This window comes from Gracilinanus agilis, chromosome 4 (assembly GCF_016433145.1).
Source record: "Gracilinanus agilis isolate LMUSP501 chromosome 4, AgileGrace, whole genome shotgun sequence".
Taxonomy (NCBI): Eukaryota; Metazoa; Chordata; class Mammalia; order Didelphimorphia; family Didelphidae; genus Gracilinanus; species Gracilinanus agilis.
Genome location: NC_058133.1, coordinates 163159946 through 163232034, shown reverse-complemented (window position 1 = coordinate 163232034; position 72089 = coordinate 163159946). Strand labels below are relative to the sequence as shown.

At 36.2% G+C, this 72089-nt stretch overlaps 1 protein-coding gene across 2 annotated transcripts; it reads left to right on the top strand.

Moving 5' to 3' along the window:
- Positions 1-22563: 22563 nt before the first annotated feature.
- LOC123244760 (interferon-inducible protein AIM2-like) lies at positions 22564-67228 on the top strand. Of its 2 annotated transcripts, XM_044673355.1 has the most exons (7): positions 45694-45755; positions 46768-47039; positions 51220-51383; positions 51854-51922; positions 57092-57505; positions 61572-61766; positions 66923-67228. In XM_044673355.1, the coding sequence occupies exons 1-7, from the start codon at positions 45694-45696 to the stop codon at positions 66953-66955; spliced, it is 1209 nt and encodes a 402-aa protein (XP_044529290.1). In that variant the 3' UTR covers positions 66956-67228. The 2 variants fall into 2 exon arrangements, with proteins under 2 accessions (XP_044529289.1, XP_044529290.1); XM_044673354.1 differs by lacking the exons at positions 45694-45755; positions 66923-67228 and adding an exon at positions 22564-22609 and having other exon boundaries at positions 61572-61850.
- Positions 67229-72089: the final 4861 nt, after the last annotated feature.

Sequence of the window (72089 nt, the reverse complement as noted above, 5' to 3'; positions counted from 1 at the left end):
GAACAACTTCAGCAAAGTTGCAGGATATAAAATAAACCCATGTAAAGCAGCATTTCTATATATTACCATATCTTTAATTATATTAAAATGTAACAGCAAGAAACAGGAGAAATTCCATTTAAAATAATTATAGACAATAAAATATACTTGGCAGTCTGCCTGGCAAATAAACAAATGAACAATATATAACAATTGTGAGATACTTTTCACACAAATAAAGTCATATCTGAACAAAAAATATATTAATTGTTCATGGGTAGGCTGAAGCAAAATAATAAAAATGACAATCCTACCTAAATTAGTTTTCTAATTCAAAGTCATACCAATCAAACTACCAAATTATATTTTATAAAGCTAGAAAAAATAGCAAAATTAGTCTAGAACAAGTCAAGAATATAAAGGTGATCATTGAAAAATATGAAAGAAGATGGCCTAAACATACCAGATCTCAAATATTATATCAAACATACAAAGCTATAATCATAAAAGCAATCTCAATTTGGCATACAATATGCAGTTGATAATGACCACAATCATCTAGTGTTTGATCAACACAAATATCCTAGCTTTGTATACAGTAAATTACTATCTGACAAAAAAATGTTGTGAAAACTTGAAAGAACTTTGGCAGAAACTAGGCATAGACCAACACCTCACACCATATACCAAGAAAAAACAAATTAGGGGAACATGGAATATTTTACCTGTCAGATCTATGTATAAGAGAAGAAATTTATGATCAAACAAAACATAGAGAACATTATGAGATGTAAAATAGAAAACTTTGACCACATTAAATTTAAAAGATTTTGCACAAACAAAAACAATGCACAAATAAAACCAAATATTAAAAGAAATGAATGTGAGGAAAATGGTACATTAATGCACTGTTGTTGGAATTTTTAGTAACTGATCCACCTCCACAGAAAGAATTGATTGGAACCTGAATATAAGATGAAGCATAGTATTTTTTTTACTTTATTTGATGACTGCATTTTTCAGAAATTAAATCATACGGAAATATATTTTGCATGTCCACACATGTATAACATATATCAAATTGCTTACATTCTCAACAAGTAGAAAGGGTAGACAGGGAAGGAGAAACCTTGGAACTCAAAACTTTAAAAAAATAAATGTTAAAAATTATTTTTATATGTACTTGGGAAAAAATAAATTCTTAAGAAAAGAAAGTGAATTCTCTTCATTTGATAACCCTTTTTTAATTTTTTTATTTCTTAGAAAAATTTTCCATGGTTCCATGACTCATATTCTTTCTCTTCCCCCCACATCCCTCCTCCCCATAGTTGACACACAATTCCACTGGGTTTTATATTTGTCATTGATCAAGATCAGTGGTTCCCAAACTTTTTTGGCCTACCGCCCCCTTTCCAGAAAAAATATTACTTAGTGCCCACTGGAAATTGTGAAACTATTTATTGAACTCAAAATAAAATGTGTGGTCATCACTGCTTCCCTGGATCGCTGCAGCACCCACCAGGGGGTGGTAGCGCCTACTTTGGGAATCACTAATCAAGATCTATTTCCATATCATTGAGAGTTGCCCTGGGGTGGTTATTTAGAGTCTACATCCCAAATCATATCTCCATCAGCTCACGTGATCAAGCAGTTGTCTTTCTTCTGTGTTTCTACTCCTGTAATTCTTCCTCTGAATGTGGATAGCGTTCTTTCTCATAAGTCCCTCAGAATTATTCTGGATCATTGCATTGCTACTAGTAGAGAAGTCCATTATATTAGATTTTACCACAGTGTATCAGTCTCTGTGTTCAATGTTCTCCTGGTTCTGCTCCTTTCACTCTGCATCAATTCCTGGAGGTCATTCCAATCTGCATAGAATTCCTCCAGTTCATTATTCCTTTGAGCACAATAGTATTCCATCACCAGCAGATACCACAATTCCTTAAGCCAATCCCCAATTGATAAATGGGCAAGGGACATGAATAGGCAATTTTTTCAGATAAAGAAATCAAAACTATCACTAAGCACATGAAAAAGTGTTCTAAATCTCTTATAATTAAAGAAATGCATATCAAAACAACTCTGAAGTACCACCTCACACCTAGCAGATTAGCTAATAAGACAGCAAAGGAAAGTAATAAATGTTGGAGGGGATGTGGCAAAATTGGGACACTAATGCACTGCTGGTGGAATTTTGAATTGATCCAACCATTCTGGGCAGCAATTTGGAACTATGTCCAAAAGGTGCTAAACGACTGTCTACCCTTTGACCAGCCATACCACTGCTGGGTTTGTACCCTAAGGAGATCACAGGGAAAAGACATGTACAAAAATATTTATAGGCTCACTCTTTGTGGTGGCAAAAAAAAATGGAAAGCAAGGGTATGTACTTCAATTGGGGAATGACTGAAAAAAATTGTGGTATCTGCTGGTGATGGAATACTATTGTGCTCAGAGGAATAATGAACTGGAGGAATTCCATGTGAACTAGAACGACCTTCAGGAATTTATGCAGAGTGAAAGGAGCAGAACCAGGAGAACATTGTATACAGAGATTGATGGACTTCTCTACTAGCAGCAATGCAATGATCCAGGACAATCCTGAGGGACTTATGAAAAAGAATGCTATCTACATTCAGAGGAAGAACTGTGGGAGTAGAAACACAGAAGAAAAACAACTGCTTGATCACATGGGTTGATGGGGATATGATTTGGGATGTAGACTCTAAATGACCACCCCAGTGCAACTCTCAATGATATGGAAATAGGTCTTGATCAATGACACATGTAAAACCCAGTGGAATTGCACATCAGCTACATGGAGGGGGGGGGAGTTTGGGGGGAGAGAAAAAACATGAATCATGTAACCATGGAAAATTTTTCTAAAACATAAAAAAATAAAAATAAAATAAAATCATGACCAAAAAAAAAAAGCATTCCAAAAGGAATGCCTTGGTAGAAGTTAGATATTCTATAGTTCAAAAATAAACAATTCAACCCATAAAGTTGTTTGAACTTTCAATAAAAAACAACATAGTGGGGGGCAGCTGGGTAGCTCAGTGGATTGAGAGCCAGGCCTAGACAAGCGGTCCTAGGTTCAAATCCGGCCGCAGACACTTCCCAGCTGTGTGACCCTGGGCAAGTCACTTGACCCCCATTGCCCACCCTTACCACTCTTCCACTTAGGAGCCAATACACAGAAGTTAAGGATTTAAAAAAACAAAACAAAACAAAACATAGTATCAGTTTAGAAAGACAATTGACAAGAGAATCAAGTGGTGTGGATTTTAACCCTGGCTCTGCCACTGACCCATAACAGGATCTCAAACAATCCCCTTAACATTTTTCAGTCTGTTTACTTTTCTGTAAAATCAGGTTTTGGATGATGAATATGGAAATGTGTTTTGTATGATAGCATATGTATAACTAATTTCAAATTGCTTGTTATCTTAGAGTGGGGAGGGGAGGAAAGAAAGGAGAGAATTTGAAACTTAAAATGTTGGAAAATTAATGCCAGAAATTGTTTTTACACATAATTGGGAAAGAATAAAACATTACCAAAGGTGGGGGCGGAAACCCTTACCTCTGGTAAGTTAGAAGAGTAGAAGAAAGGACCATCAATGGAGAGAGAAGTCTGAAAAGAGTTACCTTACCCATAGTAAAGATATGTTTTCATTTAAAATTTTGTATTGTCAAAGAAATTGACAAAATGTTTTTTGAAAAGTTTTGAGATTGTGGTTTGCCAATAGAATTGGAGTGGCAAAGAATAGAGTAGAATGTGCTATGGAGGAGGAGGATAAACAAGACTAAATCTTTTTTAAAGAAGCCCCACCACCTTAGGGATTTCCAATCAAAACAGGAAATTCTGATATGACTAACCACAGAGAAAAATGTTTTCCAGACAAAGTTCATTTTTAAATTTTCTCTTAATATTTTATTCCCTCCTCCATTATATGTAAAAAAATTTAACAACTAGGTTTTTTTTTGAGTTCCAAATTCTCTCCCTCCCTTCCCTGAGAGGGTATGCAATATGATGAAGATTTTACATGAGCAGTCATATAAAATATTTTTATGTATTTTGTGGAAAAACTTAAATAAGTAAAAACCACAAACTAAATAAAATGAAATATAGTATGCTTTGGTCTGCATTCAGACTCCATCAATTCTTTCTCAGATGGTAGATGGCATTTTTTTTATCATGAGTCCTTTGGGATTTTCTTAATTTATTCTATTGCTGAGAATAGCTAAGCCTTTCACAGTTCTGTTCATCATAAAATATTGTTGTTACTATGTACAATGTTTTGTTTCTGCTCGCTTCACTCTGAATCAGTTTGTGCAAGTCTTTCTAGGTTTTTTCTGAAATCATTCTGCTCATCATTTCTTATAGCACAATAGTATTCCATTACAATAATATATTATAACTAGTTAATTCATTCCCCAACTGATGATGGGCATGCCTTCAAACAAACTTGTCTTCATGTTTGTTTTAGAACTCCTATAATCCCAAGACTTGCAAAAAAAAGAAAAAAACAATACCTCATACATAGCCTTTTCTCTATAAAGTGTCATTCACTAGCTATGTACTTTATGTGAACCCAAAAAATTATAAAAACCCAATCTGTACCCTGCAAAGCTTAAGCTACTGCTATGCGAAATAATTTGACTCCTAACCTATTTTAGTAGACCCCTGCCCATCTTAAATCAAAAATTTTATCCCTGATTAGTTCTAATAAATATTATCTAGTGTAATGTGATTCCATAGGAATTGTGATCAGTTACTTGTTAACAAACAGTAATTAGAAGCTGCTCTGGTTATAGTTAGTTCATAGTTTAATGATTATTAAAAAAAAGAATCTTTTTCCCAGGAGTTTTATATCAGACTTCAACTTAGTCAACATGATTTGAAGGGAATCAACTTGAGTTGAAAAGGGGCCTCCCCCAAAATATCCCAAGCCCCTTTGAAGAGTTTTATGATACAGTAAATTTAAATATGGGTAAAAAACCCTTCTGCCCAAAATTGCTTCCCTTGTGACCGTTGATAGTCAAGCTGAACCACCTAACAAAAAACTAAAGTGGGAAAGTGGGTCCATTGATAAAGCAGAAGTGATAATAAAGTAGGTGGAAAAAGTGGGGTGGATTAGTTGATTGTTACATTTCCACCTACTATTTGGTAACAATGTGACCAAAAGGTGTATGTAGAGTTTGGAGCTCACCACTGAAATCAGTCACTGATGCCTGGACTGACCAAAGGATGGGACTGAGCACTGAAGGGAATAAAAGCTGTATTATGGAGAAAGTAGGATTATTGGATCATGAGGAAGGTCTGGGGTCCTATTTGTTGGAGGAGCCCAAGTCTCTCTAACAAATAGTTATTGGTTCAGATCTCTGCCTCAGTTGTGGACTGGACAAATTTCTAGTGTTACCCTACCAAGAAGCAATCTTCCTTAGCAAACTAATATGTTTATTTTCCTTTCACTTTGATCACTCACTTTATATGAACTTTACACATGTGACCCTAATGGTAGGTGAGATTCTACTCTGTGCTCCCAGGGAATCCAGGCTAAGAAATTTCCCAACAGGGATAAGAATTGAGTAAACTGCACTGGAATTGGACTGAAGAGGAATGCAAGTGAGTAGAATAGGGGCAAAATTCAGAGTATTGAGGGCATGCTTCTTATGCCCAAGACCATGAAACTATATTATTGGAATTGAAAGACTAGTATCACAGGAGGTAGATTGTCATAGGACATTCTTCCAATAGAAGACTCACAGAATTAGCACAATGATGTTTTGGGCTATACCTCCATAAGTTTTCTTACCCATGTGGCATTTGGTCCTAGTTTGAAGTTATTAATATACTTCCATGTTAGGAGAATTAGGAAGGGTTGAATGGGTTACCTTATCACATACCTACCTTCTGGGTTGGTTCATTACCTCTCATTCCATATAAATTTCATCTCCTGTTTTCAGGACCTGACTTTAGCACCTACCAGCAGAGCTATACACAAAGTCTCATGGCTCAGATTTGACAATTCTCTTGATGCAGCTTCCCTAAATCCTTGGTGCTGCTTTCTCCCTCTATGCAACCTGACTTCACATATTCAAACAACTCTCATACTTGGTGGGTACTTGAGACCTCATGATAGTGCCACATTTCATACCAACAACAAATTTGAATTAGGACTTTGCTAGGGTTAGAGCAACACCAAGTTATGAGGGGCTAGTCCTTCTACGCAACAGAAAAGTGGCAAAAATATACAATAAATAAAAAAAGCTCTGATTGTAGAGAAAGGAAGAAGAGTAAGTGTTGAGGGAAAAGATCCAATAGTTTTATCTTTTTTTCTGAATGTAGTATCCTGATAGTACAGATGAAAAATAAAGTATTAAAGAAAACAATCTGCATCAAAGCCATTTTTAGACACTGGAAAACTGAAGAGAAAAAATGTAACCATTTGCTTTGGCTGCATAAAAGTCTTACTAATTACAGCCATTTCCATGAACTGCTTCTCATTTATGCCTAATTGCCATGTAGAACAATAGCAATTAGCCATATCATCAAATATATGCCAGATTAACTTTGTTGGGAGTTTAATTTGACTATAGCATTAAATGTTCATCTATGTTCAGGATTCCTTGTTTGCTACTTATGCACCATGGTAGTCTAGCATTCATAGTCCATTGCAGAGGAATAATTTTCAATATTTATCTTATTAAAAAAGCATTCTAATAATCCCATATCAGAAAAAGAAATTGAACAAGCCATCAAAGAACTCCCTAAGAAAAAATCCCCAGGACCAGATGGATTCACAAGTGAATTCTATCAAATCTTCAAAGAACAACTAATCCCAATACTATACAAAACTATTTGACATAATAAGCAAAGAAGAAGTTCTACCAAACTCCTTTTATGACACAAATATGGTACTGATTCCAAAGCCAGGTAGATCAAAAACAGAGAAAGAAAACTACAGACCAATCTCCTTAAGGAATATAGATGCAAAAATCTTAAACAGAATACTAGCAAAAAGATTCCAGCAGGTGATCATGAGGGTTATTCATTATGATCAGGTCGGATCAGGAATGCAAGGATGCTTCGATATTAGGAAAACCATCCACATAACTGACCATATCAACAAGCAAAACAACAAAAACTACATGATCATCTCAATAGATGCTGAAAAAGCCTTTGACAAAATACAACACCCATTCCTATTGAAAATACGAGAAAGTATAGGAATAAAAGGGCCTTTCCTAAAAAGAATAAGTGTTATTTATCTAAAACCATCAACAAACATCATCTGCAATGGGGATAAATCAGAAGCATTCCCAATAAGATCAGGAGTGAAACAAGGATGACCATTATCACCTCTATTATTTAATATTGTACTAGAAACACTAGCAGTAGCAATTAGAGAAGAAAAAGAAATTGAAAGTATTAAAATAGGCAGTGAGGAGACCAAGCTATCACTTTTCAGATGATATGATGGTCTACTTAAAAAATCCTAGAGAATCAACTAAAAAGTTAGTGGAAATAATCAACAACTTCAGCAAAGTTGCAGGATACAAAATAAATGCACATAAATCATCAGCATTTCTATATATTTCTAACACATCACAGCAGGAAGAGTTATAAAGAGAAATTCCATTTAAAATCAGCCTAGACAATATAAAATACTTAGGAATCTATCTGATAAGACAAACACAGGAATTACATGAACACAAGTATGAAACCCTTTCCACACAATTAAAACTAGATCTAAACAATTGGAAAAACATTGAGTGCTCATGGGTAGGATGAGGTAACATAATAAAAAATGACCATCCTACCCAAATTAATTTACTTATTTAGTGCTATACCTATCAAACTAACAAAAAATATTTTTATTGAATTAGAAAAACTATAACAAAGTTTATTTGGAAGAACAAAAGACCAAGAATATCAAGGGAAATAATGGAAAAAAATATGAAGGAAGGTGGCCTACCAGCACCAGATCATCAACTGTACTATAAAGCAGTAGTCATCAAAACAATAGGGTACTTGGCTAAGAGTCAGAAGGGAGGATCAATGGAATAGACTTGGGGTGAGCAACCTCAGCAAGACAGTCTACAATAAACCCAAAGAACACAGCTTTTGGGACAAAAACCCACTATTTGCCAAAAACTACTGGGAAAATTAGAAAATAATATAGGAAAGATTGGATCTAGACCAACATCTCACACCCTATACCAAGATAAACTCAGAATGGGTTAATGACTTGAATATAAAGAAGGAAACTATAAGTAAATTAGGTGAACACAGAATAGTATATTTGTCATATTTCTGGGAAAGTAAAGATTTTAAAACCAAGCAAGAGTTAGAAAAAATTACAAAATGTAATGTAAATAATTTTGATTATATTAAATTAAAAAGGTTTTATACAGACAAAACCAATGCTACCAAAATTAGAAGGGAAGCAACAAATTGGGAAAAAATCTTTATAACAAAAAACTCAGACAAAGGTCTAATTACTCAAGTATATGAGGAGCTAAATCAATTGTATAAAAAATCAAGCCATTCCCCAATTGATAAATGGGCAAGAGACATGAATAGGCAATTTTCAGATAAAGAAATCAAAAGTATCAATAAGCACATGAGAAAGTGTTCTAAATCTCTAATAATTAGAGAAATGCAAATCAAAACAACTCTGAGGTATCACCTTACACCTATCAGATTGGCTAAAATGAAAGCAGGGGAGAATAATGAATGTTGGAGGGGATGTGGCAAAATTAGGACATTAATGCATTGCTAGTGGAGTTGTGAATTGATCCAATCATTCTCTATGGCAATTTGAAACTATGCCCAAAGGGCTTTAAAAGACTATCTGCCTTTTGATCCAAGCATAGCACTGCTTGGTTTATACCCCAATGAAATAATAAGGAAAACGACTTGTACAAAAATATTTATAGCCATGCTCTTTGTGGTGGGAAAAAATGAAAAAGGGGTCCATGGATTGGAGAATGGCTGAACAAATTGTTTTATCTGTTGGTGATGGAATACTATTGTGATCAAAGGAATAATAAACTGGAGGAATTCAATGTGAACTGAAATGACCTCTAGGAATTGATGCAGAGTGAAAGGAACAGATCCAGGACAACATTGTACACAGAGACTGATACACTGTGGTACAATCAACATAACAGACTTCTCTACTTGCAGCAATACAAGAATCCAGAGCAAGGCTGAATGACTTATGAGAAAGAAAACTAGGCACATTCAGAGGAAGAACTGTGGGAGGAGAAACAGAAGAATAACAACTGCTTGAACACATGGACTGATGGGGATATTATTGGGGAGGTAGACACTAAAAGATAACTCTAGTCCAACTATCAATAATATGGAATTAGGTCTTAATCAATGATACATTTAAAACCCAGTGGAATTGTGCTTCAGCTAAGGGGGGTTAGGAGGGTTTAGGAGAGAGGGGAAGAACATAAACATGTAACTATGGAAAAATATTCAAAATAAAAATTTTGTAAATAAAAATTTTAAAAAGTTTAAAAAAGCATTCTAGGGCAAAGAGATAATAGAATAGAACTCTAACAAGCTTTGAAGTTAGTTATGTGTGGTAAACATTTAACAACCAGCTTTCCCCAAAAAAATGGATCAAAAAATGGGCTGGTACATATACCCTCTCATTCTTCTACTAGTGGGTCCCTTTCAGCTCTGGACCCACACAGTAAATTTTGGAGGAACCTGGCACTGAAAAAGTAAGTAGAAGCACTTTTTCCTCAAATCTCTGATTCTTTACACCTTTACCCTCAAGTCCTGGTCCAGGACCTATATCAATCTCTGTCTCTCTATAAATACATAGACATATATAATAAGGGGTAGGGACTAGAGTTATGATTTCTTTTTTTTTAACTTTCATTGTCATTTTGTTTTTACATTACAAATATTTCCAGGTTCCTCCCATACTGAGAAGAGTTCTCTCATAATAAAGTAAATTAAGCAAAATAAATAAGATAGTGATCTTCCAAAAGTATCTGCAACATTCCATTCCATTGTAATAGCCACCTCCCAGCCTCCTATTTTTAGGTTTTTTTTTTTATTAAGAGAAATACTTTTTCTCACCCATCCAATCCATCCTCCAATGGGGAAAAGCATGCATAGTCAGGAAATTGGGGTGGGGGGAAATAATTGCATTGAGTTTCTCATGAGTCTCATTTCTTAGCTACAAAGAGAACTAAGTCAAATATGTAAGAATATGAACTATTCCCCAGTTAATAAATGGGCAAAGGAGATGAACAGGCAGTTTTCTAGGGAAGAAATCCAAGATATCAATAGTCATATAAAATATATTCTAAATCACTAGTAATTAATGAATTATAAGATAAAACAATTCTAAAATACTACTTTATACATCATGTTGGAAAAGTTGACCCCAATAAAGGAAAAATGGCAAAAGCTGGTGAGATTGTGGAAAAAAATAACATATACAAAAATATTTATCACAACTCTTTTTGTGATGGCTGAATAAGATACAGATATGAATGTAATGAAATATTATTGTGCTATAAGACATAAGAAAAGGAATAGTTTCAGAGAAATATGGGAAGATTATACAAAGTGAAGTGAGCAAAACCAGAACAATTTTTATAACAAAAGTATTATAATGGCAAAAAAAGACTTTTGAATTTGGATCAAGACAATAATCACAATCTGAGAAGACTTGTGATGATATATACTATCCATCTCCTGATAGACTGAATTCACATTGATGGAAGCAGGGATGATTCTAAGACTTTTTTGCCATCATTAATGTGGGAATTTGTTTTTTGTTTATTTGTTTGTTTTATTTAGAGTATTTTTCCATGGTTATGTAATTCATATTTCTTTCCTTCCCTCCTTCCTCCTCCACTCCATAGCCAATAAGCAATTCAACTGGGTTTTATATGCATCATCGATCAAGACCTATTTCCATATTATTAATATTTGCTGTGGAGTGATCATTTAGAATTTAGAGTAAAATTCCTATGGATTTTAAAAATTAATATTCAATAACTAAATATATTTTTATAAAGTTTTATTAATAATAAACTAACATAAAAAGCTAACTAAAAAGGTACTAACCAGCCTGCTCCCAAGAGCAAAAGAGGAAGAGGGAGGAGCTACAGAACTTATAAAACAATAATGTGACCATGCAAACATGGAGGCACAGGAGAAATTAAAGAGAATTTGGGGAAATATTAAGGGACTTAAGGGGGGTTCAAAATCTCCAAAACACTCCCCTGGGTCCCCCCAAGATTCAGCTCAAATTTCATCTTCTGTAGGAGGCATTTCTCTATTCTCATCCTTATCATCTCACTTTCCTCTGAGATCTACTCTGTATAAGTCTTGGATATCTCTATGTATTTTCATATTGTCTCTCTCATTAGAATGTGAATTCCCTGAAGGCAGGAATGGTGTTTATGCCTTTATTTGTATTCCCAACATAGACATGTACCACATATCTTAACTCTGAAAGTCAACTTTAAGTTTGTTTTCCTAAAACAGTAGGTTTAATTTGTTTATTTTACATAATCTGTTCATATTGTTTATAATATCTAATTCCAATGTTCAAAATAAATGTATTTTCAAATGTCTTTAAAGCCATCTTGAATATCATCTAAAACTTTGTTTTTAAAAATGTTGGGAAGATGCTTCCAAGAAGAAAATTATGTTACCTGATTACATTGCCCAGGGTGGTTAAACTTAAGTTAACACATGGCCCTTCTCTCAATCTATCTCCTTCAGATCCAGAGGATTTTTGCCTTTCACTACCTGCTAAATCCACCAAATTAATAATAGATTGCTTGGTGAGGTCTCCATCGAGAAAAAACTATTTAAAAAATGAAGCATCACATTACTTAAAAATTGTAGAAGGTCATACATTAAGTCGATCAAACTTTCCACAAAAACAGACCATGAAAAATATTGCTTCCAAGTGAATCTAGGATCTGAAAGAAGAAAAGGAAATTGTCAGTGTGTATGAAAATACTTGATTAATCTTAAAAATGAAAACTGAAAAACAAAACAAGGTGACACATGTTTTCCACCCTGGAACTGACATTCCACAACTTCCACAATATTTAATGGAAAAAAACATTAATCCAATCATATCCCCATCAATCCACGTGATTAAGGAAATGTTTTTCTTCTGTGTTTCTACTCCCACAGTTCTTTTTCTGGAGGTGGATAATGTTCTTTCTCATAAGTCCCTCAGAATTGTCCTGTACCATTGCACTGCTGCCGGTAGAGAACTCCATTACATTCAATTGTGCCATGGTGTATCAGTCTCTGTGTACAGTGTACTCCTGATTCTGCTCCCTTTGCTCTGCATCAATTCGTGGAGGTCATTCCAGTTCACATGGAATTTTTCCAGTTCATTATTCCTTTGAGCACAATAGTATTCCATCACCAACAGATACCACAATTTGTTTAGCCATTCTCCAATCCATGGACACCCCCTCATTTTTCATTTTTTCCCACCACAAAGAGCATGGCTATAAATATTTTTGTACAAGTTTTTTCCTTATTATCTCTTTGGAGTACAAACCCAGAAGTGGTATGCCTGGATCAAAGGGCAGGCCATCATTTAAAGCCCTTTGAGCATAATTCCAAATTGACTTTCAGAATGGTTGGATCAGGAATTTATTTTTTTTTACTAGATATATTTGTAATGAGTTTTGTTTGTCTTGCTTTCTCAATGGTGGGAGGAGAGAGGTATGGGACAGAAAGAACTTGAAATTGAAAATAAAATTATTTTTTCCTTTTTTCATTAGTATTGAGCACTCTCAAGGCAAAGAAACCTTCTCTACTAATGCAACTTGGAAGCTACTCTCTAATTTCGTCAAAGAGAATTCTTTGAGACACTAACAGGTCATCTTTTTCCCAGGGTCACATAGTCAATATGTCCAGTTAGTATTTCAGCTCCCCTTTTTCCTAAATCCAGGTCAAGCTCTCTATCACTATAGCATTCGGTCAATGTTATTGCATGTATCTAGTTCTGTTTGGGGGGGGGGGAGAAGCTAGGTAGCATGTCTTTTGAAATTTTTGAAATAAATAAGTCTTGGTATTAAATTATTAATTGACCAGTCAAGACAAATCAATTTGGTTAAATGATTCTCTTGGTAACCAGAAGACCCCAATTCCCCCAACACAGATTCATAAATACAATTTGGGAGCTCAACTCTCAGCTCTCCCCTAAACATCTAAAACATCTCTAATTGGTGTATAGCCAATAGAGAGGTAGGTGGTCCTTCAAAGCTCTCAGCCCCTCCCAACCCCTTAAGTGATGGTTGACTGTCACATGCTTAGAACTATGCCCCCAATGCCTTAAAGGAGAAATCAACTTTTGCCCTGTTAAGAGTCTCCTTCTCTAATATTCCTTAATGGAAGGGAGATTCAAGAACTCTATTTTGTGACTTGTAGGTGTACCTGGCCTAAAATAGTTCTTATTTACTTGGCAAGATAGAACCCAATAATCGCTCTTTTCTATCAGTCCCTGGATAGAAGATTCTCCAAAGTGGAGGTATTCCTTCAATTCCTTAGGAACACCAGAATGAATATAGAGGTTGAGAGGCATATCTGAGCCTTAATAAAATAAAAAGAATTCAATATAACATAAATATATTCTCTCACTGGTGCTATGGATAGAGCATTACAAAAAGTACCATATTGGTATATGTTTATATGTATCTGTGTATATATGTACATTTGTACACATATGTGCACACATATAAAACTTTTATATGTGTATGTATTTATAACTTTTTCCTCTCCCTTTGGATACAGGCCTAGCAGTATGATAGCTGAATCAAAAGTTATTGTTTAGTAACCTTTTGTACATAATTCAAAGTGCTTTCAAAGATGTTTAGGTCCATTCATAGTTGCATGAACTGTGCATCAATATACCTATTTTCCTACAACCCCTCCAATATTTATCATTTTTCCTTTTTTTCATTTTTGTCATTCTGAAGGGCATGTGGAAGATACTTTTAATTAATATAAATGACATTCCTCTAACTTTTAATGATTTTGGAGCACTTTTTTATGATTATTGATAGCCAGATTTTAAATCATGTCAAATTAAATCAACCAACACTTATTAAGCACTTGCTGTGTACCAGGCACTATGCTAAGTTCTGGGATTGCAAAAATAAGCAAAAAGACAGTTTCTCATCTCAAGGAGATTACATTATAATGGAAGAAAAGAGAAAATAAAAACAGAGCTGAAAAGGGTGAGGAAAGAGAAGAAGTACCAAAAAGGATTCAAGGTGGAGAAAGTCAAATGAGTTAGATGTAGAACTGGGAGAGTAATGAAGATATGGTTGATTTGGACAGTTCTTTAAGTGGAAGTTGTGGGAAGAACTTATCAATCAGAAGAGGATGGATGGCAAGAATGAATATTCAGGGTGAAAAGGCTACTGTGATATAATCTAGCAAGAGAAAATCTAGCAAGTCAAAGGTGGAACCCAGAAAGGAATAAAGGCATAGCTCTTCTGCGTATTTTCTTCTGTTGAGAACTACTTCTTTATAGAGTTAAACTACTTATGAATTGGGGAATGATTCTTATCTTTATAAATATGCATCTGTTCCTTTTATAGCTTGGAAACAAGATCTTTAAGAGAGAAAACTTAAAAAGATAGTTCCCAATTCCCTCAGTTAACTGTAATCTTAGCTATATTGGATTTCTTTGTGCAAAAACCTTTTAATTTTATATAAAATCAAAATTATTCATTTTATTTTCCATGATCTTCTCTATTCCTAGTTTGCTCACAAATTTTTCACTTACGCACAAATCTAATATCTTCCTTGTTTCTCTAATTTCATATCTAAATCACATATTCTATCAGAGTTTATATTGGTATAAAAGGTGAGATATTGGTCATATTTCTTCTATATTTCTTTCCAATTTCCCTTAGTTTTTAATCAAACAGTGAGTTTTTATCCCAGTAGACTGAGTCTTTCTATTGTATATTGGATTTACTAAATTCCTTTGTTTCTGTATCATTGTGTACCTAATCTTTTCCTCTGAGTAAACTATGTTTTCTGTCAAGATCTTTTTTTTCCATTTTTAAATATTTTTTCCAGATTACATGTAGATACAATTTTAGTAATCATGTTCTGAAATTTTATGATCCATGCTTCCTCCTTCTCTCCTATCATCCATCTTTCCTGAGAAAACAGGTCATATGATATAGGTTGTATATGTACTATCTTGTAATACATAATTCCATGTCATATTGCTTGCACTAGAGAAAAATTCATGGAAGAAATAAAGTGAAGAATGGAATTCTTCAATCTGAATTGAGATTCATGAGTTCTTTGTATGGTGGTAGGTGGTCTTTATTATCATTTGTCCCTTTGGAGTTGTCCTGGATCCATTTATTTCTGATAATAGTTGTCATTCAGAGTTGATCATCATATATTATTGCTATTACTGTGTATAACATTCTCCTGGTCCCTCCTCACTTTGCTTTGCAGCATTTCACCTAAGTCTTTCCATGTTTTGGGGGGAATCGTTTTGTTTGTCATTTCTTATGGCACAATAGTATTCCATTACAATCAATATGACTCGTTCAGCCATTGCTCAATTGATGGATGTCTCTTTAGTTTCTAGTTCTTTGCCACTACAGAAAGAGCTGCTATAAATATTTTTGTATAAGCAGGTCATCTTTCCCTGTCTTTGACTCTCAGGGATACAGACCTAATATTGGCATTACTGGGTCTAAGGGTATGCAGTCTTATGGCCTTTTTGGCATAGCTCCAAATTACTCTCCAGAATACTCATTATCTGTTCGCAGTGCCACCCATAGTGTATTAGGGTTCCAATTTTCTCACATCACCTCCAATATATATCATTTTCCTTTTTTGTCATTTTAGCCAGTATAACAGTTGTACAGTGGTACCTTAGATTTTTTCATTTGCACTTCCCTAATTAATAGTGATTTGGAGCATTTTTAAAATTTTTTTAAATTTTTATTTAGAATATTTTTCCATGGTTACATGATTCATGATGCCCCACCCCACCCCCGCTTTCCCCTCAGCTCTCCCAAAGCCAACAAGCACTTCCACTGGGTTATATGTGTATCATTGTTCAAAACCTATTTCCATGCTATTCATATTGGCAGTAGAGTGATTCCTTTAATATCAAAACCCTAATCACATCCCTATCATACTACGTGGTTGATCGTATAATTTTTAATGCATTTCTGGTTCCACAGTTCTTTCTCTGGATGTAGATAGCATTCTTTTTCCTAAATTCCTCTGGATTGTCCTGGGTCATTGAATTGCTACTGGTAGAAAAGTCCATTACATTCAACTGTGCCATAATGTATCAGTCTCTGTGTACAATGTACTCCTGGTTCAACTCCTTTCATTCTGTATCAATTCCTGGAGGTCTTTCCAGTTCACATGGAATTCCTCCACTTCTTTATTCCTGTCAGCACAATAATATTCCATCACCAACATATACCACAATTTATTCAGCCATTCCCCAATTAATGGACACCCCCTCAGGTTCCAATTTTTTGCCACCACAAAGAGTGTGGCTATGAATATTTTTGTACAAGTCTTTTTCCTTATTATTTCTTTGGGGTACAAACCCAGCAGTGGTATGGCTAGATCAAAGGGCAAGCATTCATTTAAAGCCCTTTGTGCATAGTTCCAAATTGCCATCCAGAATGTCTGGACCAATTCACAATTCTACCAGCAGTATATTAATGTCCTAATTTTGCCACATCCCCTCCAACATGTATAAGTTTCCTTTGTTGTCATATTGGTCAATCTGCTAGGTGTGAGGTGGTACCTCTGAGTTGTTTTAATTTGCATTTCTCTAATCATGAGGGATTTAGAACACTTTTCATGTGCTTATTGATAATTTTTATTTCATCATGTGAAAACTGCCTATTGTATATGCAGAAATGAGTAGCCATCTTCCTGGGGGTGCAAGTTGGCAGTTGCCACTTTGGAACTGTTGTGAGGAGGATTACTTAATTATTATTTAGGAGACCTAGCAGGAAGGGCTAGAGAATTCTAAATAGAATGGGGAAGCAGGAAGTGTGCCTCTCTCTCTCTCTGAGATGGACTCCATGGTGGTTGGGACAAGTTGTAACTGACCCTGGGAGACCTCAGAGGAAGTGGAATTTGTACCCTGGTTCCCTAGGATCCTGAAGGAAGATTGTCATCTACTTGTGGGAGATTTTGGTAGAGACTATTAATCCCAACCTGAGTTGCAGGTTAACTTGGGCTGGGTTAGCTCCCAGAATCTACCCATCTGAAAGAGTTATCTCCCCTGGTTTTACCCATAAGAGAACACAGAACCTTGCAGAGGACACAGGGGTGTGTGCCAGGGTGACAGTTAAGGAGAGAGTATGAAAGGGGATCCTCAAACCCCTGGGAACTTCACTTCTCTGACTCACCTGGAGGGTTAGGGAGGAAGGGATTGGGCCCCAGGGTAGTTTGAGAGTGAGTTTCTTCTAGGCAGGTAGAGACTAATTCCATTATTAGCCAAGTATTCAATACCTCCTTGGCATAGACAACATCCTTACATTACCAGCTAGTGGAAACAGCTACTACCAAGAACAGCAGCATCTGACCCAGAGGCTTGCCAAGGGTTTCCTTCACTCAACCTTCCTACCCTTTTACCTTCCCTCTGTTTGATAATAAATAAACCCTGGTTAATCCTAAACCTAAACAATCTTGGAGCTTTGCTTACCTTACCATCAACCATCTAATCATTAGCAGTCAGATCCAGTTTACAACTTTAGTTGAGCAAGCCTTTCCAAGCCAGTTTATCATCTTCAATTCAAGGTTTCAGGAAGTCTCAATCTGCTTCCTGGAAACATTTCTAACTGTCTGGCTGGGGCCTAGGCAGATGCTGATGATAGAATATGAAAGGGAAGGACTCCCAACCCATGGCTATATGTGAGTTAGATAACCTCCCATGCCAGCATGGTCAGGTCTCCTTTAAGTCTAAGATTCTCTGCCACAGCCCCAGGGGCTTGGAACCAATCCAGCCAGACAGTTAGAAATGTTTCCAGGACACAGATTGAGACTTCTTGAAATCAGCCCCCATCAACCCAGATTACCTTGGGCTGGGACTCCAGACTTCTCCACAGGTTTCTAATTTCAAGGGGTGTTAGTTGGCTTAGACAACTAATTGCCCCGCAGGATCTCAGGGTCTGACTTAGTTTGAATTAAGTTTGGAACCTGTGAGAGCAGATGTGTGGGGCAGTGAGAGGTGTGGCTTGCTCCTGACTTGCTCTTCACTAGCTGCTTTGCCTCCTGCTAGCTCTGCTCCCCTCTCACCTCAGTTCCCCAGATGATCTCTGTTTACCTTTTGGGGTTTGGGGTTTTTAATTTTTGAAGGTTGTTACCCTCTGTCTCCTTTGGTTCTTTCACTCCTATATTCATTTTGTGGTGATATTTTACTCCTGGTCAAAGATGATTTTCTTGGTGAAATGGCAAGCTGCTGCCCTAGTTACTCTTCCATCTTGGCTCCTGGAGCATTTTTTAATATGACTAAAGATAGTTTTAATTTCTTCATCTGAGAATGACCTGTTCATATTCTTTGACCATTTATCAATTGTGGAATGCTTTGTATTCATAGAAATTTGACTCAGTTCTCTATACAGTTGAGAAATGAGGCCTTTGACAGAGATGCTTGGTATAAAGAATTGTCCCCAATTTGTTATTTCCTTTCTAATATTGGTGATATTGGTTTTATTTGTATAAAATGTTTTTAACTGAATATAGTCAAAGTTTTCTATTTTACATCTCATAATGTTCTCTATGTCTTGTTTGGTGACAAATTCTTTCCTTATCCATAGTTCAGAGGGGTATACTATTTTGTACTCCCCCAATTCTTTTATGATATTTTTCTTTATTTCTAAACCATGTTTCCATTTTTACTTTACCTTAGTATATGGCATGAGATGTTAGTCTATGCCAAGTTTCTGCCATACTGTTTTTCAATTTTCCCAGCAATTTTTGTCAAATAGTGAGTTCTTACAGAAACCTGGAACTTTGGGTTTGTCAGACACCAGGCTACTATGGTCATTTAATATGGTCAATATTACATGTTGAGTACCTACTGTATTTATTGGTCAATACTAGATAGTTTTGATGTTCATCCCTTTGTAATATAGTTTGAGATTCAGTACAGCGAGGCCACCTTGCTTCACTTTTTTTTCATTAATTCCCTTGATATTTTCGGTCTTTTGTTTTTCCACACAAATCTTGTTATTATTTATTCTAGTTCTATGAAATAATTTTTGAATAGTTTGATTGGCATAACCCTGAATAGGTAAATTAATTTAGAGAGAACTGTCATTTTTATTATATTGATTTGGCCTACCCATGAGCAATTAATATTTTTCTTCTTTTTTAAAAAATAAACCCTTACTTTCTATCTTAGAAGACATACAAGTATCAGTTCCAAGACAGAAGGGTGATAAAAGCTAGGCAATTAGGTTTAAGTGACTTGCCCAGGGTCATACAGTGACTTAACAAGTGCTAATCAAGGGTGCCAAACACAACAAGGACAACACCCACAACCCCACAAGTAATAGGACTAACAAGATACACTGGAAACTCACACAAGGGATGTGGAGAATGGGTAGTCACAGAGTAAACACACAAGTTGGATAACTGTCAGTTGACAATTTAATGGTCTACCACACTAGCCAGGGAAACTAGGTCTGGACAGGTAACTCAATGTGGGCTCTTGTTGGAGTAAACACAGGAAGTATATGGAAAACAGTTTAATGGTAAGTTTAAGGGGTGGTGATAAGGGAAAAGGTCTCACTAGATCTAATCAACTATGGATGAACTCAGTGGGCTGGTAGGTGGGACACTTTAACACTAACTCAGGCTGTTGGGACAAACCTGGCTGGTCAGAAGGGGTAAAGAATTTCTCACTGATGAGTCCTTTTCAGCTCCTCTGATGATCTCAGCTTCTCAGGACCTCAGGCATCACAGCAATTAAATCCAAAGGGTAATGAAGTCAGGGAGATGAACTAGTTTGCATGTCCACCATACAGAACTAAATTCAATGCTCAACCTGAGCTTCCTCACTGGACAGATGGTTTCTTGCTAAAGACAATCCACTTTTCCTAGCTCTTCACTCAGACAGTTAAGTCAAGCAGCCTAACTGCCATTAGTCACCAGAGTCACTCAGGAAAAAGCCACCTTCTCTTCCCACTACTCAGCTCTGGCTGCTACCTTACATTAAAATCCTAATTTCCTCATAATAACAGCCAGGAAGTATCTTAAGCCAAACTTGAAATCCAATCCTCCTGATTCCAAGCCTACCTCTTTATTCACTGAGCCACCTAGCTGCCCCTCCAGTTTTTCTGATTGTTTAGCTCTGACTTTGTGTGAAAAGTGTTTTATAGTTGTGATCATAGGTTTGTCTTGGCAGGTAAACTCTCAGATATTTTTTTATTTCTACAGTTATTTTAAATGAGATTTCTTTTTCTATCTCTTGCTATTGAACCTTATAGGCAATATAAAGAAATGTTGATGTATGTGAATTTACTTCATATCCTGCAACTTTGCTAAAATTGTCAATTGTTTCAATTAGTTTTTTGGTTTCTCTAGGATTCTCTAAGTGTATATCATGGACAAAGCATAATATGATCTTTTTTTAAACAAACATTATACCTTTGGCAAAACTGCTTTCTTGTGTTCCTCAGTCAGTGCACAGTGGGCTTTTGTCTGCTCTGCAGAGAAACTAGCTCATCATTTGAGCTGTTTGGGGACTGATCATTCCTTATTGCTTTTTCATCATTTGGGGAGTGTTAGACCTGAGCTCAAGGGCAATACCTTACCAGAGAAATAAACTTCTGCTATAATCTATCATTCCTATTTCCCCCTAAACAAACCCATCTTCTACAGCACTCTGGGTCAATTTTGTTCCAGTCTCTTCATTTCCTTTAGTATATTCTTGCTGTGAAGTTTGGCTTGATCCCTTCTCCTTCCTCTTCTGCTTGACCCACCAGAATCCAAATGCATATTGCCCCTAGCGTGTTCCTGTGTGATTACTCAAGGAATAGAAAAGAGGTGCTATAAACTGTATTGGAAGTGAAGTCAGAAAGACTGGGGTTCAAATTTGGCCTGAGACACTCAATAACTATGATTTGGGGCAAATCACTTAGCTTCTTTCTGCTTGTTTACTCATCTATAAAATAGAGATTATAATAGCACCTACCTCTTGTGTTTGGTGAAAGATTTAAATGATAAAATGCTAAATAAATGAGATTTGTTTTTACTATTATTATTTCCTTTTTATATTTTTCCAAGTGTGGTGTTAGAATGGAGATTTCAGTACAGAATATATACCCTTCTGTAAATCTGTAATTTTTTGCAAACATTGAGTGCTTGTTAAAGTTGTTTTGATCTTTAATAAGGGGAAAACATTTAAAGTTCTTTTATATATAATCATCACATGTAAAACTGTTGGGTACATAATTTCAATGAAGGAAAAAAAAATAAAACACTACCCAAGGAGTTGGGAAAACTGATTTCATTCTGGCTCAGCCACAAATTTACTTTTCACAATTAATTATTAATTAAATGATGATTTCTAAGTCTTCTAACATTCTTTGATTCCATAATGACTCCCTAGTCAGTTTGGTGCGGGGCTCTCACCTTTTGCCTTTCTTTTAAATGAAAAGAAGTCCTTATTCCACAGCACTCCCCATTGGGAACCAATCAACTCAGGCATTCTGTTCACACACTGAGCAAGTAGCCAAAATCTCTCTGTGTCTCTGTCTGTCTGTGTCTCTGTCTGTGTCTCTCTCCTGTCTCTTTGTCTCACTGTCTTCCTCCTTCCCTCTCTCTGTCTGGCTGTCTCTTTCTGTGCATTCCCTCCAAAAGGTTAGACAACTCACTTAGCTCTGAGTCTTAAACTTAGTACTTCGTTATCACTTCAAATCTTAGCCAAAGTCGCGGAGTGCTCAGATGCTTCAGTAGATACTTGCAGGAAAGAACGGTTGCAAGTGAATGAAACGAAAGTGAAAGTTTCGTATTTATAAGAAAGTAATTTTTTTTCCGGGGCTTTCCCACCCGGATCACATAATTTAAAAGCAGAGCTCTAACCAAAAGATTGTTGTTGATGGAAACTGCAAGGAGGAGCTGAGGTGACGCCTTTTTATTATTCTCTGTACTTAATCTTGTCTTCCATTCTCAACCTCTGTCTTGCTTGTTTCCTTTCGTCTTCTAGTTTAGTTATATCTTCTCTTGGCCCGTTATTTGTTTAATATTGGAACTTTCTACTTAGGTCATGGTTTGTTCTGTCATTTCCCTTTCCCTCCTCGCCACACGCACAAATGTTCTTCACTTCTACTTGGCTCTCTTCCTCTCACTCACGTGATGTTTTCCCCTCCCCTAGTTCCAGACTTTCTCAACCTTTGCTTTTCGCGCCTTGTTTGTCCCCGCCCCCATGTAATTGAGTCCTTTTCCCTCCAGTTTCTGCTATTACTTCTCTCCCTGGTTTGAGGGTCTATAGCTCTATCATTCACCACGATATTGCATTATCTACACCAGAAGTAAGAAATAGACTCGTCTCTTCTACTAGCAGCCTGACTCTGCAGAGATGCCCTCAAGGTAAGTGCATCTTTTTCCAATTTTGATACAGTCTCAAAGAAAGAGTGTTAGGAAGCTTCTCAAAGCTCTGAGATACAAAGAAAAGGGTTTGCCCCTGAAAGAGATTTCTGAGGTGAATCATATCCTCTAGAATTCACACAAATGTCACTCGATGTATTAGAATGTATATGATTTTGTTTATATTTGTTTGCCTTTGACTTTTCCCTATGGCTATTTCTCCTTCCTCTCTGAGTCTGAAATTGAAACTATTTGAACCTGTCCTCTCTCCTGGCATTATCAGTTTAGATTTTCCTATTTATCTTTGCAACTTTGCAATAATTATATAAATTGCTCTTTTGGTTCACCTTATTTCAGTCTACATCATTTTATACAAGTTTTCCCAGGTTTCTCAGAATCTCTCTCTTTTGTAATTTCAGAACAATGATATTCTATTATACACATATACAATAATTTGTTCAACCATTCTCCTCCAAATGGGCAGCCTCGTGGCTCTACTTCTCTTTAATATTTAATTGAGATTGCATTGAATAAGAAGATTAGTTGACATAGGATTATCGTTTTATTTTTATTGGCTCTGCCCTTTCATGAACAATTAATATTTCTCTAGTTATTTAAATCTGACTTTATCTGTGTACAAAGTGTTTTATAACTATGCTAATATAGTTTCTGGATTTGTTTTAGCAGTTATATTCCCAGGTATTTTATTCAATCTGTGATTATTTTAAATGGAGTATCTTGAACTCTTCTTGCAGGAGTGTGTTAGTAACATATAAAAATGCTAATGATATATGATATATGTAGGCTTATTTTATATCCTGCTACTTTGCTAAACTTATTGATAGTTACAACTAACTTTTTACTTGAATCTCTAGGATTTTCAATATATATCATCATGTTGTCTGCAAAGAGAGTTTTCTTACCTCTTTGATTATTCTGATTCCTTCAATTTTTTTCTTCTCTTACTTGCTATTGATAGCATTTCTAATACTATGTTTATTTATTTTTTAAACCTTTACTTTCCATCTTAGAATCAATACTATGTATTGGTTCCAAGATAGAAGAGAGGTAAGGGCTAGGCGATGAGGGTTAAGTGAGTTGCCCAGGGACATATAGCTAAATTATCTGAAGACAGATTTGAACCCAGGGCTTCCAGTCACTAGGACTGGCTGTCAATCCACTGAGCCACCCAATTGCCCCTAATACTATGTTGAATAATATTAATGATAATGAGCAATTTTGTTTCATTCTTGATCTTATTGAGAAGGCTTCTAGCTCCTTCCCATTATAAATAATACTAGTTTATGGTTTTAGTTAGATGCTTTGTATCATTTTAAGAAAAACTCATTTGTACCTATGTTTTCCAATTTTAATGAGACTGTGTTATATTTTGTCAAAGGCTTTTCTGCACTTTATTGATATATTTTTATTATTTTTGTTATTGATATAATCAATAATGTTGATGGTTTTCTTTACATTATACCATCCCTGTGTTCCTGGTATAAATCCTGTTTGGTCACAATTATAAGCTTTGTGACATATTATTGTAGTCTCCTATTGGCTCTACTTCTTTGCCACTACAAAAAGAGCTGTTATAAATATATTTGGACATATGGGACTTTTTTCTCGTTCTTTGACCTTTTAGGGGTGAAAGCCTAGTAAATATATTGCTAGGTCAAAGGGTATATATAATTCTATTACTTTTGTGGCCTAGTTCCAAATTGCCTTCCAGAATGATTTAACCAGTTCACTACTCCACCAACAAGTACACTCATTTTCCAGTTTTCTCAGCACCCTGTTCAACACTTACCATTCTTTTGGTCATCTTTGACAATGTAATGGCAACAGCTTTCCAGGATTTAATATCCTTTATCTATGCAATGACCAACCATGATTTCAGAGGACTAATAATGAAGAATGCAACCTAATTAATCACATTGAGATAATGGATTCAAGGTGCATAATGAGACATACAATTTTTTTTTGACATGGACAATGTAGGAGTTTGCTTTGTCTGACTATTCTTCTTGCTTGCTATAAGAGTTTTATTTTTCTCTTTTTTTTAATGGAGAGGGGTGTAAAAGAGTGAAAATAAATGCTTGTCAACTTAAAACTACAATAAACTCTTTAAAAAGAAGTTCCTCCCTGCCCCCTGCTCTACAACTTCCAAGTTCACATTTTAGAAAGGATTTCTTTCCATTATGTTAACGTGAAATACACAAATCTCCAGGTCAGAGAGCATATAATTTCACATTTTTGCTTCCTTCTCTATCAAGACTTTTCTTGAGATTGGGAGGATCTTTAACTTCCAGAGTGGATAGGATGCCTTAATTCTGCACCATTTCCTCCCAACATATTTCCACAAACCTACTTGCAAATTTTGTCACATCTAGGAAGAATGAAATCATGGGAAAGTAGAGGCTTTGGAGAGGCTGGCTTCAGAGATCCAATGGGGCCATAAAGAAATCTAAAGTGACTCAGAATTCACTAAGAAATATCTGATATCATTCTTTACTAGAAGATACTCTAAGAAGAAGCTGAGAGACTAGCCTATACTATGAGGTGGTTGAGAGCTGATAATCTCCAAGGGATATCCGTGGTCTTCTCATTTACAACCAAGAATCACCTACCTAGTAAAGCTGAGTATAATCCTTCAGGTGAAAAAATGAATATGGATGACTTTCAAATATGCCTGATGAAAAGACCAAAGCTGAACAGAAAACCTGATGTCCAAATATAAGACTCAAGAGAAGTGTAAAAAGATAAACAGGAAAGAGAAAATTTAAGGGATTCAGTAAGACTGAATTGTTTATTCCCTACAAGGGAAGATGATATTTGTAACTTCCATGATCTTTCTCACTATTAGGACAGTTAGATAGAGTACCTCTAGACACAGGGATTAGGAATAAACTGAATATCATGGGATGAGAGCTAAAAAAATTAAGGGATGAGAAAGAGGAATGCACTGGGAGAAAAGGAAAAGAGAGATAGAGGGAAGTAAATTATCTCACATGAGAAGGCACAGAAAAGGTAATACAATGGAGGGAGAGATGGTGGGATGGCAGACAGTTCTTGAAGTTTATTCTCACCAAAATTGTCTCAAAGAGGGAATAACATCCATATTCAGTTGGATGTAGAAATCTCTTATCCTATAAATGAAGTAGGAGGGGTAGGGAATAAGAGAAAGTGAGGATAAGTACTGACAGAAGGGAGGACAGATTTGGGGAAGCAGTGATCAGAAGCAAAAAATCTAGGACAGGGAAAGAGTGAAAGGAGAGAGAGAGGAAAGGATAGACAGGAGCGGGGGTAGACAAGATGGAGAGAAATGCACAGTAATGATAACTATAAATGTGAATGGGATGAACTCATCCATAAAATGGAAACAAATAAGAGAACAAATTAAAAAGAAGAATTCTACAATATGTTGTTTACAAGAAACACATTTGAAGGAGGGAGACACACAACATAAAGGTAAGGGGCTGGCACAGAATCTATTATGCTTTAACTGGAGTTAAAAAAAAAAAAAGAAAAGCAAGGACAGTGATCATGATCTCAGACAAAGCAAAAGTAAAAAGAGACCTAATTAAAAGAGATAAAGAAGGAAATTATATCATTGTAAAAGGTATTCTGGGCAATGAATAAGTATATGTGCACAAAAGATTATAACACCCAAATTCTTAAAGGAGTTGTCAAATTAGTTACCAGAGGAAATAAATAATAAAACTATACTAGTGGAGAACCTCAACTTTCCATCTAAGAACTAAACACCAAAAAAGAAACCATGAAAGAAGTTAAGGAGGTAATAGAATTTTAGAAGAGTGAGATAAGCTAGATCTCTGGAGAAAACTGAATTTTAATATAAAGGAATATACCTTTTCCCCAGAGATATATGTTACCTACTGTATTAAGGATGTTAATAAGGAGGATACTGTGGTAATATACTTTGCTAGATATCCAGAAAGTATTCACAGTTCCCTCCTTAGGGCTCAGTGCACAAACTGGTCTGGAGATCTTTCTTACAAAAACTCATAACTTTTATTTATGTATTTTAAAGGTTTAAAGATATATAAAAGGGTTCCTTAACACTAAAGAAACTAAATCGCTCAACCCAACCAAATTTCATCACAAAACAAAGTCTTCGAATCTCAGGATTCTCAGGACATGAGCTACATACGCTATGTCTCCTTAACTCTTACTAAGATCCTCAACTATCTATGCTAATCTAACTATAACCTTAATTATCTATTATTTAAAGTTATCTCCAGATTCAGAAATATAGTGAACAAAATGACTGAGTGTGACTCTAGAGGTTTCCCTCAAAGTTTAAGGCAAACACAATCTTCTGGTCTTTCTCCTTTCACACAACAGTTTTCACAGTAGCAGGTCTAACAAGTTCTTCCTCATTCTCTTAGTGATGAAAGGGAATCATGTATTAGTCATAAAAAGCTAACAACCAAAGGCAGAAAAGCAGAAATTTTAAATGTATATTCTTTTCATATCGTTATGCAATAAACATTGCATTCAATAAAAAACTGCAGAAAGATAAAAAGTTAATTGGAAACTAAATAATCTAATACCAAAGAATAAGTGAGTCAAAGAACAAATCATAGAAACCATCAATAAGTACATAAAGGGGAAGGGGGGCAGGCAAAGTCAAGATGATGGCTTAGGAAAAGCAAAAGCTGAAACCTCTCTGACTATCCTTCCATACCAATCTTTAAAATGCACTTCGAAAAAGACAGAAATCCAAATCCAACAAGACAGAGTCATGTGACTCTCCTGCTGAACACATCCTTCGAGTCTATTTCTATGGTATGAGGAAAAAACCAAGAATAAAACTGGGCTAGCCAAATCCTCCTCCCCCACCTACTGTGCAGAGACCTGCAATAGGATGCAAGCTAACTGTGGGATTCTGAGACAACGACTACAGCAACGATGGTGCACCTCAGCTCTACCATTCGAGATTCAGGGCTCTGATGGTGGCTGGCAGGGAGGAAATTGAGGGGGAAGGGGCATCTGGATGGGCATTCTTGACCTCTGTGGGGGCCGATGAAGAGTTGGCCTCAGGGCAGATTAGCTCAGTGAGTTACCTCAACCAGTCTAATCCAGTATACCAGTAGAGGAAGAGAAAACTAAAGATTCCCCCAGGGCAGAGCAGCTCAAACATCCAGGTCCACTAAACAAATAGAAGAGTGAGTTAGTCCACAGGGAGAGGAAAAAATAATAATGATGAGTAAACAACAGGAGAAAAAGAAGGAAATAACAATTGAAAGCTTATATGAAGATAAAGAACAAAGAACATAACCAATAGAGGATTACAAGATCCAAGGAAATTCAAGCAAAACCTCAAAAAGTCCAGGGAATTGGACTCAGGCTCTGGAAGAGCTCAGAAAATAATTCAAAAATCAAATAAGACAGGTTGAAGAAAAATGGGAAAAGGAAAACAATAGCTTAAAAAGCAAAATAGGTCATCTTGAAATAGAGGCACATGAATTAAAATAAGAAAACAGTGTCTTAAAAGCCAAAATTAACCAACTAGAAAACAAGACAAAAAAGTTAAAAGCTAGGGGCAGTTGGGTGGCACAGTGGTTTGAGAGCCAGGCATAGAGATGGGAGGTCCTAGATTCAAATCTGGCCTCAGACTTCTCAGCTGTGTGACCTATAAAAGGGAATTCTTGGTTCTCTTTGAGTTCACATTTGTGAAAAGGGAATCCTTTGTTCTCTTTGTCTAGTTAGAGTTAACACTTTGGTTGGCAATAACTTTGAATCAACAGAAACTTGAACTAGATGGGAGAAGTTTAAAAACCACTTAGTGAGTTCACACCTTACTTGATGCTAGGTGAAAAGAAGAGTTCACACACTCAGAAAGGTGTGAATCCAAAAGTGACAACTCAGACAGTTTGGAAACTGTGATTGGCCCCCATGAAAAGGGGCAAAGATAGGAAACCACCATAGAAGCAGGCAATCTGATGAAGGAGTCTGGTGAAGAAGGCTAGTAGAGAATGAACTCCAAGAAGGAGAGATTGAACTCCAAGAAGAGAATCACTCCAAGAAGGAAGTTGGCTTCAAGATGAAGGTAAGTTCAAAGAAGCAAGTACGCCTCAGGAGTCACCTTCAGCTCCAGTCATTGTCTAGGGTGAGTGCATAGCTGGTTTTCCCTTCCTGTCTTCTGGAGATAGTGTAATTCTGATTGAAGGTTAACAAGTCCTGGCTGAGCCAAGCACTAGAACAATATTTAGTTGGATAGGTTAATGTCTTTTCTATCCTTTCGTATTTCACTCTTTTCACCTCTTTTATAAATAAAAGATTTATAATTTTCCTATATTTAGCCAAACCATTAATTTTAACACTTACAGACCCTGGGAAAGTCACTTAACCCCCATTGCCTAGCCCTGACCACTCTTCTGCCTTGGAACCAATACACAATATTGATTATAAGACAGAAGGTAAGGGTTTTAAAAAAATGTTAAAGACCGAAAAGAATGACTTGAAAAGAAGAATGGAACAAAAGGAAAAGGAGGATCAAAAAGTCACAGAAGAAATTCAGTCTTTAAAAATTAGACTGGCAATTAGAAGCTAATGACTTCATGAGACATTGAGAAACAATAAAACCAAATCAAAAGAATGAAAAAAATAGAAGAAATTATGAAATACCTCACTAAAAAAAAAACAACTGACCTGCTTTGTTTTGTCTCTTGCTCATTTTTCTAGTTAGTTTTTTCCCCATTATCTTATCTATCTGTTGAGATTCTTCTCTGTTCCTAGAGTAAAGGGCTAAATGCATCAAGCCTGCAAATATACTTTTTTTTCATGCTTGGGGTAGCCTTGGTTGCCCTTGTTTCTGACAGTGTCTGTGGAGGAGGTGGCTTCGCTGGCTTATTCTGGGGAGGTTTACAACTATTTTGTCCAGCTATATTCAGTACCCTTTACTATAAGTTCTCCCATTGCTTCATGAGCAGAACTGGTCCCCATTCTGCTGCTTCTTTGCCCCTTCCAAGTGGCCTGGGATGGGCTCTGCTGCCACATAAAAGTGTGTATTATCCTTCAGTTCCCAGTCCCTTTCTCTGGTCCCCTTTTGCCTCAGGGTTCTGCTGCCATGTGGGAGTTTGTAGTTTCCATCAGTTCCCAGCTCCTCTCTCTGCTCCCTTGTAGCCTCAAGGCTCCACTGCCAGAGTTGGTGGATTCCCTGCCTTCACTGCCTTCTATACCTATGTAGAGTGCATGGGCTGGTTCCTTCCTATTATGCAGCTTCATTGCCCTCTGGTGAAGTTACAGCATGTTGGGCTGTTCCAAATTCTGCCAGTTCTCCCAGATGTCATCCTACCTCCTGGGCCACTCTCTTCTCCTACCTCAGTGAGATGAATTCCTCTAGCTTTCCTTTGTTTTGAGGTGTTTAGGATCAGGTGAGCAAAGTGTCCTTTATTCTACCATTTTAGCTCAAAGCTTTCAACTTCTGCCTTGGTACTCTTCCAGCTTATCATAGTAAATTTTTACAGTTCCAAATATATATGCAGAAATTGGTATTGCCTAGCTTAAATTCTTTTAAAATTTTTTTGTTTGACTCCTTTGGCAATCCGATGAAACCAATGGATTTTTTTCTCAGAATAATATTTTAAGTGCATAAAATAAAATACATAACATGAATAAGTTTCACTGAGACAGAGTTACCAAAATATTTTTTAAGTCTATGGACTCTAAGAATCCTTGGACCAGGTGTTAAATATGATATTAAAGTTTTTATATCAAGATGCCAATAAATCTTCTAACATATTCAGCTACATCTTTTATCTTGTTGGCTTTATAATTGATGGGCCTTGCCTTGAGGAGATCTTGGTGTGTTTGTAAGTATTACATTCCTCTGTTAGCTCAATGTGAGCCCAAATTTTAAAACTCAAAGCTTTCAGTCTGTCTTTTCTTCACATACATAAAATTTTTACCCTAATTGAGTTCAAATGACATTTTTACATCATTTGGAAAATATCCTATGAGGTAAAGGAGTTCTTTTATTATGTGTTTTTTTTCATTGGTGGAGCTATGTAAGGTAATGTTATCCATGTATATCAAATAATAAACATGATTTGTTAGAACTCATCTTTAACTTGGAAGTCACACTTAGTTCTATTGAAGAGAAACAAAAATGTATTTGAGGGCACACAAAACCATTAATTAAAAGGGATTTAAATTGTCTCACTGAAACATACCACATTTTTTATCAATTGTCCCTGATATAATTTTGGGGTGTCACTTTTTTTAATTAAAAAAATAGATTCCCACATAAACATCAAATGCTTTAGTGGTTTTACAGTTCTTGAGTACTTTGTATAGCTATAGCACATGAACAACAAACCATGACACCAAAGAAATCAAATAAAGAGGAAAAGAACTCCTAGGTACAAAAATATTTCTAACAGCTTGTTATGCAGCAGCAAAGAACTATGTAATGATTAAAAATGCAAGAAGCAGTAGTTCTGGGTGTTAAATTAATTTATTAATTGACCAGTCAAGACAATTTAGTTAGGTCAAATGATTCTCTTGGTAATCAAAGATCCTGAAGTCCCCTAGAGCAAGTCCATAAATAAAATTTTGGGATCTCATTATTCAGCCTCTCCCTTAGACTCTACTTGGTAAATAGCTAATTGGGAGATAGTCCTTCTAAACTTCCAGCGTGCCCCTATCCCCATAGGTGATGATGAGCAGCTAATGTATTTAGCAGGAAGATCTACATTATTTCTCTTATCTATTAATCAGGTTTAAGGGGGCATTCCATAGTGTTCTAAGAACAAAGAAAATATCTGCAAAATTCAACCAATCCAAAATCTAGTTATAGATTTTAAGTATATATAAAAAACTGAATATATATGTATATATATAATAAATCCTCTCAACTGGATACTAAAGAAGTATCCAGCAATTGATGAATGGCTAAGCAAATAGTAAATGAATGTAACTACAATATAACAGTTTAGATGAAGAACAACAGAACCACACCTATATAGCATTTAACAAAATTTTATTGCTGGTCACAAGGGAAAGAATGGATACCTCCAAACAGAGAACAGTCTTGGTGCACAGATCCATTAACTCTCAGTCAACGGAAGCACACAGTAGTATTCTGGATGTTGAACCCTGCAATACATACAATACAGTAAACATTAATTAACTGTCTACTATACTAAGGCACTGTGCTTAAGTAAGCCCTGGGAATACAAGAAAAAGAAAGATAGTACCTGCTATAAAGAAGCTAATAATCTAATGGGAGAAAACCACAGACAAAAGGAAGTTGAAAGTAAGGAGGTGGATGGTGGAGTCAAATCAAAAGAATGCAACCAGTAGCAAATGAATTCATTAACTTTCATACTCCCATTAGGCTAAAATTTTTTATCATTTTCCAAACTATCCAAAAACTATTTCATTGAACTAGAAAAAATATTAAAATTCATCTTGAAGAACAAAAGCCCAAAAAGTATTAAGGGAATTAAGTGGAAAAAATATGAAGGAAGATTTCTTAGCTGTACTAGATCTCAAACTATATTATAAAATAACAACCATCAAAACCATCTGGAATTGGCTAAGAAATAATAATAGTGGGCCAGAGGAATAAATTAGGCATTTAATATGCAATAGTAAATGGCCATAATAGCCTAGTGTTTGACAAAGCCAAAGATCCAATTTTCTGGAAGAAAAACTTTAACATTCAACAAAATTCAATTCAAATTTCAACAAAACTGCTTGGAAAAATAGGAAACACTGTTGCAGAATCTAGGCATAGACAAAAATTTCATACATAGTAAGGTAAAGTAAAAACATATATATTATTTTAATATGAAAGGGGATCCATCAACAAACTGCAGGAGAACAAAACACCTCAGACTTATAGATGAGTTAAGAACTTGTGACCAAAGAAGTCATAGAAAACATCATGAGATTCATGAGATGTAAAATAGAAAACTTTGACTATATTATATTTTTAAAGGTTTTGCACAAACAAAATCATTGCAAACGAGATTAGTAGGGAAATTTTCATAACATGTATCTCTGACAAAGGTCTCATTTCTCAAACATATAGAGAACTGAGTCAAATTTATGATAATACAAGTCATTCCCCAATTAATAAATGGTCAAAAGATATGAAGATATGAACAGGCAGTTCTCTGATAAAGAAATGCAGGTTATCTTTAGTCATAAGAAAAAATGCTCCAAATCACTATTGATTAGAGAAATGCAAATTTAAACAATTCTGAGCTACTACCTCTTACCTATCAGAGTGGCTGATGACTCCCCAAAAAGAAAATAATAAGTGCTAGAAGAGATCTGGGAAAATTGATACACTAATACACGTAAGTGGAACTGTGAACTTGTATAACCATCCCGCACAGCAATTTGAAACCATGTCCAAAGGGCCATCAACTGCATATCATTTGACTCAGCAATGCCACTACTAGTTCTGTATGAAAGATAGGAGGAAAAAACCTACTTGTACAAACATATTTATAGCAGATCTTGTTGTGGCAAAGAATTGGAAACTGAAGCTATGTCTATTAATTGGGAAATAGCAGTATAATGGAATAATGGGGGGAAAATCCTCAAAAAGACTTATATGAAGTGATGCAAAGTGAAGTGAGCAGAACCAGGAGAATGCTGTATGAAATAAGATCAATATAGTACAATAATCAACTGTGAATGACTTAACTATTATCAGCAATGAAAAAATCCAAGAAAACTCCAAAAAACTTGTGATGAAAAAAACTATCCATTGCCAAAAAAGAAAATGATGGAATCTAAATGCAGACTGAAGTATATCATTTTTCACTTTATTTTCTTCATGAATTTTTTCTTGTATAAGTGACATATATATATATATATATATTTGGAACATGATGATATTAGATAACCTGTATGATGTTACCTGCCATCTTATGGAAGGGGGAGGAAAAGGATGGAAGGAGAGAACATAGATCACAAAAATGTTAGGAATCGTTTATTAGAAAGTGTGTCTATATGTATTCTAGAAAAGGAAAATATATTTTTAAAATAAACAATTATAGAGAGTTTTAGACTAAGAACTAATATGGCATTAAAAAGAAGATAGATCCTTGGATGAAAATAATATAGTTGGACTAGTGAAATGTTGTATTTTCTAAATTATCTAATAAAGAGTAAGGAATGAGGGGCAAAGTGATAAAGAACTTAACTTACACTGTGCCAACCATAACTCTTCAAAATACAGAATAATTCGCTTCTCAGATTTATGGAGAAGGAAAGTATTTATGACCAAATAAGAGAATAAGAACATTATGGGAAATAAAATGAATAATTTTGATTATATTAAATTTAAAGGTTAATATAAAAACAAACCCAATGCAACCTAGAAGGAAAACAATAAACTGAGGGAAATTTTATAACATATTTCTCTGTTTAAGGTCTCATTTCTCAAGTACATGAAGATCTAAGTCAAATTTATAAGAATACAAGTCATTCCCAAACTGATAAATGATCAAATGATATGAATAGGCAGTTTCAGATGAAGAAATCAAAGTTATCAATAATCATATGAAAAAATGTTCTAAATCCCTCTTGATTAGAGAAATGCAAATTAAAACAACTCTGAGGTACCACCATATACCTATCATATTGGCAATATGACAATAAAGGGAAATAATAAATGTTGGAGGGAATGTGACAAAATTGAGATGCTAATACATTGTTGGTGGAGCTGTGAACTGATCCAAGCATTCTGGAAGACAATTTGGAATTATGCCCAAAGGGCTATAAAAGAATGCATTATCTTTGATCCAGTAATACTACTACTAAGTTTATATCCCAAAGAGATGAAAAAAATAAAATGGGAAAGGATCTATTTGTATAAAAATTTAGCTCCTCTTTTTGTGGTGGCAAAGAATTTGAAATTAAAGGGATGTTCCTCAGTTGGGGAGTGACTGAACAAATTGTGATATATTGATGTTGATGGAATACTATTGTGCCATAAGGAATAATGAACAGGGTGACTTCGGAAAGAGCTATATGAACTGATGCAGAGTTAAAAAAGCTGAACCAGAAAAAAATGTACACAGCAACAGCAATATTGTGGAGTGATCTACTGTGATAGACTTTGCTACTAACATTAATATAATGATTCAGGATAATTCTGAGGGACTTATGAAAAAGAAAGCTATCCACCTCCAGAGAGAGAATTCTTTGAGTAAGAATCCAGATGAAAGTATATGATTTATCACTTGTTTATGTGGATATATGTTTCGGGGGTTTGGTTTTATAAGATTATTTACTTGCAAAAATGAATAATATGGAAATGTGTTTTGTGTAATAATATACACAAATCCCAGATCGAATTGCTTGCCAGCTCCAAGAAGGAGGAGGGAGACAATTAGGATCATATAACTTCAGAAAACTTATTTGAAAATTTGCTATTAAAATAAAATGAAGTGCTTCCTTTCCGACCTGGTCCCCGAGCAGGATGGCTCCCACAAAGAAAGGTGGGGAGAAAAAGAAGGGACATTCTGCTATCAACAAGGTGGTGACCAGAGAATATACCATCAATATTCACAAGTGGATCCATGGAGTAGGCTTCAAAAAGCGAGTTCCCCGGGCTCTAAAGGAAATCTGCAAATTTGCCATGAAAGAAATGGGAACTCCAAAAAGAGAGGTTTACAACCGAGAATAATTTATCCTTCAAAACTGAGCATAATCCTGTATGGGGAAAAATTGACATTTGATACAGTAGAAGATTTTCAGGCATTCTTGATGGAAAGACCAGAACGAAGTTTGAAGTTTGGAAAAGAAACACATGAGTCCAGAGAAATCTAGAAAGAATCCTGGTATTGGGAACTGATGCTGAGTAAAATAAGCAGAATCAAGAAGATAAATAGATACAACAATAATGTAAAGAGAAACAATGCTGAAAATTATGAAAAAACTAGAGAACCATGTTTTGAGACAGAAGAGAGGGACTCAGGATGGATAAAGAGACCTATATTTTTTGATACATCCCACTACAAGCATTAATTTTTTTGTGTTACAATCCTCAACACTGTTTTGGAGTAGAAATGAGGTTCATGAGAGGGTCGGTTTAGCAATGACGATGTCTTAAAGGCCATTGCAATATAGTAAATTCACACAAGGGAAGAAAAGTTCAAATCACATGACAAATGTTTTGAAATAAAAGTATAGAATTCCATTTATTTATTTATTTGTTTGAGTTTTTCTTTTATTTTGAATATTTTCCCACAGTTACATATTTCATGTTCTTTCATTCTCTCCCCAAGCCCCCCAACCCCCTGTAGCCAACTCACAATTCCAGTGGGTTTAACATGTATCATTGATTATTAAGACCTAATTCCATTTCATTGATAGTTGGACTATAGTTATCATTTAGTGTCTACCTCCCCAATAATATCCCCATCAGCCCACGTGTTCAAGCAGTTGTTTTTCTTCTGTTTTTACTCCCACAGGTTTTCCTCTTAATGTTGCTAGTTTTCTTTCTCATAAGTCTCTCAGCCTTGCTCTTGATTCTTGCATTGCTGCTAGTAGAGAAGTCTTTTATGTTTGATTGTACCACAGTATATCACTCTCTGTGCACAATGTTTTCCTGGTTCTGCTCCTTTCACTCTGCATCAATTCCTGGAGGTCATTCCAGTTCATTATTCCTTTCAGCACAATAGTATTCCATCACAAACAGATACCACAATTGGTTCAGCCATTCCCCAATCAAAGGACATTCCCCCATTTTCCAATTTTTTGCTACCACAAAGAGCGAGGCTATAAATTTTTTTGTACAAGTGTTTTTCCTTATTATCTCTTTGGGGTATAAAGCAAGCAGTGCTATGGCTGGATCAAAAGGCGGATAGTCTTTTAAAGCCCTGTGAGCATAGTTCCAGATTGCCATACAGAATGGTTGGATCAATTCACCAGCAATGCATTAATGTCCCAATTTTGCCACATCCCTTCCAACATTCATTACTCTCCCCTGCTTTCATTTTAGCCAATCTGGTAGGTGTAAGGTGATACCTCAGAGTTGTTTTGATTCGCATTTCTCTAATTATTAGAGATTTGAAACACTTTCTCATGAGCTTATTGATAGTTTTGATCTCTTTATCTGAAAATTGCCTATTCATGTCTCTTGCCCATTTATTGATTGGGGAATGACTTGGTTTTTTTTCTACAATTGATTTATCTCCACATATATATATATATATATATATATAATCTCCTTATATCTCCTTATAAATTAGACCTTTGTCTGAGTTTTTTGTTATAAAGATTTTTTCCACAATCTGTTGCTTCCCTTCTAATTTTGGTAGCATTGGTTTTGTTTGTACAAAATCTTTTTACTTTAATATAATCAATATTATTTGTTTAATATTTTGTAATTTTTTTCTAACTCTTGTCTGGTTTTAAAACCTTTCCTTTCCCAGAGATCTGATGAGAATACTATTCTGTGTTCACCTAATTTACTTATAGTTTACTTCTTTATATTCAAGTCATTCACCCATTCTGAGTTTATCTTGGTATAGGGTGTGAAATGTTGGTCTAGATCCAATCTCTCCTATATTATTTTCCAATTTTCCCAGCAGTTTTTGGCAAATAGTGGGTTTTTATCCCAAAAGCTGTGTTCTTTGGGTTAATCATAGACTGTCTTGCTGAGGTTGCTCACCCCAAGTCTATTCCATTGATCCTCCCTTCTGTCTCTTAGCCAAGTACCCTATTGTTTTGATGACTACTGCTTTATAGTACAGTTGATGATCTGGTGCTGGTAGGCCACCTTCCTTCATATTTTTTTTCCATTATTTCCCTTGATATTCTTGGTCTTTTGTTCTTCCAAATAAACTTTGTTATAGTTTTTCTAATTCAGTAAAAATATTTTTTGTTAGTTTGATAGGTATAGCACTAAATAAGTAAATTAATTTGGGTAGGATGGTCATTTTTTATTATGTTACCTCATCCTACCCATGAGCACTCAATGTTTTTCCAATTGTTTAGATCTAGTTTTAATTGTGTGGAAAGGGTTTCATACTTGTGTTCATATAATTCCTGTGTTTGTCTTATCAGATGGATTCCTAAGTATTTTATATTGTCTAGGCTGATTTTAAATGGAATTTCTCTTTCTAACTCTTCCTGCTGTGATGTGTTAGAGAAATATATAGAAATGCTGATGATTTATATGCATTTATTTTGTATCCTGCAACTTTGCTGAAGTTGTTGATTATTTCCACTATCTTTTTAGTTGATTCTCTAGGATTTTTTAAGTAGACCATCATATCATCTGCAAAGAATGATAGCTTGGTCTCCTCACTGCCTATTTTAATACTTTCAATTTCTTTTTCTTCTCTAATTGCTACTGCTAGTGTTTCTAGTACAATGTTAAATAATAGAGGTGATAATGGTCATCCTTGTTTCACTCCTGATCTTATTGGGAATGCTTCTAATTTATCCCCATTGCAGATTATGTTTGTTGATGGTTTTAGATATATACCATTTATTATTTTTAGAAAAGACCCTTATAATCCTATCTTTTTTAGTGTTTTCAGTAGGAATGGTTGTATTTTGTCAAAGGCTTTTTCAGCATCTGTTGAGATGATCGTGTGATTTTTGTTGCTTTGCTTGTTGATATGGTCAATTATGTGGATGGTTTTCCTAATATTGAACCATCTTTGCATTCCTGTTCCTGCCTGATCATAATGAATAACCCTCATGAACACTTGCTGGAATCTTTTTGCTAGTATTCTGTTTAAGATTTTTGCATCTATGTTCCTTAAGGAGATTGGTCTGTAGTTTTCTTTCTCTGTTTTTGATCTACCTGGCTTTGGAATCAGTACCATATTTGTGTCATAAAAGGAGTTTGGTAGAACTCCTTTGATTATTATGTCAAATGATTTGTATAGTTGGGATTAGTTGTTCTTTGAAGATTTGATAGAATTCACTTGGGAATCCATCTGGTCCTGGGGATTTTTTCTTAGGGAGTTCTTTGATGGCTTGTTCAATTTCTTTTTCTGATATGGGATTATTTAAATATTCTATTTCTTCTACTGTTAATCTAGGCAATTTGTATCTCTGTAAATATTCATCCACATTGCCTAGATTGCTATATTTATTGCCATATAATTGGGCAACATGGTTTTTAATAATTGCCTTGATCTCCTCATCATTAGTGGTGAGGTCTCCCTTTTCATATTTGATACTGATAATTTGGTTTTCTTCTTTCCTTTTTTTAATTAGATTGACCAGTACTTTGTCAATTTTATTTGTTTTTTTCAAGGTACCAGCTTCTAGTCTTCTTTATTAATTCAATAGTTCTTTTACTTTCAATTTTATTAATTTCTCCTTTAATTTTTATGATCTCTAATTTTTTAACTGGAGATTTTTAAATTGCTCCCTTTCTAGTTTTTTGATTTGCATGCCTAGTTCATTGATTTTTGCTCTCCCTAATTTGTTAATATATGAACTCAAGAATATAAATTTCCCCCTGAGTACTGCTTTAGCTGCATCCCACAGATTTTGGTAGGATGTGTCAGCATTGTCATTCTCTTCATTGAAATTATTAATTGTTTCTATTATTTGTTCTTTTGTTAACTGATTTTGGAGAATCATATTATTTAATTTCCAATTAATTTTTTATTTGCCTGTCCATGTGCCCTTACTGATTGTTATTTTTTTTTTTGCAATACGATGTGAAAAGGTTACATTTATTATTTCTGATCTTTTACATTTGTTTGCAATGGTTCTATGCCCTATTACGTGGTCAATCTTTGTGAATGTACCATGTGCAGCTGAAAAGAAGGTGTATTCCTTTTTGTCCCTATTTATTTTCCTTCACATATCTATTAACTCTAATTTTTCTAGGATTTCATTCACTTCTCTTACCTTTTTCTTATTTTCTTGGTTTGATTTATTTAGATCTGATGGTGGGAGGTTCAAGTCTCCCACTAGAAGAGTTTTGCTGTCTATTTCCTCCTTGAGCTCTGCCAATTTCTCCTTTAGAAATTTGGATGCTAAAGCATTTGGTGGATACATGTTGAGTACTGTTATTTCCTCATTGTCTATACTGCCTTTTATCAGGATGTAGTTACCTTCCCTATATCTTTTAATCATATCTATTTTTACTTTTGCTTTGTCAGATATCATAATGACTACTCCTACATTCTTTTTCTCAGTTGAAGCCCAAAAGATTTCGCTCTAGCCTTTGACCTTAACTCTATGTATGTCCACCCTGCCTCATGTGTGTTTCTTGTAGACAACATATGGTAGGAGTTTGTTTTCTAATCCACTCTGCTATTAGTTTCTGTTTTATGGGTGAGTTTATCCCATTCACATTCAGAGTTATAATTATCAGCTTTGTGTTCCCCAACATCTTGATATCCTCTCCTAGTTCTTCCCCTTCTTCTTACTCTATTCCTTTTTAAACCAGTGGTTTGTTTTAAATCATCCCCTCCCTTATTTTAATTCCCTTTCCACCCCCTCTCTTTTTGTTCTCTTTTTATTTTTAAGGCCTAATGAATTCCCTCCCCTCTCTCATTCCCCCCCTTTTTTGAACTCCCCACCCCCTGTTCCCCTTGGTTTATCCCTTCTGTCTTTCTCCTTAGGATTAGATAGAATTCTATATCCCATTGGATATAGCTACTCTTCCCTTTCAGGATTAATTCCACTGAGAGTAAGGTTTAAGTATTATCTATTAATGCTCTCTTCCTCTCCTTCCTATAATTGTATTCATCCCCTCCCCTTCCCATGCCCTCTTTGTGTGGTATAGATTATCTTGTTTTTCTTATTCTTTCAAGTTTCTCTTGGTGCCATCACTATTCACCCCCATCTTTTTTCCCCATATCATCTTAGACCATTTAGTACTCCAACCTCTACCTAGGAATAATTTTTCTAATTACTATAATAGTCAATACTATTTTTTAAGTTACATATAACATTTCTCTATGTAGGAATACAAATAATTTGATCTTATTGAAGCCCTTGAAGAAGCAAAGTTACAAATAAGAGTTTTCTTTCTTTACCCTGTTTCTTATTTACCTTTTCATGTTTCTCTTGGTTTTTGTAGTTGGATATCAAACTTTCCATTTAATTCTGGTCTCTTCTTTACAAATATTTGTAAATCTTCTATCTTGTTGAATGCCCATACTTTCCCCTGGAAGTATATAGTCAGTTTTGTTGGGTAGGTGATCCTTGGTTGTAGAGCCAATTCTCTTGCCTTTCTGAATATCATATTCCAAGCCTTGTGATGTTTTAGTGTGGAGGCTACCAGGTGCTGTGTAATCCTGATTGGTGCTCCTTGATATCTGAATTGTCTCTTTCTGGCTTCTTGTAATATGTTTTCCTTATCTTGAAAACTCTTGAATTTGGCAATTATATTTCTGGGGGTTGACTTTTGAGGATTTAGTGTAGAGGGTGATCTATGAATCCTTTCAATGTCTATTTTGCCCTCTTGTTGAAGAACATCAGGCAGTTTTATTGGATAATTTCTTGTAGTATGGTGTCTGAATTTCTATTAATTTCTGATTTTTCAGGAAGACCAATGATTCTCAAGTTGACTCTTCTAGACCTTTTTTCTTGATCTGTCATCCTGTCATTGAGATATTTCACGTTTCCTTCTATTTTATCATTCTTTTGACTTTGCTTTATTAGTTCTTGCTGTCTTGTGAGATCATTGGCTTCTACTTGCTCATTCTGGTCTTTAGAGGCTGGTTTTCTATTATAATCTTTTGATTTTCCTTTTCTGTTTGGTCTATCCTGTTTTATAGTTGTTTAGTTGTGGTCTCCAATTTGCTTATCTATTCTTTTGATTTAGGGGCATTTTTCTCCAATTGGGAGTTGCTGGCTTTTAAATTCTTAATTTCCTCTAAGCTATTTCCCACTTTTCTTGCCAAATCTCTTCCATCTTTCTTATGATCTCAGATTTGAACTCTTCAGAAGCTTGTGACCAATTTTCATTTTGGGGGGAAGGTTTGGATATGCTTACTTTTTTGTCCTCTTCTGCTGTCTGCTCTGTTGTCTGGATATTTTCCGTATAAAAGTTATTGAATGTTAATGCTTTCTTCTTATTCTTTCTCTTGGGTAGTCTTGGACATTGCTTGCCATTATTATTATGCTGTTTTTCTTTCTCACTCAGAAGTGTGGGTGAGGCAGGCAGGCTCTCTGTCTATAGAGCTGTGGAGCAGTTTTTGCCTGAGTCACAGCACAGTGCTGCCCCTCTCAGCTTTATCCTAGAGCCCAAGGTCTGCTCTCTTTAGGGTCCTGGGATCTCATGTCCAGCTGTTCTCAGGGTCAAGCCTCCTGGTGGTCCCCTTGCTTGCTCCTTTGCCTGAGGCTCCTTTAAGAGTCTCAGTGCACTGCTTCCACAGTCCAACACCCTTCTGCCCTATGTCTGAGCTAAAGGTCCACATTCAAAGTCCACACTCTTTAGCCTCTTGGGGTATTAAGTCTTGCTACTCTCAGGAGCCAGCCCCTGGTAGTCCCTAGTAGCTGCCAAGAACTTACTGAATGCCCCAAGCTTGCTATAACTGTTGTGCGCTGGCTTTTGCGCTATAGGTGGTATTGGGGGAGTGTGGGGTAGTTGATCAGCTCATGTTTTAGTGAGAGCTATTTCACCCCCTTATAGCATGGAAATGCCCATATCCCACATACCTTCAATGCTGCATCCTATTGTGGGGTCCCTTCGTTCATCTGGATTTGGTTTTTGTGTATCACGTGTAGGTTGGTTACGAGAGATTAAGCATCCTGCTTCTACTCTGTAGCCGTCTTAACCTGGAAGTCTAGAATTTTATACTTAAAGCAAATGGTATGAAGCTAGCATTCATGGTTTCATATAAAGTCCAATTTTTGTTTGCATTTTTTTATGTTTAGGAATGCTATTTATGTTGTTTAATAGTAATAAAAAAATTTTAAAACCCCAAAATAAAATAAAGTGTGCTGGCTGAAAAAAAGGGTAATAGGATAACGTGGTAATGCCTGATCTTTGTCTTTATTATCTTATCTTACAAGTATTTTGTTGGGTTCACACTGTACCAGTTAAACCAGCTATTCATCAGTTCATGACAACTGAATGTACTGTGCAACATGAAATGACCAAAGGAAGATGGCAGAGTAGGGTATGAGGCTTTCTCATTGTCCTATTACTCCCCACAAACAACCAAAAATAACTACACAAAATTAGCGATAAAAAAGTGAAGCCGAATAGCTAAAGAGAAAAGTTTCCAACCACCCTAGGCCCTGGAAGCAAGAAAGCAGAGATGAATCAACAAGATAATCCCTGAGTGCAGGATTTGCAATCTCATCTAATTTGGTTTCATTCCTGAGGATACCAATGGAATCCTCTAGCTGAGGGTCCTGGGAATAGCTGTGCCTGCTGCAGCCTTTACTCCTGAGTCCTGCACTAACCCAAAGCTCAATATTAAAGGAGTAGACAAAACCTAGTCTGGGGGTTCTGGGCCCTAAGAGCAGGAGCCCTGGCTTTGCTGCTAGAAAACAAGGGACTTTGAAGGCCCAAATAATATGGACTGGACACCAACTCTGTCCTAGGCAGTGGTAATAGGAAAGGAGGATTGAGAAAGGAGTATGCACCAGTGAGTATGGTTACTGAGGGACTAGGGCCTCATCAACTATGGTCACTCCCAGGAGAGTAGAGTTTCTGGTTACTGCCATAGCAGAAAATAGACTGGCTTCTATCAACAGCAATGGCAGAAGAACACCTGAAGTATTCAAGGACTAGGACTTGAGTGGGGGGGAACAGTGATTACATCAGACACTGGACTATAAAAACTGGAAAAACTAAATAGGGCCCAGGTAAAAACAAATACAAAAAAAGTCCTGAAACCCAAGGTAATGTAATTTAGTACAATAGGAATTCTGAGAGTCCAGTAAAAAGCCAATAATTAAATATATTGACTTGGTTGCTAAAATCTTAAAAATAAATAATTAATTGAAGATGAGCAAGCAAAGGAGAAAGAACCTAATAATAATAGTTATTATGGAAGCAGAAGATCACAATTCAAATTCAGAGGACAATGAAATAAAAACACCTATTCCAAAAATAGCATATCATAAAGGGCTTTTAAAAAATTTAATTGGTTTAATGGGTATTTTTTTCAGTAAGAGGAAGGAAAAGGAATAAAGTTATAAGATTATTTTAATATTTTCACAATGTTAAACTAAAATGGACTTCTAAGTTACATGTGCAAAGTAAATCTAGAATACAAAAGAGTTAAATCAGAGTTTGTTTCCTTTTTATGTTATAAGAATTAAAAGCTCAAAAAGAACTTTTGGAAAAGCTTTAAAAAGACCTCAAAAAAGAAAGAGGTTGAGGAAAAACTAGGAAAAAATGAATAATGAAAGAAAATCAAGGATACTATGAAACAAAGATCACTCAAATGGCAAAAAAAGATCCAGAAACTCACACAAGAAAATAGTTAAGAACTAGAATTAAATAAGGGAAACCTAATGCTTTTCCAAGATAACAAGAAGTAATAACGCAAAATCAAAAGAATGAAATAATAGGAGAAAATATGAAATATTTCATCTCAAAAGAAACTGACCTGGAAGATAAGGTTTAAAAAAAAAAAGAAAGATGAGATCAGATATTGGGCCACCTGGGACACTATGGCTATCTGAATAGAATAGGAGTTTATAAAGACTTACCCCAGGAAAAAAAAGTTTCCACACAACAGAATAATGAATCAGTAATTCTGTAAGTTAACAAAAAATGCAGCAGAAAAACATAGAAAGAATAATTCCATTTAAAATTACTTCAGACAATTTAAAATACCTGCAAAGACAAATCCAGGAACCATATGAACACAATACAAAACAGAGCTAAACAACTGAACAAATATTAAGTTCATGGGTAAGCTGTAGAAAAAGTGGCTTTTTCTGGGTAAAAGTCAAAGATCATGATTGCTGCACCTACTTTCTTTGTAACAGCTGCATCATAGTATATTCTGCCGCAACCATTTATTTTTACTCTATATGTATCTTTCATTTTTAAGTATGTTTTTTTGTAAATGACATGTTGTCAGATTTGGGCTTTTGATTCATTCTGAAATCTGTTTTGTTTTATGGGTGAATTCATCCCATTTACATTCAATGACATTCAATGGCATGACTATTCTGTCATTCAATATAGTTAAGAGTATTTAGTCTTTCCTTGTTTATTCTAGCTTGCATTTTTCTTATTTTAGACTCCTTACAATCATATGGACATCCAAAAATTTTCTATATCATCCTTCTTTGAGGTTTTCGCTCTAGCTTTTTATTTTGTTCTTTGTTTTGCTTTGCATTCTCTAAATACTTTAACTCTTTGACTTGTGCACTTAATTAGTTTTTATTTAATTTATTTTTATTTTATTGATTAATTATGAAAAATTTTCCATGGTTACACAATTCATATTCTTTTCCTTTCATAGAAAAGGTCCACATTATAAAGAGTTTTAAATGCTAATATTTAATGCTGGGAAGCCACCAAAATTTATTGAGTAGGGAATAACATTGACAGACATCTGCTTAAATAAAATCATGTGGCAAGCAAGTGAAGGAAGAATTGAGGAGAAAACTGAGATATGGAGACAAATTAAAAGGCTACTATAGTGGATCAAGAGATAACTGATAGGACCCTGAACTAAGATGGTAACTGTTTAAGTGAGAAGAAGTGGTAATATTCTAGAAATGTTTTGAAGGTAGAAATAATGAGATTTGTCAACAGATTGGGTATGTGGGGTGAGAGGTAGGCCCTAAGGATAACTCTGAATTTGAGAACTTGGTTAATTAGGAAGATGACATGCTTTTGATGGCAATAAGGAAATTTAGATAAGGGAAAGATTTAGGGTAAAGATAAAGACTTCTGTGTTGGACATGTTAAGTCTGAAATTTCTAAGGGATATACAGTTCAAGGTCTCCAAAAGACAGCTAATGATGTGGGATTGAGGCTAAAGACAAATTTTGGGGTTGGATATCTATCTAGGAATTATCTTCATAGGGTTGATAATTGAACAAATGGAATCTGATGACATCACCAAATGAAATAATATAGAGTGAAAAGAGCAACGGTCACAAGCAAACCCTCAGAGCATTTCTAAGGGTACATGCAGTTCAAGATGACCAAAAGGCAGATGGTGATGAATCTGGGGAGAAAGACTGTGATTGGGTATCTACATCTAGAAATTATCTTCAAAGAGATGATAATTAAATTATGAGATCTGGTGAAATCAACAAGTAAAGGATATGGAGTGAAAAGAACAAAGGTCCCAAGAAGATCCTGAGAGAATATCATTACTGTGTGGGGCATGGATAAAAATTAAAGAGAAATTGGGAAGGAGCAATCAGGTAAATAGAAGGAAATCCAGGAAAGAGCAGTGTCATGAGAACGTAATGGAGAAGTCATCGATAGTGTTACATGCTTCAGAGAGATAAAAAATGACAACGACTGGGGAAAGTCCATTGGATTTATTTATTATCAGCATATTAGTAACTTTGAACAGAATATTTTCCATTGAAAGATGAAGTCAGTAATCATATTAAAAAGGGCTAATAAAAAAGATAGGAAATAGAGGCATCTTGTGTAGATATACTTCTCAAATTTTGTATAGAAAAGGGAGGAAAGATATTGAGGGAATCATATGATCAAGTGAGATTGTTTTTAAGGTTGGGGAAAAATGATTGTGTTTTTAAGCCCTGGAGGAATCTGTAGATGGGGGGATAGAGAAAGAGACTGAGAGACAGACAGAGAAACAAGGACAGAAGGAGGGAGGGAGAAGAGAAAAGGAGAGAAAGAAAGAAGGAGAGGAAATGGATAACAGAGGAACAATCTGCTGGAGAAAATAGGAAGGGATAGAACCAAGGGTTCATATAGAGGGATTGGTCTTGGCAAAGAGAGGGGCTATCTCATTTATCAGAGTCTCAAGGGAAGAAAATATTAGGGGGAACTGATGTGTGATTGGGAAGACGTGATAAGTGGTGTGAGATAAGGAAAGAAGGAGTACTCCATAAATGGTTTTTTCTTTTAATTTAATTAATTAACTAATTAATTAAACATTTTAGTTTTTTCTATTAATTATGAGATATCTTTTCAGCTGAAAGGGTTGAGAAGGAGGTCCTGTGGGAGGATTAAATAGAAAGGTTCAATGATAAGACCCTAAATGTTTTGTTTTCTCCTACAGACTAGAAACAACTGAAAAGATGAAGAGTGAATTTGGGGAAATTTTGCTAAAAGGATTAGATGAACTGGATGATGATGAATTTAAAAAATTTAAATTCTATCTAAGGAATGATGGTTTGATAAAGAGAGTTGAAAAACTTGATAGAACTGGCCTAGCTACATGTATGATAAAAGAGATTTCTTATCCCTCTTTTATTGAAACATTCATTAAAATATTAAATAAGATGAACCTTAAGGAGGCTGTTAACAACTGTCAAAAACAAAAAAAAGAAGGTAAGTAGTAGACCCCAGCTTCATTTTAGGTTATGCTTCTTTTCAAACTGAAAGGCAGTGGATTCAGTGAAAAGAAAATTGGACTAAAAGTCAAGAGACCTGCTTCTGAGTCCCATTTCTGCTATATGCTTAATTGTGCCCTTCGTTGAGTTATTACCGCACATCTATAAGATGTAAGGTTGATGCTTGATGATTCTTTAAAGTCTATTTTAGTTCCAGCATTCTATAATTCTCCTTTCTTGAAGTCTCAACAGCTGCCAAATTGTCACTGGGAAGGGTCAAGTTCTCACACACAGCCACAAGATGGCAGTAACTACACATAGCAGCCCAGGAGATGGAAGTATCTGGGGGTTTGGCACTCTCTTCCCAGAAGCCAGGAAAATCCAAATATTCCAGAGTGCTGGATCTGAATTGGATCTTAGAATGATTTAAGTCTTACCTCCTCATTTTTTTTCAGTTGAATAAACAGGGCTGTATGTAGGAAATGACTATCTTAAAGTCACACTGCAAGTAAGTAGTAGTGGAAGATTCAAAGCCAGGTCTTTTGACTCATTCCACCACACTGTGCTGGCAACGCAAAACTTGGCAAACTTAGGAAGGAGTCCCTTAGGAATGAAAGAAAAAGCTGATGCAGTTTTTACTTTGAATAAGACCATCCCATGGCTCTCCTTTCCTTGCTGTTCTCGAGTTCAAAAAAACCCCTCTAATAGCCTTGCACTGTATCAAATCCAGAAATAACCCACCTAGGACCCCTCTAATTCCAAGAGGAAATGATGATGATGATATTAGGATGTGTATGATATTTTAATAACATGTTATATTACATTATATATTTTATTATAGTATACAAATATATATATATCATGGCATATAATTTAGATGATGTATATTACATCATAAATAATGTAATCTAATATATGACTATGTAATATATATTATCAAAGCAAGTATTTACCTGGCACTTTAAAGTTGCAAAGTGCTTTACATATGTGATATTTCATCTGATCCTCACAACTCTGGGAAGTATTTTATAGATGAGGAAACTGAGGCTGAGAGAAGCTAAATGACTTCTACAGGATCAAATAGAAAGTATCAGAATCAAGATTTGAATCTATTTTTCTGACTTCAATTCTAACACACTGTGCCCTTTCTAGGGCTGTTATCTCTGGTCTATGAATTTAGGAAATTATCCAGATCAGAAACTAGTCCATGGATACAAATTCTTGGACAATAATAGAAGAGACTTTACATTTTAGATAGCAAAAGGATCTGAGGGGATAGACTTCAAGGGCCAATATTTTGATTGCATTTGATACATTATGTCAGTGAAAATGGGAATCAAGGTTATCCAAAGGATGGTTGGGTAGGAAAAAACGCTTCCACGTGAATTCCTTGACTCACTCATATTGTGATTGACAGTGAGGTTGTGCAATGGATAGAGGACCAGCCTTGGAATCCTAAAGACCTAAGTTCAAATGCAACTTCTCATACTTACCAGCTATGTGACCAAGGCAGTTGCTACTTTCCTATTCTGTTCACCAAGCCAAAAGCTAGAATGAATGTCTGTTGCAAAAACTCCATCAAACCAAATCCTGGGAATGGTGATTCATGGTTCCCTTTGTCTTGGTCTGAATCCCTTATTCTTCCCTGACATCACTAAACAGATAATATCTCTAAATAACCACAGTATGGTCATACTGTCACATTACTTTATATAACTCTGGTCACCAAATCTCAGGAAACATGGCAGGACTGGAAGTCACAAAGTCACCTTAAGAGGGGACTTTCAAGATTGAGTCAATTTTCCTCAGTTACTAGATGAAGAAATTGAAGCCCTGAGAGGTAAGGTGATTTGGCACAATTGATTACTAACTGATCTAGGACTAAAACCCAGGACTCCAAAGAGTATAATTTCCTTTGCACTTTGTCATTTTTCAATTGTTTTCATTCATATCTGATTCTTTGTAATCCCATTTGGGGTTTTCTGAGCAAATATGCAGACGTGGTGTGCCATTTCCTTTTCCAGCCGATTTTACAGATGAGGAAAGTAAGGCAAACAGGGCTAGGTGACTTGTGACATGGGCACTAAGCTAGTATCTAAGTTTGAATTGGAAACGAAGTCTTCCTGAGCAGGTCCAGCATTCTATTCACTACACCATCTTATCTTAGGTATAACAGAAATGATCAAGGGAGTCTTTGGCATGAAGATAGACTAAAAATAAATGAGGGTTTCTTAGTCTGGATTGAGAAAAACTGAGTAAGGTTATGGTCAAAGATTATGAAATAAGGAAAGATGTGGTATGGGTAAATAGACCTTTTCTCTAAATTTTAGTACTAGACTAGGCTGAGAGTAGAGGGCTAGTCCAAAAGAATTAATTTAAGAAGGAATCAAATGAATTTTCAGTTTTTATCACAAGTAATAAACTCATGAGACTCATCTGAATAGGTTTAAGTTAATTGATGGATGACAGATCTTTATTAAGTAAACATGGACTGTTTGTACCATGGGACTAAAACAGTCTTAGAAGTCATCTAGTTCATTCCTTTTATTTTATAGATGGAAACAATAAAGATTTTTTTTAAAAATGTGACTTTGCCCAAAGTTCTATTCATAATAAATAGCACAACCAACATAACAGCCCAGGCCTTCTGACTCTGAATTCAGTACTCTTTCATAAAATAATTGTAATATTTACATATTCTTTAGTAAGTTACTTTACATATACTGTCTCATTGATCCTAACAACAAACTTAAAAGATATGAGCTCTTATTCACACCATTTTACAGATTTTTTTTAAAAAGAGACTGAAAAGACTTTCCCAAGTAAAGACTTTCCTAAGTAAATATCTGAGGCAAGAATTGAACTCATCCTTCTGACTCTGCGTCCACTGCTCTTTCAACTGTACCATGGGAGAATACCGCTAATCTTATTAAAAAAAAAGGCATCCTGGAGGAGAAACCACAAAATGTCATTATTTGCATGGTCACAGACAAGCCCTACATTAATTCTACTTATATAGAATCCAAGGACTATTTTTCCTTTTTCCTCAAAACACGCAAAATAAAACAGCCCCTTGCAAGGTTGCAAATGGATCTGAGGGGAGAGATTTAGAGGGCCAAGAAGTGTATCTCCTTTTTTGAATGTATCTAATACAAGTTAATGAGAATGGGAATTAGATAATCCAAAAAGTGGTCGACTAGGCAAAGCCTTTCCCACATTATCTCTGCTACTGTGGTTGGCAGTGTGGTGGTGCAGTCGAGAAAACACTGGACTTGGAATCTGGAAAACTTAAATTTAAATCCAGCTTCTGCCATTTACTAACTGTGTAACCTTGGCCAAGTCATTTAATCCCCCCCACACTTGCCTCAGTTTTCTCCACTATAAAATGGGAGTAATAACTCCTAGGGTTGTTCTGAGGACCAAATGAGATATCTGCAAAGCATTTTGCACAATGCCTGGCACATAGCAAGTGGTAGTCAGAAAACATGGGCAGTAATTTCTGAAGTTCAGGCTACAAATCTATCACATCAATTGTATAATGACATGGCATGTTGTGTAGATGAGTCTATATTTGGAGGTCAGTGCCCATAGGATTGAGGTCAGAAAGACCTGAGTTCAAATCAAGATCCAATATTATTATTTATGACATTGATTAAGTTGTTCATCATCCCTCAGCCTGTTTCATTGTATGTAAAATGGGCGTAATGGCATCAATCTCAGGATTACTGTAAAGGATCAAATGAGATTACATATATAAAATGCTTGCAAATCTTAAAGCATCCTGTCAATGTTAGGTATTATATAAATATAAATATTATATATTATATATACACATATAGTTATGTAATATATGAAACAGAATAATATAATAAAAAGAATATTGAACAAGGACATCGGAACACCTGGGATGAGCCTTTGCTATTTACTATATGACCTTGGCAAGAAGTTATTTAGACTCTTTGAGCCCCACTTTCCTCCCTCCTTTGTAAAACGGAATAATATATTGTTTGCCTAACAGAGTTATCATGAAAATCAAATGAGATAGTACCTATAGAACACTATATAACTCTAAAGCACCAAACAAGAAAATTACTTGAGAAATGGATGTTGAAAATTCATCAATTATCCCAAAATGATTCCTTTTAGTTAACCTATCATTTTCTTTGTTCTTGAACCAGTTCTGGAGAAATGGAAAAAGAAAAATGAGAAGAAGCCAACAACAAGGAACAATCAGACCCAAAGGAGATCAGCTTCTAATGACAAAAACAGTGTTAATCCTAAACTGACCAAGAAAGATAATATGAAACTCACTGATGAGTCAAAGAAAAATTTTGGTGCAAAGGTACAATGTAGGATGTCAAGATCTTCAATCAATAGACAAAGCCATTGTCTCTGCTATGATTCTCCTCTGGCTGTGGCCACCTGGGGTCTTTTCTTCTTAGTTAAGCTCAATATACAAATGAAAGACAATTAGAGGATTGACGGAGAGGGATGCCAAATGTGGGGGAAGGAAGATGATGGGAAGAAAGATGATGGGGTGTTACAGGATTGACCAGTTCCATCACTCATCAATTCTGAAGGTCCTTCTCATCACTAATTCCTACACAATTTCTATATTGCAATCCCCTGAAGTCACAGAAGGACTAAATGAGCTCTTAAACTGACAGTATTTGAAAAATACTGGCACAGCAGAGACCTCCCTTTCCTGAGTTACTGTAGTCGGGCTCAATGACCTCTAAGGTCTCTTCCAAGTCTAAATCAGTGACCTTATGGTAATCACTCTCTAATCACAACAAACTTTTTTTTCCCCAGAAAAGAAAAGCAACAACTGAGGAGAATCCAGAAAGCAAAAAGAGGAAGCTATCGAAGGAAACCCACCAGGTATAATAAATGACTTTTCACTTAGTGAGAGAACATTTTAGAGCCTATTAGAACAGTTTACACAGATAGGGATTGCCTGACTCTCCAGTTCTCATCCTGTTCACCTCATCTCATCCTTAACCAAAGCTTGATCTTCCTACTTTTCCTTTGAATCTGCCTCTCTTTCATAACCTTCTGTTGAAACTCAAGAGATTATCTCATCCATTCCCTGGACAAAAGGTCTTTAAACAAACCAGACAAGTATTCCTACACATGTTTATGTTTTCAGAGACTTCTTCAATCCACCTAAAACAAAAATGAGCCAGCCCTTCCTTTCAACTTATTTATGAATATAATACAATTAGGACAACCCAAAAGATAGTATATAAAGCTCAAAGAGAGCTTAATAATTGCAGTGCAATTACACACACACACAAATGTCATCTGTAAATGTATATATATATATATATGTACTATATATATACATATATGTAGATACAAAATTTCCATGGATATCCATGTGTGCGTACACATATATACTTGTATGTGTGTAATATATGTATATTTGGAACAACTAGGAGTGCCCAGGATATTCAGGATGACCTGCATTCAAATCTAGCCTTGGGCACTCACTAGCTGGGCAGCCCTGTGCAAGTCACACCCCTCTTGGCCTCAATTTCTTCATCTGTAAAATGAGCTGGAAAAGGAAATGGCAAACCACTCCAGTATCTTTGCTAAGAAAATCTCAAATGAGGTCATGAAGAATCCCACAACTGAAATGACTGAATAGCAAAAATCTGCATGTCTCCAGATGAAATTCTGTCTGGTCAAGAAACGTTAGACCTCAGCAGCACAGATGCTGCTTTTGTAAATGGTGCCAAATAAAGATGTAGTTGGAAGAAATTTGATCATGGCACTCCTGATTAATTCCTCCCTATCCCAACTACAAGAGTAAGGGCTTCAGAAGACAAATGTAAATTTGGGAAGTGAACATCTGGTTAAAGTAATGCTATATTATAATAAATTTGGATTTCTGGATCAGGGCTTAAAATATAGCACAATGCTTTTACTCACGGTAGATACTTAAGAAGTAATCTGTTTAATTGAATTGAAGAGAAAAAGTGAAAATTTCTAGAGTACAATGTAAATGTACAAAAACTCACTAACCAATAGAGATTTTTTTAAAGAAATGTATAAATGGCAAAAGTAATAGAAGCAAGTAACAAAAGCATGACCTAATTCTATGAAACAGTTTCTGGAATGCTACTTAGAATAACCTAAGGTTTATGAAGAATCCTAAGGACAAGAAAAAAGGGTGACTTTTTTTTATATTTGTTGGGGAAAGGAGGAGGTTCATAAAAAGCACTTAAGGTAGGTAAGGTGATGATAATAGACAAAAAAGAGAAGACAGAACTGCGAGATTCTTACTTTGCCCTGTTTTCTTTGCCAAGGAAAATAATTACAGAACAACAAGATTTTAGAGTTGGAAAATACCATCCAACCCTAACCTGAAAAGCAGTCATTGCCACCCCACCTCAACATTCCTAATTATCCATGCAGCCTTTGCTTAAAGACTTCCATTGAGGAAAGGACCTGCTAAATTTATGGATTCAATCTTGGCACTTGGAAAGTCTAGAACTGAAATCACTAATAGGGAAATGAAAACTGAAATGAACCAGCAGATAGCTGCCACTGATGAGATCAAATTACTAGGCTCAGAACTATGTATCCACTGTTCTGAAAGCACTACTAGATGGGATTACTAAACTGTCAGTGATCCTTGAAAGATTTCAGAGAACTGGAAAAACACCAAAGTACATAAAGAGGCAAATGCCCCAAATGCTTTAGAAAATAATGGTATTAAAATGGTTAAGAAAATAATGGACTTGACTTTAATTGTGTTTTTTAAAATCATGGTCTTGTTAAAGAACTTCTATCATTTTTTTAATCATCACTCTCTTTTTACTGACAATCCCTTTCCTCCATCCTTTGAAAGAGGTCATTATAGATAAGCAAAACAAGTCAACACATTGGTCATATGTGTGTGTGTACAAGATGAGAAGTCTTGCTTCTTTTGTATCAACAGCGGTGGGAATGTTTTGGTGGGCATGATACACTGAGAGGTTAGTGATTTCCTAGGCCCTGAGACTTGTGGGTTCATAGACATCTCTGAGTCAAGGTTACATATTATTTTGGGTAGATTCTTTTCTATTTTGAGATATATTATCCTATTATATTATCCTTCATGTTGAACATGGAGCCAGAAAGACCCTAGTTGAAATCTAGCCTCAGATACTAACTGGTTATGTTAGCCTCAGTTTTGCCTTGCTTTCCTCAACAATAAAAATGGGTATAAAAATGGCATCTATCCCAGAGTTGTTATGAGCAATGAGTGAGATATCTGTAAAGTGTTTACTTACCACAGGGCCTAGTACATAGTAGACACTTAAATATTCATTCCCTCCCTGCCACACTGTGTCCTCCAGATTTATTTTAATTTCACAGAATCACAAAACGTTGGGAAAGATTTTTGAGGCCATCTAGCACAATCCACACTTTAAATCTTAGGAACTGGGTTCAAATTGTGCCCCCACCATCTGTTACTTGTTTGATCTTGGGCAAGTCGTGTAAATAAGCCTCCCGTTTAATCTTTGTAAACTGAGGGGATTGGTCTAAATAACCTAAATCTGTAATCCTATGAGTGGGGCCACACAAATTTTGCTTAAAGCTTCGAAATGAGAAGTAATTCACTAGGATAATGGGTTTCGCTTTGGGATAGCTTTTATTCTAAGGAAGTTTTTTTGCCTTAATCTCTCTCTTCTCCCTAAGAAGAGCAAAAGAGATTGTGTTCACTGGTTTGCTAAAAGTGCATTACCCTACTAGAAGAATGATAAACGGCTAATACCAAATTAGCAGAAATAAAACAGAGTATGAAGGATCAGCAACAATTTAATTCAATTCAATAGACATTTATTTAAAAACCTATTGTGCCTAATACTATACTAAGTACTGGTTAAATAAATAAGAAAAAGAAAGACAATTCCTGCCTTCAAGGAGCTTACAATATAATGAAGCAAGATACACAAAAGGAATGTAGAAGAGGGGTATTGGGGGAGTCTGCTTTTTTTTGGACCTTCATGTTCCTTGAAATTCAAAGGAAGCTAAAAATGCAGATGGAAAAATGGAGTTAGCTGGAGAGTCTAGGTCCAGCCTTCTAGAAAAGAAGGTTCTTGGAGTTTAGTGCTTCAGCCTCCAGCCCTCTACAAAGGACTTGATCTTATAAAATGACCAGTGGGTAAAGGAATTAGTTCAGCAAACCATCCAGAGGACAAGAAATCTATTTCAGGTTTAGGCCAAAACAGATCGTTAGTATTAGAAGAAAAGGCAGATTAGAGGCAAGGTTCAGAAGAGTCAGCTGGAACTATTCCTACCTCCCCATTCTATTTCATGGCCCACTTCTGGGGTGGGGTGGGAGTAAAGGGGAGGTACAGGTTTACCTCTATTCTTATGAAAGAGAAAAACTATCTTGGCCAGGGTTCAGACAGGTATGTGAAATAGTCATACCTCTGGGAGCCTGGGGCTTTTCTCAGCACAAGAGCATGGAGCTACTGTCATCCTTCTATCTAGCTGCTGCTTTGCTCAGATCTCTGAAGTCCTGTTATGGCAATGAGGATCTGACTCTAATCTTCTGGGACAAGGGCCTTGATGCACATGGTGTCCTAGGGATGGATCTGATTACAGAAATAATGGAAAAGGCAGATTTACATATATTGTATTTCCTACATAGATATTTCTTTGTCATTTTCTTGTAAGCTCTTTAAAGGCAGGTAGCTATTTCAGTTCTTGACTGGATCTTCACAGTAGGCAGGATAATCCTGTGCCTCTCTGGGTGTTCAATGATTAGCCATACAAAAGAAGTTGTTTTGTCCATGACACACATCACAAACATCCACTAATGTACCACCTGATGCCTCAAATGATATAATCAACATAATTCCCTTTACAAAACTTAAAGATCTGTATGAATAATGATGGACTTTTATATAGCAATTTAAAGTTCAAGTGAATTACTTACATTGTCCATTGGGGAAATTCTAAAGGTATTTTACCCCATTTTGTAGATAAGGAAACTGGGACTCAGAAAAGTCAAATTACTTATCCATGACCATTCAGGTAGGTATTGAAATATATATTGATCCAGTGACTCATTGTTCCCAGCTCTACTTGTCAGTCACTGTTAGGGGAGTCCCTTTTAATATAAGAAAGGCTGGGATTTGAATCCAGTTCTTTTTTTACAACAAATCTATTATTCTTTTCACCATGTTGTACTGCCTTTCACTATCACCTCAATATAGTGCAGAGTTTCTCACAGGCTATATCAGTAGAGACCACACTCTAGCAGATTCTTTTTAGTAGGAAAAGCTTTCTTTCTAGCAGGAAGAGTCCAGAAAAGGACTGCATGTCTATTATCCAAGGAACAGCCTATTCATCTCAGAAAGGTGCATTGCCAGGTGGTAACTATTTTTCTGCCAGAGCGTTTTTCCAAGACCGTCTATTGAAACACAAAAATTGTGGTTGTGTCAGTAAAGGGAATACTTACACAAAAGAAATCATGAATTCCGGCATCACAAACCCTTAAAATGTTGAATTAAATCTATCCTACTTAAAAGGGCATGTCATTTGTGATGGGATAGAATGGAGAAAAACAAGCAATCTCAGCCCCTCATGTCAATCCTGTCCCTGGCTGATGGCTTATCGCCATTTCTTTCAAGAGGCATACCTATTCATATAGGAGCAAGCCACATTGAAGGGAAGAATCTGGAAAGAGTGTGAGTGAAGGAAAATTTTTTTTTCTGTCCTTCATACTCATAAGAGGATGAAAGTTTGTATAAACTATGTACCATGTTCTGTCCACATTTTCAAGTGGTTATGGCATCTAGTTGCCAACGATGTTATCTCTATCACATGCTTAAAAAATACATATCTTATTGAATGTTCTATCAGTCTTGTCTTCTAATGGAAATAATTCTGGTCCCCTAATCAATTTCCCCTGCTTCACATTAACTCCATTCCAGTTATCTCATGCTGTATGGATGTTGGTTTCTTGGTATTTAACAGAGTGGCTAAGGTCCCTCCCTAGAGGAGCATGTTAGCTCATGTCTTTACTCTGATGTCTTTTATCCTGACCAGAAAACAGAACCTGAAACTGGAAGAGAAGATGGGCCCCAGACAACACCTATTGTCGTGAAGGTGCTCAAAGTGAACCAGATATTTGAGTATGAAACCAAAGAAGGAACAAAAAAGATGTTTCATGCTACTGTGGCAAATGAACATGAATTTATCCGAGTGAAGGTTCTCAACATCAATGTCAAGGAACACTTCAACAAAAATAATGTCATTGAGATATCAAAAGGTTTTTGGAACAGTAGTTTCCTAGAAGTCAACAGATACTCCATAGTGCTAGATGTGGGTGCTAACAGAGAGATCGAAGTCCCCCAAAACATCATCAGAAAAGCATTTCAGACCCCAAAGATCCAAAGCCTTTTAAAGCTTAAAGATAAAAAAGAGAGAATCTATGTGGACGGTGTCTACGAGATCAATAAGGTAAGCTCACACTGCTTTGTAAGAAGAGGAAAAAATATTCTAAAAATTTCAACTTAAATATATGACTTAACCAAGGCATTGCCATTAACTGAGTAAACTTTGAGTAAGGTCACTGTGCTCCCATAGAGTATAGATTGGGCATGCCAACAGATTTAGCTTCTCTTCTCTATACCTATGGCTCCAAGTGCCTAGAAACCTTGAAGAGACTAATAGTCGATTAAGATGATTTAGGGTCAGAGGTCTAAATTAATCAACTAATGAACCAATGAATATTTTTTGAATGCTTGCTATGAACCATATGCTATGCTAGGTATGGGAATAAAAATATAATAAATGAAACAGTGCCAGTTCACCAGGACCTTATGTTGAAGGAGACAACAAGTATATAGATATAGATATGTATATAGAGAGAATAAAGATGTAAGAAATTACAAAGTAGATAAAATACAAGGTAGTTTGTGAGGAGGCCATCAGTAATTAATGGAATCAGGAATGGCTTCATATAGAAGGTAATATTTGAGTTTCATCTTATAAGGCAGAAATGAGGAGAGAATTTGTTGTAGGCATGGGGAACAGGCAGTAGAAAGGCAGATAAATGAGAGATGAAGTTATATGTGAGGAACAGCAAGAAGGTCAGTTTGGATAAGTTGTAAAGTGGGACAAGCAGGATAAATGTTCAATATCTATTCCATCCCAAGGAATTTCTTGTACAAATTACTGCAAAAGAGATACAATGGAAAACCTCATCATTTTATGATCTAAGGAGAAGCATTCCTACCCACTGTGATCTAGCTTACAAATATAAATATGTTCCACTTTTATTCATTAAGCTCACACTTTTTTGATGATTTTTATATCTGTGTTCCCAGCCTCAATTATATTAAATGACTTTTTTATTTCATCTTGAATAGTGGTCTCCAAGGCAATATAACAGATGTAAAAACTAGGGCAGGAAACAGAAAAGAGATCCTTTCCCAGAATTCCCTAGACTAGATTCAACAGGTTAACTAGACAAGTCATCAGTGGTTCTAGAACTATTTAAGTCTCCTTAAACTTAGTAGAAGACACTTTTACTTGATTAGAAACCAGATAAATTTTAAGCTGAAATGGAAATTAGAAATTATCAAGTCTAAGGCTTACATCTTACAGACCATAGGTACAGAAATAGAAGCAAAGAAAAAAAAAAAAAGCATACATTTCCCAAATCACATGGGTAATTACTGGGTTGGTCTTCAGACTCAAGAGTTCGTCTCTCACACACTGCTACAATCTCCAACAACTTCTAATTGTCACAGAAACTTAAAGTTAGAAGAGACTTCAAAGGTTATCTAATCCACCTCTACCTAAAAAGAAATGCACTCTCAACAGCCTCTTTCTCAACTACCAGTTGTCTGCTTACAGACCTCCAGTAAGGTTAAATCCACTTCTCACAGGGACACCCATCCCACTTTTGAAGTAGTTAAATTTAAGGTTTTTCCTTAGAAACTAGTAAGCAATAAAGTGCTGCTTCCCAGCTATACTTACCCATATTCAATTGTGTTTTGCTTCTGTAATGTTCCTATAAACATACTAACTTTGTGTATAAATAACTGTTCACATAGTCTGTGTTAAGAACTGATGGTTAATGGGTTAAGCATACAATTGGAGTGATTTTATTGAAAAGTTCATGGCCGAGATAAGAGTTTAAAGAAACTAATATGGGAAGAGGAAGGAGGAGCAAAGAATTAGGGTTTGGAAAACAGCTAACCTAGAAGTATTTTGTATTTCCTTTCTGTACTTTTAATCTGTTTTGTATTATGGCTATCTCTGTATGTGTTGCTACCCCCTACTAGACTGTAAGCTCCTTCTGCTATTTAGCACAGTTAGCTATAATAACAAATGTATAATAGTGCCTTAAAGCTATTGTGTCAAACTCAAATAGAAACAGCGATCACAAAAACACACATAAGGATCCCTGTAGCCACATATTGACTTAGAAAACCAAATATTAACATTATCTATGTTCTATTGCACTTTTATTTAATTTGTTAAATATTCCCAATTACATTTAATCTAGTTCAGGTTGCACTGAGGGTTCTGCTTTAAAAGATTACCAAACACTTTTTAAAAACTCTTACCTTCCGTCTTAGAATCAATACTGTGTATTGGTTCTAAGGCAGAAGAGTGGTAAGGGCTAGGTAATGGGGATTAAGTGACTTGCCCAGGGTCACACAGCTAAGAAGTGTCTGAGGCCAAATTTGAACCCAGGGCCTCCCATCTCTGGGCCTGGCTCTCAATCCACTGAGCCGAGCTTCCCCTTCAAATTTTTTTTTAACCTGTCTTCCTTACTCCCAGTCTCATATCTCCAGCTGCCTACTGGACATCTCAAAGTAGATGCCCCATAGATATCTTAAAATTAACATGTCCAAAACTGAACTCATTATCTCCCCTCTTCTTAATTTTTCTATCACTTTTGAGGGCACCACCATCTTCACTCTCCATTTCCAATCTGCTGCCAAGTCCTGTCAATTCTACCTCTATTATGTTTCTAACATATACCTACTTGTCTTCTCTGCCACAGCTACTGGCCTGGTCCAGGCCCTCATCACTTCACACCTGGAGTATTAAAATAGCTTGCTAGGGGCAGCTGAGTGGCTCAATGAAATGAGAGCCAGGCCTAGAGATGGGAGGTCCTAGGTTCAAATCTGGCCTCAAACTAGCTGTGTGACCCTGGGCAAGTCACTTAATCCCCATTGCCTACCCCTTGCCATTGTTCTGCCTTGGAACCAATACATAATATCAATTCAAAGGTAGGAGGTAAAGGTTTTAAATTTTTTTTCTTTAAGAACATTTTTTTTTAAATAGCCTACTGGTTGGTCTCCCAGCTCAAGCCGCTCTGTAATCCAGCTCATCCCCTACTCAACTGTCAAACTGAGCTTCCTAAAGTCCAGACCATGTTATTCCTCTTCCCAACCATTTGATCAATCACAATAGCTTCCTGTCAACTTTGAGATAAAATATAAAATCCTCTATTTGGCATTCAAAGCCTTTATAACCTAGTACTCTCCTATCTCTTCGATCTTCTTCTACCCCACAACCCACCCTCACCAACATACTCTGGGATTCAGGAACATTGAATAATATTTCTTGAATGCAGCACTATGCTACATTTCCCTAATCTGGGTATTTTGGTTGACTATCCTCCAATGTCTGGAATTCTCTCCTTCTTCATCTTTCCCTTCTGGCTACCCTGGCTTCCTTCCAGGTCCAACTAAAATCCCCCCTTCTTCAAGAAGCCTTTCCTAATCCCCCTTAATACTAGTTCCTTCCCTTTGTTGATTATCTCTAATTTATGTTGTCTATACTTTGTTTCTAAATAAAGGTTTGCATGTTGTCTCCTTTATTAGACTCTGAACTCCTTTAGAGCAGTGACTGTCATTTGCCTTTTCATTTGATGATCATAAAAACCTTGTAAGGCAACTATAACTGGGACAGTTATTGTCATTTTACAAATGGGAAAACGAAAGCTCAGAATGGTTAAGTGACTTGTATGAGACATTAAATATTTGTAACTGAATAGAATAATATGAAGTGATTACTAAGTACTTGTTAGGAGACGAGACCAGCGTGGGTTGCCGAGTCAGAGATGTATCTGAACCAAACCTGGAAGGACATTCTGTCTGAGTCAGGGTAGGACCTGTATTGTTTACAATATCACATATTGGGGACCTGTTGCCTCAGTGACCAGAAGACTTGGGAAAATGTCAAAACTAGAAGAAATCCTGAGAAGGCTGGCTTCTTCAGTAGTCAGGCAAAAAACAACCTGGACATAGAAGAGGTGGGGTGGATTTGGCTAATTAAACAGAAGAATTTGGAATTGAGCATCTCTAAGATACATTTTAAGCTGGATAAAACTAAAATCTGTATCTACTTTCTGTGCCTAAAATTACCTTTCTGTAGTTCGTACCCTATCAAGTAAATAGGTATTCTACTTCAAGTTTCCCCTCCTACGACTACCCCGCCAGTGCCATGATCATATCACAAAGATGGGCATTATTAAGGAGGGAATGTTGATTTTATTTTGCAGAAAACCGAGACAGACAAATGTACATTATTTGAAGTGAAGGACGATACAGGAAAAATTAAAGTGGTGGCATTTGGCAAATGGGCCAAAATAAAGTGTGATGAAAGAGACAAGCTTCGACTCACCGGCTTTGAGCTGTCTGTTTGGAATGTGCAAGATGAAATACAGCTGAAATCTGTAACTCACAGTTATTTAAAGGTAGGAGTTATGAGTGAGATTATGTACTTTCCCACAGAGCAAGAAATGGATTTGCTTTGGGGGAAAAAAACACAAACAAACTGATGTTATTAGGTAAGTTATCCAGCAGGTGGTGTCCTGTTCCAAGCAATGCGTCACTACCAATAATAGGAATGTCCCACATCCTCCTGTAGTGAGGCATTTACTATTCATAAAATCCTGTCCAGGGGGTAGCTGGGTGGCTCAATGGAAAGAGAGCCAGGCCTAGAGATGGGAGGTCCTGGGTTCAAATCTAGCCAGACACTTCCTAGCTGGGTCATCCCTGGCAAGTTGCTTAATCCCCATTGCCTAGTTCTTAATGCTCTTTGGCCTTGAAACCAATACATAGTATTGATTCTAAGATGGAAGATAAGTGTTAGAAAAAAAAATCCTGTCCACATTTTCAAAAGTTTGTGGGCAGTAATGTCATCTTTATTACATATTCTCCTCTTCCCCTCCTCCTCCTCTTCCCCTTTCTCTCTCTCTCTCTCTCTCCTTGTCTGTCCTTCATAACTACACTTAGCAATGATACTTAGCTATAACCCAGAGGGACTAAATATGAAAGGGAAGCCAGAATGACTCCTCTTCCTGAGTTCAAATCTGACCTCAGACACTAGTTGTGACCCTGGGCAAGTCACTTGTTTGCCTCAAGTCCTCATCTATAAAATGAACTGGAGAAGGAAATGGTAAACTACTCCAGTAACTTTGCCAAGAAAATACCAAATGGGGTCATAATAAGTTGGACATGACTGAAGTGAGTGAATAAAAAACAAAACAAGACATCCATTAACTAACCATAACCATTCAGGGAAATAGCATAGGATTTGAGATAAGAAAATCTGCATTCAAATTCTATCTCTGCCACACTTGTGACTTTTGGGAAAGTCTCTGATTTCTCTAAGTTTTGGTTTCCTCATTTATAGAATGATAATTGGGAGGCATCATAATATGATGGAAAAACACTGACAGTATAGAAAACCTAGGTTCAAATCCTACCTCTGATATGACTTACATATAACCTTGAGATAATCACTCGGATGGGATTTTTATCAGGGAAATCTGCTTTAGCCCTTATCCATGTCATCTATTCTGGCCTCTTTGATCCAGAGACTTTCCAACAAGCCCTATATCAACCACCCACCTCCTGACTTCTGACTTCATTAATGCCAGCTCTTGACTCCTGACTAGATGCCCCAGGTTATACCTTCTTCTGCTCCTGCCTATTGTGAGATCACCCTCCTCAGTTCCTCACAGGACATGACATCATTACCTGCCACAAAATTGGGTCTCAGAGAAGGATATTAAATAAAATTATCACTTACCTCCCAATAGAACCCTCTCTAGCCCATGATATACTGACTGGACTTTTTCCTCACTGGTTAACATGCCCCCCACTTCCTCATATTCTCCCCCAATTCCAACATTTTTGACTCTCTTGACTGTTGTTGTGCAAACCACTTTCCCTGTTCCCAACTAGATGCCGGCTCCTTGACTCCCATATCTATCATCCTAGCCCTACTATGTCCCACTCCAGATTTATCTATTCCTTCTCTTATGTTCCCTGGAATATAGATTCCATAATTGACAAACTAGTTTTCATCTTAAACCTCTCTTTCTCCTCTCCTTGCTTCCCAAGCTACTTCCGGACTGTCTCCCTATCAGCATCACTTATTACTTGTGACTTTGGGGTGAGTCACTTGATTTCTCTGAGTCTTGGTTTCCTCATTTATAGAATGATTGTTGAGCTCTCTCTGTCTCTTCAATCCAATTTTATCATCAGATCATGATTCTAATAACTGTTATCTACCAAACCCCAGAATTTTTTCTTTCATTCCTCAATGAAAACTAGCTAGCTAGCTCATAGTTAATTCCTCTACCTCCAACTTCTGCCCCCATACTAAGGGTTAGAAAGATAGACAGACAGGTAGGTAGGTGAGTAAGGTCAATAAGATAGGTAGGCAGAGAAAGTGCTCAAGTACCCTAACTTCCCAATTCCTTAATGTACACAAATGTCCATGACTTCTCTCCACTTACCTCAGTTATACATCGAGTTGGCCATACTCTTGATCTAGCTATATTCTACTTCCATATTCATAAAGTATAAATTCCTTTGTCTGATCATAATCTTTTTCATTCCATCTTTCTCTCTGCCTTATAATTTTTAACCCTAATATTTAAAGTTTTATTGTGACCTCTAATCCCCTCCACTCCTCAGTACTTTTCCCAAGTCATCATCCTTGCATTTGGCTATGTACTTCCTCTTTCCCTATCTTGACCTCTTAGTGAATCAGTCCATCTCTCTAATATCCTCAACATATAAGTTAATTGTCCTTGTTTTATTATCAGTAATGCCTTGTCAAATCTAAACCTTGGATTATTCCCACCATCTGTCAACTTTGATGCTGTTCATGTGCTGCTGAAAATCATGAAACCATGTGACACTACAAATTTATTTTAGATAATCTCAAGTGGAACCTCACTACCAGTGAGGCAATTCTTTTTACGCCTCTCTAATCATTTCAGTATACTTCTCACCACATCAGCTAGGCTAAACTTTTTATTCTTTGTCAAATCTCCCATGTATTTTCCTTCCACCTCACTTTCTCAGTTGAAACCTTCATACTTCATCAAACAAATTGAGAACATTTTCTGAGAGTTCCCTCTTCCTCCCTTCTCATCTCACATCACTCAAACATCCCCCTACTATTTCCTCCTTCATCCCAGTGTCACATGAGATAGCTCTTCTTGCCAGACACTTCTTCTCCTGCAAGTGATCCCATTTCATCTCATCTTCTAGAGAAGATTAGCCCTCCATCTTTCCCACTCCATCCCTTATCTCAAATCTCTACCTGGGTAATTCCCTGTTACTTAGAAGCAATTTTTAAAAAACCTCACTTAATCCACTAGTTATTGTTCTATATCTACCTATATCTCTTCTCCCCTTCCTAGTTAAACTCTTTGAGGAAGCCATCCACATTCCCTGCCTCCATTTCCTTTCCTTCCTCAACTATAAACATTCTTCAATCTGGGTCCCTAATTTATACTTAAAATCATCCTAACACTCCCTATAATCCTAGTGTAGAAATCTCCAATATAATTTCCTTTTTAAAATTATGATGATATTCTGAACAGGAAAGATATATAAGCTTCATTCAACAAAAGTTATAATAGCTACAATTGAAATTGCTCTCTCCAGTTATCAATGATCTCTTGATAGTAAAATCTAATGATCTTTCCTCATTCTTCACTCTTTATGCAGCTAATTCCTGGAACTAGATATCTAGTCCTAGCCTCCCTCTTGAGCTCCAATTTTAACTTGCCAGTTTCCTCTGGTAACAAACCGGACATTCCTTAGACATCTCAAAATATATCCAGAATCATTTTATTTTCCCAAAAAGAAACCTTTTCCTTCTTCCCATATTCCCTATTACTATTTTTTAAAATCTTTACCTTCTGTCTTAGAAACAATGCTATGTGTTGGTTCTAAGGCAGAAGAGTGGTGAAGACTGGGAAATTAAGGTTAAATGACTTGGCCAGTGTCATACAGCTAAGAAATGTCTGAGGCTAGATTTGAACCCAGGACATTTTGTCACCAAGTGTAGACCTTCATCACCTTTCACCTGGACCATTTCAAAAGCCTCCTAATAATTTCAGTTGCCTTCCTACTTTAAGTTTCTCCTTGCTTTAACCATCTGCTCCACCCATGGCAAAGCAATTTTCCTGAAGTACAAGTTTGTCCATGTTGTCCCCCTTCCCAGTAAACTTTAGTGGCTCTATGGCCTCCAAGATCTAACTTAGAATTCTTTGTTTGGTTTTTAATTCCTTTATAAACTGAGTCCTTCCTATCTTTCTAGTCTTCTCACATTTTACTCATCTCCAATCCAGCAACATAGACATTCTCACTGTTTTTCACAACGGGGCATTCCATCTCTTGAGTCTGTTCCCTTACACTGGCTGTACTCCATGCCTGGAATACTGCCCCTCTTCACTTTGGTTTCTTGGCTTCCTTTAAGACTCATCTCAAATTTCATTTTCTCTAGGAACCTTTTCCCATTCTCCTCACCACTTCTCTTCCCTCATGCACATATATACACTGCTAAGGTGTATAAGCTCTAAGATTATCTTCCATTTCCACTGTGTATGCTAGATATACAAATTTTTTTGTACATTTTCTGCCCTTTTGAATTTTTTTTGTTTTTCTTCATTGGTACAAGTGCCTGGAATATAATAAGCACTAACTGGCTGAACTTCCTTGGGCCTCAATTTTCTCATCTCCTAAAATGAATCAGTCAAGATGACATCTAAACTTTCTTCTAGCTCTGTATCTTTGATCCCTAGAACATATAAAATCTTTCCCAGCTAAAGATCCATGAGACTAAGATGACCAGACCTACTGCAGTGCTTATAACAGGATGAGTTCCTCCCTATCTTTCTCCTACTTTAGTGCTTCAATTAAGAACTCTTCCCCAAAATCTCAGCATCAGGTGTACCAGCTCCTATTGTCCAGACAAGTCACTTTATCTCCTTTGAGAGCACCTCTCTCCGTGAGTACCAGTTCTAAATCCTAGAGTATATTATGCCAGGCTTCCAGCTAAGGATGAGTTGCAAAATGGAGAGCAAGATATTCAAGCAGACAAAGGAAAGAAAGAACAAAAAGGGAATGGAAGGCCTGTACTCAGGATGTAGGATCATGAACCTAGATTTGGAAGGGAACTTAGAAGTCAACTGGTCCAACTCCATCATTTTATTTTATATTTATTTATTTTTTTAAAACCCTTATCTTCCATCTTGGAGTCAATACTGTGTATTGGCTTCAAGGCATAAGAGTGGTAAAGGTAGGCAATGGGGGTCAAGTGACTTGCCCAAGGTCACACAGCTGGGAAGAGTCTGAGGCCAGATTTGAACCTAGGACCTCCCGTCTCTAGGACTAGCCCTCAATCCACTGAGTTACCCAGCTGGTCCCCCCAACTCCATCATTTTATAGATAAGGAAATGGAGACCCAGAGAGGTTAGGGGTCCTGCCCAAAGACTTTCAAATACACAGTAGCAGAGTCAGATTAGAAACACAATCCTCTGATTCTAAACCTGGCACTCTTTTGACACCTACCAGATCAATGCAGTTCTCTTTCTCCTTACAGGTCATCAAGACCAAGAAAAGACAGAACAAGTGAGATCAACTTGGCAATCCTAGTACTGACCTGTCCTGGTAACTCCTTTATGATGTTATCAGATGCAACTGCTGCAAACTAGAGAGTACATTTATTAATAACCGAAGTATGAAGCGTGGGGCAAGGCCCTGGGTTTAATCCTACATCCAACTACTTTATTAGTACATGACGTTGGGCAAATTATATTTGTCAGAGAATGTCACAGTTTTTTTTTTAATTTTTGTGTCAATAGACAAACATTATCTTCTCTCCCTCTCATCTCCCCCCCCCCACACCATTGAGAAGGAAAAGAAAAAGAAAAACAAAACCCTTGTCAAACATATGCATAGTCAAGCAAAATAAACTTGCCCTTTGGCCAAGTCCAAAAATGTACAACTCGTTCTGCATCTTAATTCCATCCCCTCTCCGTCAAAATGCGAGTAGCATCCTTCATCATGGCGTGGTTTGTCATTGCATTGATCAGAGTTCTTAAATCATTCAATGTTTTTCTTTTTGTATAGTTCTTTCTGCTTCATTCTGCATCAGTTCATAACAGTCTTCCCAGGTTTCTTGGACACTGTTTCTTTTGCCATTGATAATAGCACAAGCAATATAAGTTCCAAATAGATACGTGACTTAGATATAAAAAGTTACACCATAAATAAATTAACAGAACAAAAAAATTTACCTTTTAGATCTGCAGAGAAGGTATTTATAACCAAACTAGGGATGAAGAACATCACCAAAGACAAAATGGACAATTTTGATTGCAGAAATTTTTAGTTTTCAAATATCCTTTTTTCTTATTTGAAATGAGAAAGGGAAGAGCCTTCTACAGGCTAAACACCTTCAGTATCTTAAATCAATCCTCACACCGCATGATGTACAATCCTCTCATCGACATGGGCACCGTCTTCTCTAAGTTTAACAGTAATAATAACAACAATAATGATTGCAAAGCACTTTACAGACATTATCTCATTTGAACCTCACAACTACCCGGTGAGGGAGGTACTGTTACAGTATCGCTGTCCATAATTTATAGATGAGGAAACAGAAACACTTATCTCTAAGTTGTTGTGAGGAAACCACTTTGTACAGTTGCAAAGCTATAGGGAAATGTTACCTATAGTGGCGCTTATCTCAATCCCACCAGCTCCTCATCCTCTATCATCACACTCCAATCTTCATGCTCCAGATTCTGTACAAAGTCCTGGAGAGTGTCCTCAGGCAATCCCACTTGCTAGATGGCACAAGAAGAGCACAAATCCATTTGGGAAACCTGTACCTGGTAAAGAACTTAGGTTCATAGATTCAGCACTAAAAAGGACCTCAGAAGCCAGACAAGTCAGTGCCCCAAGTCATTGTATAGCAAAGTAGACATTTCAGCCTTAGACTAAATCAGTGAGGAATTGACTATTTATTAAGTGCCAGGCACTGTGCTAAGAGCTTTATAAATATTTGATTTGTTCTTCATAATAACCCTGAGAGATAAGTACTATTATTAGCCCCCATTAGAAAGTTAAGGAAACTGAGTCAGACAGAGGTAAAGTGACACATCCAGGGTCATACAGTGTTTGAAGATAGATTTGAATTCAGATCCACCTCATTGTCAGTAAGATCAGACAATGGCGAGATAAAGGAGTCAGGCTTCCTCTACTGACCTCACTTTGGAAGATTCTGATCCCTAGAGAGATCCTTCAGACCTCTGTGCTTTGTGCTTTGCATATGAGCCACTCCCGGTGATGCAGCAATGTCTTGAACCTTGATGAATAGAAACTAGAATGAATACAGGAGAGAGTTGGGAGTTAGGGACAGGTTTTCTGATGAAGCAAGGATTCTTACTTGAAGTGAAGAGATACTAAAGCAGTTTGGATTAGTGGACTATTTCTACAGTCTGAAAAATCTTCAAGGTGATTTAAAAACCATAAATTCTATGTATAGCACTTTAAGGCTTCAAGGGTACCTTCCTTATAACAATCCTATGAATTAAATGACTGACTCCATGGCCAGGACATTTTCCCCCTACAATTTCCCCCCAACCCCTCTCAGCCACCACTATTTTAAAAAGTAAAAATAAACCACCTAATATAATGGGAAAACTGGCACTGCTTTTGGTAGAATATTAATGAAGTGGCACCTGATTTTTATCAACTTTTGCAAGGAAATTAGTAACAGAAGCAAAAGCTGAACTACTAACATTGAGAGTATAATAAAAATTCAATTAGGAACATTTAATAGAGGTGTTTAGACCCCACTCTGAGATCCAATGATTATTGCTTTAAGCTCTATAGAGAGAATAGTCCTTTCACTTAGTCTAAACCTCTGTTCCACAGTATTTGGCCTGTATTCAATCTCTTTGGTCCTCATCTTCCGTAACTTGGCTCGTAGGACTTCCATCATCCCAGATTCATGAGCTCACAGAAACTCAGCTAAAAGGAAACATAGATATCAAATAACCCTATCAATACCTGAATGGAAATCTCCTCTGCAGCATCCCAGGCCAGTAAACCACAAACTTCCATTTGAAGAATTGAAGGGAGGAGTTGCTCACACTTTTGAATAGCTCTTTGAGGAAACTTTTCCATCCTTTTATCAAGCTGAAATTTGACTTTTGGAACTTCCCCCATTGCTCCTACTTCATCTGAAGTTATGCAGAATAAGTTGGATCCCTCCTTGCCAGTACATCTCTTCAGGTTCTTGAAGATAGCTGTCATGGCCCCCCTTTAAGTCTTAAACATCTTCAGTTTAATAAACCACCCTTCATATTGTGAGGTCGCTAATTTCCTCACTAACCAGATCACCCTCATCTTTAAGTTCTCTAGCTTATTGTTCCTCTGAAACTGTGCTGCCGAGAACTAAACACAAGATGAAATGTTTGGTCAGATCAGGTCAAAGTATGACAGGACTACCACCTTCCTTGTTCTGGGCACCGTGCCCCTCTTAATGCAGCCTAAAAGCACATTCAATTTTTGGCTGCCATTCTCCTTGCTCTGAGTTCCAAGGCCTCTTCCCATCTGTCCTGCCTACAATAAGTACAATATCTATATAAATAACTATAATAAATGCTATTGCATGAGAAATGCTTTAGAGAGGTACAAAATAAAGGGTCATACAAGGTCCAGAGTTGAGGGGAATGAGAAAGAGGGGAGGTAGAGACCATTACTGACCAGCGGGATCAGAGTAATGATATTTGAGTTTGGCTTTCTTCGGATAGATGGATGGTTAAGAATTCCATCCCCTTTCCCCTAGACTTCTTTGTCCATCCTTCCAAGACCTTCCTTACATACTCTTCATTCAGAAAGCCTTCAAAACTCAAACAAGGGAATAGGAGGAAGATGGATAGAATATAGCTTCTTATTACTGCAAATCACTGTTTGGCCATCATTTTTCCCTGGGACCTTAATAATATCCCATAGATAATACTTTAATATTTGCAAAGTGCTTTCCCCACAACCCACTGAGTCTGAAAATGCAGATATTATTTTTAGAGATAAGAAAACTGAGGGTTTGAGACTTTAAATGACTTACTCATAATTCACAATGTTACCTCATAAGCACATTAGAGATGTACTTGATTCAAATGAAATAACATTTGTAAAATGCTTAGCATAGTGCCTAGCACAGAGCAGGCATTGTATAAGTGATTATTCTCTTCACTCCTCTCCCCTTGATTTAGACAACACTAGTACATGTCGGTGTCAAAATTTGAACTCAAGTCTCATTCCAAGAGACTTTTTCTGCCATTCCATGCCATGGCACTCTTTCATGTGAGAAAATGAGAAAAAAAGCCGAAAAAAACCAAGAAGTAACAATGAAGCTTGAGATGTATGTGAGTCCAATGTGAGATATATGGGCTGCATTATTGTGTCAGCTAAATGAGGACAGAATCTACCCTGTATATATCTTTTTGTCTGTTGACGCTAGAATTTAAACAATAAATAGTTAAAATGACTCACTGAAAGTTAGTCAGATGTGGAGGCAGGGGACAGGATATGTGGAGGGAATTATAATGACAACCCACATTCTCAAAACACTTAAGAGTTTATAAAGCACCTTCTTTACAACAGCCCTTTAAATAAGATGGCATAAGTAGTGTTTCTATTTGACAGATTAGGAAACTGAGGTTAGTCAGCAGATCAATAATCTAAGGATACAAAATCAAAAAAGAAAAACAGTCCCTGCCTTCAAGGAGCTTATAATCTAATGAAAATGAATAGGTATGATGGAGAGGAAGGTCCCCAGCAACCAGTCATGATGGAGAAATCCAAAGGGGTGATGCCAGGGGGGAATGAAGAGATGGCTGGCCTGAGTGTTTTCCTTAAGTGGAGATGAAGGAAGAGGTCTCTGTTCTGGCCTCCAATCAGAGGGGTCCTAAAGTTGGAGGTCATTGATGAGGTAGAAGCAAAGTGACTTGCCTAAGATCATGGACAGTCAACACTAAAATGTGTTCTATTGGTTACTTGTCTTTTTTATTTCAACTAACTATCTCTCTAAACAAAATAACTTTTATGTAACATTTTTAGCTTTATAAAATACTTCCCTCACAATAATTTTATGACAAACATAAACATAATTATTTATAAATGAGAAAATTAAAGCTCAGAGAGTCTAAATGACTTGTCCATAGTCATATAGCTAGTAGTAGATATCAAAACCAGGATTCAAACCCAAGTCTCATGACTCCAAATTCAGCATTCTCATCACTATAGCACACTATGATAATAAGGATGATCATGAAACATGCAAAGGGGAAATGAAGTCCTATTAGAAGTAAAGTGTTGAGTCCTGAAGGAATGCAAAGAACCAGGACTGGAGATGAAATGGGGTATAGAGAAGCCTAAAAATGCCATTTTTATTGAAAATGGTCTAGGTTAGACTAAAAGTAGGAAGGAGAGAATGACTATGAATGAATGGAGATGGGGGATGAGATAAGGAAAGAAACATATGCCAAAAGAGAATTCAGTATGCCATGAGATGGACTAAAACAGAAATTCTTCATCTGGGTTCCATGAACTTGCTTTTTAAATTTTTATCTATATTTTGATAATGATAATTCAAAGTTTCCTTTGAAATTCTTTGCATTTCAGTTCATAAATTTAAAAACAGTATTCTGAGAAGTGGTCCATAGACTTCATCAAAATGTCAAGGCGATCCA

Coding starts and splice junctions, on each gene's coding strand:
- LOC123244760 (XM_044673355.1), top strand. CDS start 45,694: ATGCAGTTCAAGATGACCAAAAGGCAGATGGTGATGAATCTGGGGAGA. Junction 51,384..51,853: donor AGAAAAATTTTGGTGCAAAG/GTACAATGTAGG, acceptor TTTTTTCCCCAG/AAAAGAAAAGCAACAACTGA. Junction 51,923..57,091: donor TATCGAAGGAAACCCACCAG/GTATAATAAATG, acceptor TATCCTGACCAG/AAAACAGAACCTGAAACTGG.